At 39.5% G+C, this 72089-nt stretch overlaps 4 protein-coding genes, 1 non-coding gene and 1 pseudogene across 5 annotated transcripts; 1 reads left to right on the top strand and 5 right to left on the bottom strand.

Moving 5' to 3' along the window:
- Positions 1-5818: 5818 nt before the first annotated feature.
- On the top strand, positions 5819-5925 carry LOC131325016 (small nucleolar RNA R71). The gene has a single exon (XR_009199584.1). It is a non-coding gene; the product is annotated as a small nucleolar RNA R71 (small nucleolar RNA).
- A 1827-nt stretch (positions 5926-7752) lies between these two features.
- LOC131323580 (receptor-like protein 20) lies at positions 7753-8786 on the bottom strand. The gene is made up of 2 exons (XM_058355433.1): positions 8131-8786; positions 7753-7786 (listed from the first exon to the last, which is right to left on the bottom strand). Exons 1-2 carry the CDS (start codon positions 8784-8786, stop codon positions 7753-7755), a joined length of 690 nt encoding a protein of 229 aa, XP_058211416.1.
- Positions 8787-8871: 85 nt separating this feature from the next.
- On the bottom strand, positions 8872-15206 carry LOC131323579 (receptor-like protein 6). The gene is made up of 5 exons (XM_058355432.1): positions 14937-15206; positions 10266-10490; positions 9707-10216; positions 9527-9583; positions 8872-9435 (listed from the first exon to the last, which is right to left on the bottom strand). Exons 1-5 carry the CDS (start codon positions 15126-15128, stop codon positions 8872-8874), a joined length of 1548 nt encoding a protein of 515 aa, XP_058211415.1. The 5' UTR covers positions 15129-15206.
- A 4982-nt stretch (positions 15207-20188) lies between these two features.
- Positions 20189-30271, bottom strand: LOC131323578 (uncharacterized; annotated as a pseudogene).
- A 9775-nt stretch (positions 30272-40046) lies between these two features.
- LOC131323577 (receptor-like protein 9DC3) lies at positions 40047-43387 on the bottom strand. The gene is made up of 3 exons (XM_058355430.1): positions 43286-43387; positions 40992-42538; positions 40047-40860 (listed from the first exon to the last, which is right to left on the bottom strand). The coding sequence occupies exons 1-3, from the start codon at positions 43385-43387 to the stop codon at positions 40047-40049; spliced, it is 2463 nt and encodes an 820-aa protein (XP_058211413.1).
- A 107-nt stretch (positions 43388-43494) lies between these two features.
- On the bottom strand, positions 43495-59610 carry LOC131323576 (receptor-like protein 7). The gene is made up of 13 exons (XM_058355429.1): positions 59476-59610; positions 59316-59428; positions 58791-58815; positions 57972-58463; positions 57438-57916; positions 57198-57305; positions 56758-56990; positions 56524-56594; positions 50006-52845; positions 48408-48519; positions 45342-45401; positions 44256-44329; positions 43495-43579 (listed from the first exon to the last, which is right to left on the bottom strand). The coding sequence occupies exons 1-13, from the start codon at positions 59608-59610 to the stop codon at positions 43495-43497; spliced, it is 4827 nt and encodes a 1608-aa protein (XP_058211412.1).
- Between the last annotated feature and the right edge of the window lie 12479 nt (positions 59611-72089).

Raw genomic sequence — 72089 nt, 5'->3', positions numbered from 1 at the left:
TTGACATCTGCATCTATTACCACACGATCCTTTCAAGTGCTACTCTGTGCTACACGAATCCTTGTCATGAAGTACCATGTGGTGTACCTACTATTGATTTTGAAGTAACTATTGTTGAAATCTATGAGTACTTCTCGTCTATTATTCTCATTCTACCCCTTATGTTACGATTCATGGTATAAAATCTCGTTAGTCGAATTGAAATTCTATTGCTATGGTTACAAGTTTCTTAGTTTGCAGTAGCTATTCACTTGATCTCTGTTGTTACAGCCCCTATCTATTAAAGCTAAGTTAGTAGTGATGTCTTCAACGACATCGCATCCTTTTGTGTTGTCAAATTCAAATCTTGTTGTGATTGTGGCCTCTCTCGGGCGTTTAAAAAAAAAAAAAATCTGATATAGTCCTCAGCCTTGGAGGTACATAGTTTGTTCTATACTATTTCGTTCTAGATTATCAAGAGTTATGCACCTTTCGGTATTAGTCTAAGTATGGTTGCGCATCATTCGTTAGTTTTGGCGCTATCTTTTATATTGTGCTCATCATTGGTATCAGGATACTCGTTTGCCAAGGCGTATGTACTAGTTTCCTAGACTCGTGGACTAGTGGGGCAGATGAAGTTTCTTTTCCTAGATTCTTGGGTTTATTATGAGTTGGTGCATTGAGTTTGTGGCCGCTTTAAAGATTTTCCATATTCCATATTATACAAATTCATTGGTGCCATTAGATGCGGACTTGCCATTTTTGCCTACTTTAGCATTACAGTTTGTTGTGACTCCTCAACGTTGAAGTTACGAGATTTGAACTTACTTTTGCTTCATATCGGCTTGCTCAATTAGACTTTATTGATTGGTCTAAATTCCATCATTGCTGCTACTGGTCTATTTATTGAAAACTGCTACTCTACTCAAGTTCTTGTGTCTTAACACTCACTTATTGGAGACAAATTTTTGGTGACCTATTGGTTGATATTGATTTATAGTTATTGTTCGATTCAAATTCACTTGTTGTAGTTGGTCTCTGTGATGTTCAGATTTGTAGCCTTCGTGGTAGTCCCTTGACTCTGAAAGCATAAAACTCATTCTATATTGCTCAATTTCACTCTGTTAGAAGTTTTGCTTGTCCTTGGTATTAAACACATTGTCAATCTTGCCTCAGTTTGTTTACTTAATGAGCTGTCCTGTTGCTATGTGCTTGTCCCCAGTATTGAAATCTATCATTTGCAAGAGATTGTTCATAAACTCATTTGGCTTGTAGAGCAATAAAAAGGTTATGATCGGTTATTTCTATGTTCCTCGGTACGTTGAGTTGGGTGTTTAGCGAATTTAAAGATTTCATGTGTTCCTTGGATTCCGGATGCCTCGTCTCCATTCTTTGAGTCCTTGATCAGTGTTGTCTGAGTCTTGAAGCTCATTGTTTCGTTTGAGATAACCGAAGGATGATGTTGACCGTTGTTGATACCCCTTTGTCATTCGAAGTGGGAGGACGTATTTCGTAAATTATTGCCGCGTTGAGGTTAGTTTCGTTGAGGCAGAAAAAGGAGGAGCTTTTATAGTTTGAAGAATACGTTATGTATCGGATACGATGCGTGTCTTTCGGATACCCAGGCGACAACTGACGAAATCCAGTTGGAAGAGGCGATTGATCACCGCCCATTCCAGATGGAAGTCTCGGGAAGTCAATTGGACTATCAGGTATTCTTGATGCATTTTAATACATAGGTATTGAGGAAGTATGAAACGAATCTGTATGAAACGAGTCTATTGCATGTGTTAGAGAGGTCCAAAATTGAGTTAAAAGCCGACGTGTCCTAAGGTGAGAATCCGACACGTATCCTAGATTTGTGTAGCCAAGTTTTGAGAGGCAATACGATACGATTAATATGAGTTTACATGGGGAAAGGGGGACGAAGTTCGAAGGAGATATCCACCTTCGTTTTAGTTGATTGATGTGAGTATGACGTAGCACTTTCATGATTATTGAACCGTTACATATATAAGTTGTTGTGATTTTGCGTATCTATATGATGCTTGGTAGCGTTGGACCTGGTTTGGCAAATTTCGGGACGAAATTTCTTTAAGGAGGGTAGAATGTAGAGACCCGTAAATTTCCTTATTTTTTTTAATTTTAATATTTTATAAAGGGATAAGTGATGGTTTAGTGTGGAGATTGTGGTTGTAGGTTAATGTGCAAGAATATGGAAAATATGGGTGTTAGTGTAATATAGTGCATGTGTGTATATGTGTGTGTGTGCCAGGAGAGAAAATTCATTTTCTCTCCTCCCTCTCCATCTCTCGGTTCTCTCTCTCCTCTCCCGGCTCTCTTCATCTCTCTCACTCTCTCACCCAAAAACTCGCCTCTAAACTCAAAACCCAAAACTATCAACCTCAACTCCATTTTCTACTTGTGTAATCGGGCTCGTATCGCATTGGATAGAGCTCGGTTCGGTGTATTTAGCTCGGTTGGGATTCCGGAAGCTAGGGCTTGCATAATCTCTTTGGTTTCGGCTTGGATACTCGAGGTAGGGAATTCTACCTCTCTTTATATGTTTTATGGGTGATTTGGTGCTTGAATCGTGCTTGTAATGTCGTGTTTAAGTTTGGATTGAAAATTCGTAGTTGCTGTTAGAATTGTCTGTTTTTCCTAGATTCCTACCGGTAGGCCCGTCCTTTCTACCGGTAGAACGTTGTTACTTTACCAGAAAATCGATTCCCTACCGGTAGGAGCCTTTTCCCTACCGGTAGAACAATTGAGAAATTTCTTCGTAACCAGCTCAAACGTACAGCAGCAGCTCAAAAGCTGCTCAACGTATCGAACTTCTACCGGTAGGAATTCCATACCTACCGGTAGGTCAAGCACAAATTCGAATGTTGACCTTTCTGTTTCCAAGTTCTACCGGTAGGACTTGCTTGCCTACCGGTAGGTTGCGTGAATTGGAGTTTCTACCGGTAGGACTTGTTCATCTACCGGTAGGTCTAGGTTCTACCGAAATGTTGGCCTTTCTGTCTTCAAGTTCTACCGGTAGGACTTGCCTGCCTACCGGTAGGAGACTAGGAGTTTGAGCTGCTTTCAGCTGCTTCCTTGAGCTGCTGCAGTATCTTTCAGCTGCTTTCCTATATCCTTCAACTCGCGTGTCGAAGCTTTTCATTGACTCTATTGGGTTCGTTTACGCATCATTTCTAGTGTTTGGAGAATAATACATATTTCATACCTAAAAACATGCCCGATGGACTTGAATGAACTTATTGAGTTAATTATCACGGAAACTAGGATCAACGGATTGACTTTAATGGATTACGAATATAATGTGATATGCTACCGCCTAATTTGAACTGAAAACCGCAGTGAGTAGTTGATGCGTGGGTCATGGGTTTAACTTGAAGTAAAAGGTTAGTAGATCGCTTAAAGGGGAATTAATGACGGTTTCAGAACATGTGAATGATAAGATGACAGAAACGGTAGCTAATCAATGAAACGAGAAACATGTAATGTAAGGATTGATTTCTGTTGAACCTGAAGCTGGGAACGAAACAGGTGATCAAATGTACGGGGCCTAAAGAACCCGGAATGAAAATCGGATATACGGGGTCCCGAGAACCCGGAATGAGAATCGGATATACGGGGTCCTGAGAACCCGGAATGAGAATTGGATGTACGGGGTCATTATCACCCGGAATGTAAATTGGGTATACGGGGTCCTAATGCCCGGAATGTCTTTTGATTGATATCGTGATGCGACGATGTGAAGGATTTCTTGTGTGCCCATCAAGGATCCATAGGGAACTTATGAGATACTAAGCGGTTGTAACGTAACCATATGAGGTGGATGCGTGAAGATCGAAAGATGAGTAAAAAAATGAATTCGAAGGACAAAGATAGGTTAACTGTCAAGAGTGAAGTGTTCGTTTACGTTCTAAATTTCTAATATAGTACTTGTGTCTCATCCATGCTCCCTTTGTTATTCGAAAGTCTATGTTTCATCGACATCTTTCATCTCATTTGCACATAGAGTTTGCGTAGACTTTTCTACTGGGCTAGTGTAGCTCAAGCCTTATATTATTTTCAGGTGCTAACCCGGAACCATAGCTTGCATTGCTTGGCGTGCTTGGAGTGTGGACATTATTTTTGAAAGTTAACCGAAGGAGTTGCCTATTCATCTTTGTAAATTTATTTTGAAAGATGTATTTGTAACTAAAATTGTAATTCTTTTGACTCGAAATATTGTAACCACTAATTCTTTTTCGAACTTCGCTACTTATGATAATCTGGGGCCGTCGAGCCAATGTTGTAATATGTTGGAACATTATGGACTTGGAAGCTTAATTGAGGGAATGGGAACACAGTGATCTTTTGGGTACAGTACGGATATTTGTGAGTATTTTTATTATGAAAATCATTTATAATTATGTTAAAATTCGAGGACGTGACACCTAAGTCTAGCAATGCTCGCTCAATGACATGGTTCCCTATTCCTATGGAAATAGTAGGGGTGCCTGGATCTTGTAACTTAGGAGGAGCAATCGATTGGAACACTGAGCTCACTTGCTCAGTGAGAAGGACCTTTTTCGATACATTGGTTTTACATTTCCTCTTTTGAGTACAAAGGTCCTTCAAAAACTTAGCATAAGTGGGGACTTGTTTGATCGCGTCTAGGAGAGGAATGTTTACTTTCACTTGTTTAAAAACCTCAAGAATATCCTCCATAGCCGCACCCTTCTTGGGGAAAGGAGATGGGGCATTGAGACATTGTGGGAATGGGGCTTTAGGCACATAGGGTGGTACGTTAGAGCCCCTTGAAGTGGAGGTGGATGGTGAGGGTGTGACTGGAAGGGTTCCCTTTTTACTCTGTGAACTCTCCTCCCCAAAGTTATCTGGGTCGGAGGGAGCCAAATGCTCCTTCGATTTCGCTTTCTCTGGTCGGGTTTCGACTTCTCTCTTATTGCGCAAAGTCATAATTACCTTAGCATCAGCAGGAGGCGAGTCATGAACCACAAACTGTCCTCCATGGGGTTGGACAGGCTGACTAGGCAACCTACCTTCTTCTCTACGATTGAGTGCATTGGCTATTTGACCCACTTGGGTCTCTAACCTTGCGATGGACTGTGTGTTGGTGCGCACCTGCTGTTGGGTGTCATTTAGTCTACCAAGTGCTTGTAGCACCTTTTCCTCAAAGGATGGATCCCGCGAGGATTGGGGATGTGCTTGCTGCTGATTCTGTGAGAGATAGGCCGCAGGGTTAAACTGCGTGTTGAATGGCCTAGGCTGCTGGGCGAAACTATTACCCTGGTGTTCCGTCTTCCATGAGAAATTGGGATGTTTGCTCCATCCCTGGTTATAAGTAGTGGAAAAAGGATCATTACCCTGTTTGGAGAAACCCTGCGCATTGGCATACCCTTGTGTAGCATTAACCTGTTCTTGCACAAACAAAGGGAATTGTGGTGCTGCAGGACAGTCAACAATATAATGGGCCGGACTAGCACATAAAGAACATGCCTCCTGATAAGGTGGAGGCTGTGAGGTGGCCAATTCCTTGGTGAGAAGCTGTTCAACTTTCTCAGTCAGTGCATTTACTTTAGATTGGAGGTCATGAGATGGTTTAATCTCATACATACCTCATGGCTTATCAGAACCAGTAATGACTGACTTAGTTCTCCTCTCAAGAGAAACATTTTGCAGGGACCCTTCGCTCATAGTTTCAAATAACTGCCAAGCATCCTCTTCATTCTTAACCATCACAGAGCCTCCACATGAGGCATCAACCATCACACGATGCTGCGGATGCAGCCCGGAATAAAAACTCTGTACTAATTGCCACTTAGGTATGTCATGGTGTGGACACTTACGAATGAGATCCCCATATCTCTCCCAAGCCTCATAGAACTGTTCATTCTCAGCTTGTTGGAAAGTGGTAATCTCTTGGCGAAGTCTGAGTGTTTTTCCTATGGGGAAGAATTTCTTAAGGAATGCCGCACTCATTTGCGCCCAAGATGTTATAGAATTAGCTGGCAAAGTACTAAGCCAATGTTTGGCGTTCCCTATCAAAGTGAATTGAAACAAAATCAATCTCAATGCATCCATCGGAAAATTTTGAATTAAAAGCGTGGAACTGAGGGCTTCAAATTTAGTGATGTGTTGATATGGATCCTCTTGAGCTTGCCCTTGAAACTTAGGGAGCATTTGGAGTGTACCGGGCTTAATCTCATAGTTGTTAGCCGTGATCGTGGGTAGTCGTACACATGATGGTGTAGTGTACGCTGTGGGGGCAAAGTGTGAGTTGAGAGGGAAGGGGTTAGGTACCACAAGTGCTCCATCAGCATCATCTGCCATTGTGACTAAGTTGGTCTGTTTGTTAACCTTACGTCTCCTATCTAAATCCAAATTAAGAGGTAAGAGTTCGGTTTCCAAAGACTGACGACCAAGCATGCAAGTTCAATACCCCAGAGGTGTTAAAACCGGGTACTCTAGACACAGACACTAATTTGCCAAAAAGAAGAACAAACTCACAGTGGGTCAACGAAATCACTTTATATCACGGCACCGCTTCTCCACAGTGATCTTTGCTCGTTTTGTCGCCTCGTAACCTGTAGCTAAGAGTACCAAAACTAACAAACAAAATAAAAATAAAAAAAACAATGAACTAAACTAAAAAAAACTAATTAAATTATCTCAACCGTGCAAATTGTCCCCGGCGCCAAAATTTGACCGCGTCGTTCCGTGTCAAAAATATATTTATAAAATTTAGAATTAACTACTACTCTGTAGAATAGTGGTCAAGTCCTAGTATCGTTCCAACGGAGACAGTATGGCTGAGTTACGACAAATTCGATTAATTTTTAGATTAATTCGGGCAAAGGAAGTTTGGTTGTTTGAATTTGGAGAATTTATTAAATCTAAGAGAATAAATTAAATGGAAAGTTTGTAACGATTGGAGAGAAAATCTAGGGTTCGAATCCACCTCGACCGTGTAACTCCAACATGCATAGGCAAGATTAATTATTCGAATCAGAAGGGATTATTACTAGGGCTTGCAAACCCTAGCAATAATCATCTAGAAAATAATTGAGTTGTTAAAAGGTATAGATTATCCCATAGCACGGACCGTCTCAAAAGTACGGTCTGGCCGCCTAACGGCACGACCCGTCTTACGAGTATAATCTATCTCAGAACTCCAACTACAATCGATGAAAACCATTGCAAAACTAGGTATTTGAAATCCGGAATACAAATACTCAATAGATAAGAAAAAGTAAAATCATTCCATTCAATTGAAACGGAAAGGATTCTTAGTCTCACAATCAATTCGAATAATAAACCTAAGACCCATACATAAAATAGAGTTACTTGGTGTGAAGTTTCATCTTCCCCCTAGAAAAGGGGTTTAGCCGGCCATGGAGAAGAAAGATGCGATCGAGATTGAAGAAGACATGGATCGGAAGACATGAACAAATCTTCCTATCTCGCCTCTTTCTGTCGTCTCTGGAAAAGTAAAAGTAAACTTTAAGTCTCCTTTTATAGTTAGCCCAAAACAATAAGACTCCAAAACGTAAAGCTGATTTCCGTTTGCACCGTCTGCTGTCCGCTAGTCCGAACCAGCAATTACATTGGCTGGACCAGAAAAACAGCTTTGTTCATATCGTGCCCAACCTTGGTCGTCCGGACCAACCATGCCTTGGCCCGGACCAGCGAGACCAATCTTCACCTTTTCGCTCCTCTTCTCAACGTGGATCCTTCCGGAACATCCTTAACTCATGATTATTACTCCAAATCCTTTCCGAATGCTCCGTAAGCCCTGAAACAACATAAACCAATTAAAGCTCGTTAAATAACATTAGATAGGACCGACAAAACCTAAGTTAATGGGAATAAACGGGTGCTTTTCAGCACCTATCAAAAGCCACACTGAGGAAATACAGAAACTACGCTGCAAAATAAAAAACCATCAGACCTTGTAGGCATCACTGGAAATGAAAACGTAAAAATGACGAAAGACTTGGAAAGTACTTGTTGAAATCTAAGAGCACACACATTGACAAACCGTACACTAAAGACACTACTTATATATTTTAGTTTCTTCGCCCCTTCCTTTTCGGCCTCTTCTGAGGTTTCTTCCCCCTTTCAAAGATCGCGACAAACCATTCATGATGCCTCGTGGTGAGTGTCTGCCCAATAACCAACCCAACTATCAGCCCACTCCCATATCCAATGATTATGACGATCCAGTAAATACCCCTCGAAAACTCTGAATCATCGCCTTGCGAGCTGTGTGGCAGTGGTGGTAGGGGTGATGTTTCTGAATTCTCGCATAACAATGTTAAAGGGGCACCACACAATGCCATATTCCCACCATATGAACAAAGACAGGTTTTGACATACTTAGCCTTTTCTATAGCTCCTGGTTTCTCCTCCACTTGCATATACGTTGAATTCCCTTTCGCGACCACTTTCATTGCATTCCAGTTCCGGAAGTACTTTGATGGCAACGTACCAGAGAAACCATTGTGAGACAAGTCAATGATCCGCAGCTTCGGAAATTTCAAATTGGTGTTAGGATTCTCAATGGCACCATGGAATCTGTTAGATCGGAGAACAAGAACTTCTAACTGAGGAAGAGTTCCCAACAAAAAGGAAAAAGTGTCCTCGATCTGATTGTCTCCCAGAACAAGAATTTCAAGCATTGTACAATTAGACAATGAAAGTGGTAGGCCCCCATGCAATTGATTTTGACTCAAGTCAATCATCTTGATCCCCCTCATGAATGTTTGGGGAACAGTACCGTGAAAATTGTTCATACTCATATTGAGCAGTGCTAGAGAATCAATAGAAGAACTTGACAAGCATTGAGGAATGGTCCCGCTTAAATAATTATTAGATACGTCAAGTGCGAAAAGAGCACTGTTTTGGCAGAATGATAGTCGGTGGAGGAAGTGGGAGTGGTCCTTGCAGCCAGTTAAAACTGAAATCTAGGAATCGTAGTGATATCCATGGAATGGCATCTGGATGCTGCTCAATTCCTGTAAGAAAGTTTCCATGAAGGTCGATACCACTCATTGTTTCTTTACTCGTGTTCCACAACCAAGTTGGTACAAGGCCCTTGTTAGCCAAATTAAGGAATTCTAATTCATCCTGGAACTGCAAGAAATCAGGAAACTCCTTCAAGTTGCATGAGGCCAATCCTATACTACTTAATTTCGGAAAAGTAGCATTGCTACTGTTCCTTGCGAGTATTGTCAATTTGTTTCCTGACAAGTTCAATAGAGTAAGGTTTTGGAGATTTTGAAAGATGTCTACCTCAACTTTACCACTCAAGCTGTTCGAAGAAAGATCAAGAACTTCAAGGTGCTTGAGTTGAGAGATTGAGCTTGGAACATGTCGTATAAATGATTTCCTGAAAGGTCTAGACTGGTAATTCGGGTGAGATTCAGAAGCCAAGATGGGGTTTCACCAAATAACTCATCATTGCTGAGAACCAACGCAGATAGATGGGTCAGGTTAGCAAGACACTGCGGTAATACATCACTTATTTTTGTACCAGTAATGTACAGTGCAGTGAGTTTTGATAGCTTTCCAAGTATGAAGGGTAGGGTACCTGCGTCAAAAGTCCCACCACTGAGTCCTAAGTGAGTGAGTTTTGATAAGTTTGCAAGTGAGTGAGTTTTGATAAGTTTGCAATTGATGAAGGAATCTTTCCCCAGAAATTGTTTCCACTAACGTCGAGATACGTGAGCTGGGCCAGATTGCCAACCGAGGGTGGAAGCATCCCATACAAATTCGTGTATTCTAATTCTAATATTTTTAAGGACTCAAGATTTCCAATTAAAATTGGTAGCATTCCGGAAAAACTTGTCCCCCCAATCGTCAATTCCTCAAGTTGACTACTGCGTGAAAATTCAGGAAGATAACCAAAGAGGTTTTCATTGAGTGTCAAGCGTAACATCCATAGGTTTGGTAGATGAAAAATGCCCATTGGGAATTCACCGTGCAGCAAACAATTAATAAGACTAAGACATCTTAGAGAGGTCATATTTGATAAAGCACTTGAAACTGTAGAAGATAAGTTCACCCCACTGAGGTCAAGTACTTTCAGGTTGGTTAGGTTTTGAACTAGGTCCCTCAGACTGGGTTTTTCAAGTTTCAAGTGACTTTTAGTAGAATATGAGTAAACATGTCTAGACAGATCAAGGAAAATCAATTTCGGAAGAGAGGAGAACTCTGAAGGAATCTGACCGAAAAAAAAGAATTGGACAGGTTGAGACTCCTTAGTCTCGAAAGATTTCCAATCCGGTTGGAACTTGAGAGTAGTTGAAGTCGTTGCCAGCAAGGTTTAGCCTTTGAAGGTGAACAAGGCTGAAGAGGCTGCTGTTGGAGTTGATTGAACCATAGAGGAAGCTGCTACTGAGGTCGAGACCAATCACACGACCGGAGTCATGGTCACACTCCACGCTATCCCACGAGCAGCAATCGCTAGTATTTCCGTCGAGCTTCCATGACTCGGTCTTTGGATAAGCAGACTGGTCGACAGAAGCAAACTCGTTGATGAACAAGCTGTCTTTGAACTGCAGCAAGGCTGATCTATAGTGAAGGTGACTCGATGCTTGGATATTGAAGGTGACTCGATGCTTCACTCACGTATCAGTATGCAATATTTTTTGAGTGCCTTAGTCCAATCTATAGTTTGCCTCCTTAGAGGCTGGTAAAAAACAACTTGAGTCCAAAAAAAAAAATTCTAAAAGAGTCAAGTATTCAACAGCTAATTTGAAGAAATCGTCCAAATTCTAAAAAGTCAAGTATTCAAAGCTTGGTGTATTGGATGTTTGTTTATTTGCTGGCCTTCCAAGTAGTCTCAAGAAGACCAGTCACATCCGTGCTCTTCTTTCTAGACTTTATGAAAAGTGAGAGAGGGAACGAAAAAATTTTACACTTGGAATTTCCGGGCCGCTGTAGCAAATAGGTATGGTTTTTTTTTTTTAGTTCAAAATTCGTAATCCAAAATCGGGGACAAATTAATTAAGCACTCATTCATATCCGATTAAGTTGATTTTTTTTAAAAAAAACAAACTTTTCACAAAAGAATCGTTGGACTCAAGGTGAAACCACACATACGGTCAAGTACACTTCTTAGCAACCACCTCATGGTATTTGTTTTTCTTTGTTATTGCCTTTCGTTACTAGGGCTATAACAAGGTAGCAGCATCATTTCTCTAGTATCATTAGTAAGTGCTTTCATCTGTTGATTGTAATTATATACTTCATCAAAATCACTTAGCAAGAGAAATACAGAGACTAAACAACAGAGTAGGTATCACTTGAAAGAAAACTTGAAAATGACAAACGACATGAAAATTACTTATTGAAAACTAATAACACACACGGACAAACAGTATAGTACAAGCACTGATAATAGATTTAGTTTCTTCGCCCCTTACTTTTCAGCCTCTTTGGAGTTTTCTTTGCCCTTTCGAAGATCACAACGAACCGTTCATGATACCTTGTGGTCAGCGTGTGCCCAATAACCAACCCAACTATCAGCCCACTCCCATATCCCATCATTATGACCATCCAAAAGATACCCGTCGAAAACTCTGAACCTTCGCCTTGCAAGCTGTGTGCCCGTGGTGGTGGGGGTGACGTTTCTGAATTCCCACATAACATCGTCAAGGGGACACCACAATCCCATATTCCCACCATATGAACTATTGTCAAATGTATCAAATTGTTTACCTTGAGGTATGCGGCCCGTGAGATGGTTATGAGAAAAGTCTAGGACTGAGAGGAAAGTGAGTTTTGTTAGCTGCTGAGGGATCTCTCCTGAGAGCAGGTTTCGAGATAGGTCCAACGATTCTAGGTTCATCAAATTTGCCAAGGATGACGGGATGATGCCAATGAGGTTGTTTTCGGAAATGTTTAATGCTTGAAGTCCACAAAGACTTCCAAGGGATTCTGGAATTTCGCCGCTAAATTTGTTGTGTGAAAGATCAACAGCTACAAATACACTTTGGATCTTCTCATACAGCCTTTTCGTCCCTTTGCTAGATATTGTTATTGAATAGGGTAAACGCTTCCAATAATGAATTGGTCCCTTCCCTCTATATTGTGGTATCGCATCCATGCCCATATACATTGAATTCCCTTTCGCGACCGCTTTCATTTCATTCCAATTTTGGAAGTACTTTGATGGCAATGTACCAGAGAAACCATTGTGAGAGAGGTCAATGATTCGTAGCTTCAAAAACTTCAAATTGGTTTTAGGATTCTCAATGGCACCATGGAATCTATTAGATCGGAGAACAAGAACTTGTAACTCAGGAAGAGCTCCCAACCAATAGGGAAAAGTGTCCTCAATCTGGTTATCTCCCAAAACAAGAATTTCAAGCATTGTACAATTAGCCAATGAACGTGGTACCTCCCCATGCAATTGATTTTGACTCAAATCAATCAACTTGAGCCCTCTCATAGACATCTGGGGAATAGCACCTTGAAAATTGTTGTTACTCAAATTGAGCAGCATCAGAGAATCACTACTAGTACTGGCCAAGCATTGAGGAATGGCCCCACTTAAGTTATTATCAGACAAGTCAAGCGCAAAAAGAGCACTATTTTGGCATAATGATGGTGGGATTTCTCCGGTTAGTAAATTACCAGCAACACTGTAAAGAAGGATAGACGGTGATGAAAGTGGGAGTGGACCTTGAAGCCTGTTAAAGCTGAAATCAATGAATTGTGGTGATATCCATGGAATGGCATTTGGATGCTGCTCAAATCCTGTAAGAAAGTTTCCATGAAGGTCGATATTTCTCATTGTTTCTTTACTTGTGTTCCACAACCAAGTTGGTATTTGGCCATGAATACCATTATTAGCCAAATTCAGGACTTCTAATTCATCCTGGAAGCGCAAGAATTTAGGAAACTCCTTCAAGTTGCATGATGCCATTCCTATACTATTGAATTTTGGTAGAGTAGCATTGGTACTGTTTGTTTCGAGCACCGTCAATTTGTTTCCGGACAGATCCAATAGATAAAGGTTTTTGAGATTTTGAAAGATATCTAGCTCTACTTTACCACTCAAGCTGTTTGAAGAAAGATCAAGCAATTCAAAATGTTCGAGTCGAGAGATTGAACTCGGAAACATGCCCGATAGTTGATTTTCTGAAAGCATTAGATAGGATAATCGGGTGAGGTTTGGAAGCCAAGTGGGATTTCACCAAATAACTCATTGTTCTTGAGAGCCAACAGAGACAACTGGGTCAGATTAGCAATAGATTCTGGTAATACATCACTTAGTTTCGTATTCAAAAGTAGTAGTGTAGTTAGTTTTGATAGCTTCCCAAGGGGTCGTGCATCGAAAGTACCGCCACCGAGTCCTAAGACAGTGAGTTTTGATAAGTTAGCTATTGATGAAGGAACTTGTCCCCAAAAATTGTTTTCAGTAACATCCAGATATGTGAGCTGGGCCAGATTACCTAGCGAGCTTGGAAGCATCCCATAGAAATTGGATTCTCCTAATTTTAACACGTTTAAGGAATCAAGATTCCCAATTGAATTTGGCAGCAATCCAGAAAAATTTGTCTGCCCAATCAGCAATACCTCAAGCGGACTACCGGGTGAAAATTCAGGAAGATAACCAAATAGGTTTTCGTTGTCTGACACGCCTAGAATCCGTAGGTTTGGTAGACGAAAAATTCCCATTGGAAATTCACCATACAACAAACAACTCCTAAGATAAAGAATTGTCAGAGAGGTCATGTTTGATAAAGCACATGGCACCGTAGAAGATATGTTCACAGTACTGAGGTCAAGTTCTTTCAAGTTGGTGAGGTTTTGAACTAGGTCTCTCAGACTGGGTTTTTCAAGTTTCAAAAGATATCCAGTAGAATATGGGTCAAAATATCCAGACAGATCAAGGAAAGTCAATTGGGAAAGAGAGGAGATCTCTGAAGGGATCTGACCAGAAAAAAAGGAGTTGTATAGGTTGAGACTCTTTAGTTTCGCAAGTTTTTCAATTCCGATCGGAATTTGAGAATAATTGAAGTGATTATCAGCAAGGTTCAGCCTCCGAAGGTGAACAAGGCTGAAGAGGCTGCTGTTGGAGTTGATAGAACCATAGAGGAAGCTGCTACTAAGGTCGAGACCAATCACATGACCGGTGTTGTGGTCACACTCCACGCCATCCCACGAGCAGCAATTGTAGAAACTCTATATCCATCTCAAAGCCAATTGGCAATGAGTGGAGAGGTCCCAGATGTTATTAAGTGATCACCCATTTCACTCCCAAGCAATGTGGGATTCTATTTCCTTAACATCCCCCCTCACGTGCAGCCGCGTTTGAGGTCTGTCACGTGTGGCCACTTTTTGGGTCCTATCATCGTGCAGCCTTTGTGCTGGTCTATCATCGTGGGGTGTGGATTGTTAATTTTTAAAATGTGGGGTGGAACGGGTCCCGCTCTGATACCATGTAGAAACTCTATATCCATCTCAAAGCCAATTGGCAAAGAGTGGAGAGGTCCCAGATGTTATTAAGTGATCACCCATTCCACTCCCAAGCAATGTGGGATTCTATTTCCTTAACATCCCCCCTCACGTGCAGCCGCATTTGAGGTCTGTCACGTGTGGCCACTTTTGGGTCCTATCATCGTGCAGCCTTTTTGCTGGTCTATCATCGTGGGGTGTGGATTGTTAATTTTTAAAATGTGGGGTGGAACGGGCCCCGCTCTGATACCATGTAGAAACTCTATATCCATCTCAAAGCCAATTGGCAATGAGTGGAGAGGTCCCAGATGTTATTAAGTGATCACCCATTTCACTAAAATAGAATCCCACATTGCTTGGGAGTGAAATGGGTGATCACTTAATAACATCTGGGACCTCTCCACTCATTGCCAATTGGTTTTGAGATGGATGTAAAGTTTCTACATGGTATCGCTAGCATTTTCCCATGACTCAACCTTCGGATAAGCAGCAGGGTCGCCAGAAGCAAACTTCTTGATGTGGAAGCTATGCTTGAACTGCAGCAAGGCTGATCTCTCATCTTCATGGCATAGTGGCTGCGCAGAAGAGTAAGAGTCAGTCAAAACATTAAGATTAAAGCAACAGAAGATCATCAGGAACATGTGAAGATACAAAGATGAATCCATCATGTATTATAAAAGTAGCTATCTTAGAGATACAAATCTTGGATGACAAAGCTAATGCCCTTAACGTGCTTTTATACAGTCCGAGTGCTCAAAAGTCAAAAGGCATCTAATAATGGACCCCTCCCACTCCCCTGTAGTCTTTGGAGTTGTTGGAAATAGATTTGTTTTTTTTTTTTTTTTTGCACAGAATAGATGGGCACATAGATCCACATCTATCCAATCTTTCTGAATTTTCATTTTATATCAGTAGTAACGAAGAAAGTTTTACTTGTGAATAATGCTAACACGTAAGATGTAAGGATATTTCTGAAAAGGTGGCATGTCACATTGAAAACTGCTACGACACTTGATCCCCAGCCGGTTATTTTGGTGAATGTATGCATTTACTGAATTAATTTTTCTTAAACGATCTTGGTTTCTTTTATTAATTTGTTTTGACGGAATATTAATCTGCAATTCTGCATGACCTCTTGGTGTTTAAGTTATCAAATACTACTAGATTTAAAAAAAAATGTCATGTTACACTTGTTACTATGCATCGTTTAATCAAATTAATCTCTCTCTCTCTATCTCTCTCACACACACAGAGATATATTTGTAGGTATAGTCATCTTCGGCATGCCAGTCATGTCCGGCGGCATAATTTGAATATCCTGTCCTGTTACTCGACTTAATGCCTTCCATAGATTCAAATATGGAGACTTTTGTTTTTTTGAAAGTCAAATATGTAGACTGTGTTCGTAACTCTCGGACATGTTTGATGTTCACTTTCCGCTTTCCGGGGAAAGCTATAATATGCATGGTATACTGTATATCTAAATTATGACAATTTGTGATTTTCATTATGCCGATGTTTGGTTTTCTAATGCATATTTATTATGGTAGTTACGATTTGTACTTTAAAATTTATCTGTTGAACAGATCATTAGCAGGTTATCCATAATTAAAAAATATTATTATTATGTAATCATAATTATTCGTACCAAAATCTATAATACTTATATCCCAACCAAATATATGTGTACAATATCAAAAATTAAATAATGCTACCCATAAATATTATAACAACATCATAAATTGAAATTATCTTACCACAATGAATCGTACCAAATTTTTTTTGACTCGTATGATATTCAGTAACAAAATAAAAAATTGTTGTACTAGCTCGATGCTTTGCTTGCGTATCAGTATGCAATATTTTGCAAAGCCAATTTATGGGTTGCCTCCTTTGAGGCTGGTAAAAAACAACTTGAGTCCAAAAAAAAAAAAGCCAAGTATTTCAAATACATGTGGTTTAGGTTGTTGTTGTTGTTTTTTTTTTTTTAACAGAATAAATGGCCACATGTATGTACATCTATACAATTTTTCTGAATTTTGCATTTTATATTAGTTGAAACAAAGGAAGTTTTACTTGTGAATAACAGTAACGCTTAAGTAGTAAGGATATTTCTAAAAAGGTGGGGTGTCACGTTTGACACTGCTATAACACTTGTCAGACAATCCCTCGTTCTACTGATCGATCCCTAGTTATTTTAGATACACAACAATTCAAACATAATACCAAACACAACCATTTTAATAATACTCATATCATTTTTGACAAAAAAAAAAAAAAAGGGTTATCAAATAGGAGTATTAAATTTAAAAAATTGTCATGTTACACTTGTTATTATGTATCTTTTAATCCAATTTCTTAAATATCTATGTCTACATTCGTACATGTACGTATAAATATATGGCTTGAGAATTTTTGTGGTGTGGCGGTACCTGTCGGAGATCTCAGCCATCCAAATGTGTTTTGGACGGCTAAGATTTACTCTCTCTCTATTCCCTAACCCGACCACTCTCTCACCTCTTTTTCTCTCTCTATAATCTGGACGTCCAAAACACGTTTGAACAGTTGGGATCGCCGATGAGGTACCATGTGTGTGGTATCCGCCCGGCACCCAAAATTTCTCATATGGCTTGCAAAAATATCAATATAATAACCGAGCTCAGTTTTAGAATCTTATATACATACATACATAAATCTAACGGTCTCGAGTGGTTTCTTAAATCCAATAGTGGGGATCCTAGGGTCATTTTTGGGAAGATCTAAATCAATCTCTCTCTCTCTCTCTCTCTCTCTCTCTCTCTCTCTCTCTCTCTCTCTTAAAAAATCAATACCAAATTAACAGGAATTTCATAGATAATATGAGGTTTCTCTCTCTCTCTCTCTCTCTCTCTCTCTCTCTCTCTCTAAAAAAAAATCAATACCACAGTAGGAAGTCCATAGATAATATGAGATTCTCATAGTAATCCCTATAGGTAAGTGTTGATTGTGAACTTGAGATCATTATGTCAACTAGGTTTAATTACGATTATGATTTATTCAATAGGGAGAAAATATTGAGAATACTGCAGTTATCAAGTCTTAGACCATGGATTCATAAGGGTGAAAACTCCCATTAAAGGGAGAGAACCAAACCAAAAAAGCCTAAAACAAACGAAACCAAAAAGAGCCAGGGAAAAAAAACCCGGTCGAGAACGTTGTCACCGAAAGCCGCCGTACCGAATCCGTTAGCTTATTCACCAGATGAGCAAAGCCAAGCCATCCCATCTTCAAATCTTCACTGGATCGGCCCCAGCAAGGCCGAACAAGCAGACTAAGGCAGGAGGGGGAGGGGGGCAATTCATTTAGGTTTGAACGGGCAATAAAAAATCATATACCTTAACGTGTTGATTAGTTGCTGAAAATTGTGTTTATTGTGGACGGTTGATGATTAGGATTTGTAAATGCCTTCTAATTGCTACGTAATTGATTTGAACGATTCAGTTGTTGCAAACTCAATATCAAGTTGCACCGGACCTTAAGGCATGAGCAGTTCGCTCACACTTAGGACACTCGAAGCAATATCGAATACCGAATTCTTCTAATGAAGGCATGGGCATGCGCTTGTGAGTTAAATATCCGATATTCAAGGTCTCTCCTCGGCATGCCTGTCATGTCCGGCATAATTTCAAAATCTTGCCTTGTTACCTGACTTAATGTCTTCCATAGACTCAATGTAGACTTAATGCTCTCGGACATGTTTGATGTGCATTTTCTCCCCAAGATGTGGACTCACTCTAGACTTTCTTAATATCAACATATGCTTTTATGGACTACCAAACTAGCAATAGGGGACATGGTGTCACACCCTCGATTTTCAACATAAATATAAAAGGGTTTTCCACAATAAAACCTCATGATTAACCGTACCATGCCCCAAAAAGGGTTTGACGTTTCCATTCCCATAAATTACACTTCTTTGTCCAAATGTTTACGGAAAGTACATCATCGGCTCAACGGCCCCCAAAATATACAAAAGTATCAAATGGAGTTACAAATACATCTTCCAAAAATAGGTTTACAAAGATGGCTAAGTAACTCTTCAATGTTAGCTTTCAAAACCGTGTCCACATCCAAGCACTCCAAACATGTTGCTACTGCCCTGTGTTAGTACCTGAAAATGATGGAGGGTCTGAGCTACACTAGCCCAGTAGAAAGCTCTAATCTAACAATGTATGCAAATGAAATGTAGGAATAGTCACGAGATGAACAATGGCAGCAAGATCAAACGGATGGACAATAATAGCAATTTGAATCCAACACTCCAATTTCAAAACCAATCGTGAGTCTTACCGAATAAACTTTAAAAAAAACACCATATGTCAAGACGTGTCTCGTACATGTGTCATGAGCCGAAGCTCTAACTGGGCCAATTAAAGGACCCCAATGTCCTCTGCCAGGCTCTTTACCCTTTCAGGATGTCCTGAAATATCAATTATGAGCTTATAACTCATACCGGGCCAATTAAAGGACCCCGATGTCCTCTGCCAGGCTCTTTACCCTTTCGGGATGTCCTGATATGTTTTCGTCGTGTCCGTAAGTTCAAAATCCTTTTATCAACACGTTCGTATCGTTCAAATCCAACTTTGACTTGTAAAATGACTTTCGTAAAATCAAGTTCAAATGAGCTTTAAGGTCATGGATACGTCCAACGAAGTCATTAGGTATGAGTAATCAAGTTAAGGGATCATTCGGGGAGTATTAGAATGGGTTGGAAGTGATTGGAACCCAAAACAGTGAAGTACGAAGCAAAACAGAAAATGCTGGAGATAAGCAACAGGTATCGATACCAAGGGAAATGGTATCGATACCATTTGGTCCAGAATCATTCCAGACGCAAGGGTATCGATTACAAGGGCCAAAGGTATCGATAACAATAGGTTTTCTGGGTTTTGGGGTTCAAAGGTATCGATACCTATGAAGATGGTATCGATAACAATAGGTTTTCTGGGCTTGGTAACGTAAAGGTATCGATAACGATTACCAAAGGTATCGATTACATAGCTGTTCGAGCAGATTTTCTGCAGATTTCAATGGGTTTCTCAACAACAACGACCACAACAATATCAACAACAATCAATGGCAAGAATCAAGCTACAAGAAACAAGTCATAAACATATATTGATAGTTAGAACTCCCTACCTCAAAGATCGAAGAACGAATTCAAAGAATTTCCAAGCCCTAGCCCCAAATCTTGAAACCGAACGGAATATGCCTCCACCGAGCTCAAACCAGCGATAAACGAGCTCTACTACGCAATGTAATGAAGGATTGAAGGTTGTTTTGTGAAGGCTCTAGGGTGATTTTGGGTGAGAGCAAGAGAGAGGGTGAGAGAGCCGAGAGAGGAGAGGAGGACGGGAGAGTGAGAGAAAAGAGGATGGGGAATTTTATTCCCTATGCTCACACACACATATGTTATACACACACTTAGCACAAATCACACGCTCACCCTTCAAATGCAACATTTTATCACATTAGCCCCAATTCTCAATAACTCAAATCAATTTCCTCCTTTTATTCCTTATAAAATATTTAAATAGATTTTATAAATTTACGGGTCTTTACACCCTACCCTCCTTAAAGAAATTTCGTCCTCGAAATTTAAACAACCATGCTCAACTAAACCATACATCACATAGATATGCAATAAGTCAAATAATATGCGACGTCAGTATTAAACACTCACATCGATTCATTCCGGAAATAGATGCGGATACTTCTCCCTAACCTCATCTTCTCGTTCCCACGTCGACTCCTCGTTACCCTGATTCTTCCACAATACTCGCACTAGTGGTATCGTTTTACCCCTCAACACTTGGTCACGCGTATCCAGGATACGTATCGGTTCTTCCCTATATGATGCGTCGGCTTCCAATTCGAGTTCGGACCATTCTAACACATGTGACGGATCTGGTTCGTACTTTCTTAACATAGACACGTGAAACACATCGTGCACATTCGATAATCTTGGCGGCAAGGCCAAACGGTACGCAACCTCCCTGATTTTCTCGATAACGTCAAATGGACCGATATAACGCGGTGAAAGCTTTCCCTTCTTCCCAAAACGTGACAAGCCTCGATGTGGCGATACTTTAAGGAACACGTGATCTCCCACTTCGAATGATAATGGACGACGACGACGGTCGGCATAGCTCTTTTGTCGGCTTTGAGCTGTTTGTAACCTTTGGCGAATTATTTTGACTTGTTCGGTTGTTCTCTTTTGAGCCTCTAAAAGTCGTTGGCAAATCGATCTCATACTCTCGGTAGTCTCTTTGATCATATCCGGCCCCACTAACGTAGCCTCTCCCAATTCGGTCCAACACACGGGTGATCGACACGGTCTCCCATACAGGGCTTCATATGGCACCATTTCGATACTCGACTGATAACTATTGTTGTACGCGAATTCGACTAACGGTAGATGGTCTTCCCAATTACCCCGAAAATCCATAACGCAAGCCCGAAGCATATCTTCCAGAATCTGAATCGTTCGCTCGGATTGACCATCGGTTTGCGGATGATAGGCGGTGCTAAACAAGAGATTCGTGCCCAAAGCGGCCTGCAAACTTTGCCAAAAACGTGCGGTAAACCTTGGATCTCGATCAGACATGATAGATACGGGAATCCCATGAAGTCGAATAATCTCCCGAATATACAAACGGCTAAGCGTTTCTACGGAATCGGTAAAATGGATAGGGAGAAAGTCGGCTGTTTTGGTAAAACGGTCCACGATAACCCAAATGGCATCATGCCCCTTCGGCAATCTCGGCAAACCCGTAACAAAATCCATAGTCACATTTTCCCATTTCCACTCGGCCACCGGTAATGGTTGTAGTTCTCCCGCAGGTCGTTGATGTTCGGCTTTCACTTGTTGACACGTAAGGCATTTGGACACAAAGATCACAACATCCCTCTTCATCCCAGGCCACCAAAATTGCCTACGTAAGTCGTGATACATTTTAGTTCCTCCTGGATGGACGGCTAACGGTGAATGATGAAATTCTCGTAGGATTTCCTCCCGACACGAAACGGGCACAAATAACTTCCCTTGATAACGTAAACTTTGGTCGGCGTGAATCATCCACCCATCTCGAGCATTCCCTCTAAGGAATTTGGTACGAAGTTCCTCCGCTTCTTCATCGTTTTGTTGAGCCTCCACTACTCGTGTTGATATGGTCGATTGAACAGTGAGATTGCACAACGTAACCCCTTCTTGAAGTTCCTCGAAGTACGAAGCATAATGGCCTAAGTCGTTCACCATCTTCCACTCACGTATGGCTAGGCTTGCTAAGTGTATCGGTTTTCTGCTCAACGCGTCAGCCACAACATTCGCCTTACCCGGGTGATAATGCAATTCAAAATCATAATCTTCTAAGTGTTCCATCCAACGACGTTGACGCAAGTTAAGCTCCTTTTGAGAAAAGAGGTACTTTAGGCTTTTATGGTCAGAGAATACTTCAAATTTCTCACCATAGAGGTAATGACGCCAACTCTTCAAAGCAAAAACGACAGCCGCAAGTTCCAAGTCATGAGTCGGATAGTTTCGCTCGTGAGTCTTTAATTGTCTCGAACCATATGCTACTACTCATCCCGCTTGCATCAATACGCATCCCAATCCTTCTTTAGACGCATCGCAATACACAGAGTAGCCAACTCCACGTTCCGGCACGATCAAAACCGGTGCGGTAGTCAATCGCTTTTTCAACTCCTCAAAAGCTGCCTCACACGAGTCACTCCAAACGAAACGGGTCCCCTTACGCGTTAGTCTAGTCACCGGTGCCGCTAAACGAGAAAAGTCAAGAACAAAATGACGGTAGTACCCGGCCAACCCCAAAAAGCTTCGAATCTCAAACACATTCTTCGGTCGTTGCCAATTCATAATGGATTCTATCTTCCCCGGATCAACGGATACCCCACCTTTCAAAACCACATGACCCAAAAACCTAACCTCGGGTAACCAAAACTCGCACTTACTAAGCTTGGCATATAAACGGTGTTCCCTCAAAAGTTCTAGAATGATGGCAAGATGAGTTTGGTGTTCCTCTTCCGTGGATGAATAAACGAGAATGTCGTCAACGAATACAACCACAAAATGATCGAGGTAGGCACGAAAGATGCGGTTCATTAGGTCCATAAAAGTAGCTGGAGCATTAGTCCAACCGAATGGCATCACAACAAATTCGTAATGACCATAGCGAGTACGGAAAGCAGTTTTAGGAATATCCTCTCTACGAACTCTCAATTAGTGATAACCAGACCTCAAGTCGATTTTGGAAAAACAAGTGGCACCTCGAAGTTGATCAAATAAATCATCGATTCTTGGCATGGGATACTTATTCTTAATGGTTACGCGGTTGAGCTTACGATAATCAATGCACAAACGAAGTGAACCATCCTTCTTTTGGGCAAACAAAGCCGGTGCCCCCCACGGTGATGTGCTAGGATGAATAAACCCCAAATTTTCTAACTCTTGCAGTTGGACTTTCAACTCTCTAAGTTCAGCGAGCGCAAAACGATAAGGAGGAATTGATATAGGAGCGGTGCCTGGAAGCAAGTCTATCGCGAACTCAATTTCTCTCTCGGGAGGCAAACCGAGTAACTCTTTCGGAAATACATCGGGAAACTCGCGAACTACCAAGGGTAACTCCCCACGCGTAGACATGTCCTCATCTAACGTCAAGCTTGCCAACAAAGCATAAATCGACTCTCTGTCCCAAGACCCACACAAATACGGTGCTAAAGGTTCCCGACGCTCCCCAAGGAATTCGAAATAAACACCCACAGGCGGACATATGCGAACACGACGCTTGAAACAATCAATCGTAGCATGGAATGTAGATAACCAATCCATCCCAAGAATGAGGTCAAACCCCGACATATCCAGCACAATGAAATCGAAAACGAAGTGATGGTCACAAATAACGAGCTCACAACCTTTACAGATACGACTCAGAGATGACCTTCCCCCTAATGGTGTCTCGACGGATAATGACAAATCAAGGCTCTCGGTGTACAATTCCAATGCACACACAAATGATGTAGCGATGAAAGAATGGGATGCTCCAGAATCAAATAGTACTCTAGCAAAAGAATTGAATAGAAGGAAAGTATCCCTTACAACCGATGTCTCTGGAGCCTGAGAAACAGAAGGTGATGCATTGGTGTTGATGTTGAAAACACGCCCCTGGGTTCCCTGACCCTGCACGAAACCTCCTCCATGACCGGAACCTTGAGAAGGTGCGGACGAACTCGCTCCCCGGTCGACCCCAGAACTCTGAACTGACGACGTTTGGCGGAAATGAGGCTGCTGCTGCCTTTGAGTACCCCTGAAAGACTGATGGTCAACACCACGCCCTGCCCTCGACTGTTGTATCGAGCCCGACTCACTACGCGCTCCCGCCCCTTGAGGGCAATTCCAAGCAAGATGATCCGCCTTACCGCAATTATAGCATGCCTTAGAAAGCTGAGGACACTGAGTACGGACATGCCCGGGTTGGTTACACCTGTAACACACAATCGGGGGTCTAGACAAGGCACCCCGAGTTCCCGAAGAAGAAGGCACCCTAAAATTGGATTGATTGGGTGGTTGTTGAGACGGTTCCCTCTGCCTTTTTCGTCCTTGGCTACCAAAACTACCGGAAGATGAACTCAAACTTCCCACTGGTTGCCTTGGTTCCCACGCCTTTGCATTTCGTTGAGCTTCCTTTGGTATTTCAATACTTCTCGCGCACTCCACCACTTCAGAAAACTTCACCTTACGTTGGACCGTCACCATTCTTCTCACGGTGTTATGCAACCCTTTCTCAAACCGTCGACACTTCCTTTCCTCTATCGCCACCAACTCTGGAGCGAAACGTGACAAGGATTGAAATTTCTGCACATACTCCGAAACGGTCATATTGCCTTGCTCCAGTTTCTCGAATTGATCCCTCAGATTCTCACGTGAAGTTTCCAGAAAGTATTGGACCTCAAAGAGAGTCTCAAATTCAGCCCATGTCAGATTTTCATTGTCCGGTTCGTTCACTTGAGCCGCGGTTCTCACCGCCCTTCTTGCATCTTTCCTACTCTCTAAAACGGATTCCCACCATTCACCGGCCTCACCAACAAGTTGAACGGCCACGATACCCACTCTGATATTATCTTCAGTGATATTTAGAGCTCTAAAGAGTTTGCGGATTTGAGCTAGCCAGTGGTCGGCTACCAACGGGTCGCTACTAGTCCCATCGAATATCGGAGGGTTCCTACGGCTAAACTCCCTCATCGCTACCATAGCGCGATCCTCGACATTCTCCCTAGGAGCTTGGTTCAGAAGATTTGCAGCTGTAAGTGCTGCGACGAGGTCCCTAGCAAACTGAGTTTGATTAGGAAGTACTCCTGCACCTCTACCGACCCCAGCCCCCGGATTCCCACCAGGATTCTCCCCGAGCTGACTAACCTCATCCTCAGGTGGCATCCCACGGCCACGGCCACGGCCCCTACCACCCCGATTTCCTGTCGCACTTCGTCTACCACGCGTCTTTGGAGGCATCTTACTACAAGATATAAGAAAGGAAGACTATTAATCACAACACTATTACCATGAGGTTAAGCCCCACCTTTCCAACGCGGGTTAACAACTCTACACCACTCTACGATAATGAAAATGCAATGTCAAGTAGTCTCATGAAAGTTAGTCACATAAGCATGCACAAGTTAAGTTAGAAGGCGCGACATTTTGAACCCATGAGACGAAACGTCTCCCCACGGTCTCTAGGTGTTCTAAACTTAAGCTCTGATACCAAGTTGTCACACCCTCGATTTTCAACATAAATATAAAAGGGTTTTCCACAATAAAACCTCATGATTAACCGTACCATGCCCCAAAAAGGGTTTGACGTTTCCATTCCCATAAATTACACTTCTTTGTCCAAATGTTTACGGAAAATACATCATCGGCTCAACGGCCCCCAAAATATACAAAAGTATCAAATGGAGTTACAAATACATCTTCCAAAAATAGGTTTACAAAGATGGCTAAGTAACTCTTCAATGTTAGCTTTCAAAACCGTGTCCACATCCAAGCACTCCAAACATGTTGCTACTGCCCTGTGTTAGTACCTGAAAATGATGGAGGGTCTGAGCTACACTAGCCCAGTAGAAAGCTCTAATCTAACAATGTATGCAAATGAAATGTAGGAATAGTCACGAGATGAACAATGGCAGCAAGATCAAACGGATGGACAATAATAGCAATTTGAATCCAACACTCCAATTTCAAAACCAATCGTGAGTCTTACCGAATAAACTTTAAAAAAAACACCATATGTCAAGACGTGTCTCGTACATGTGTCATGAGCCGAAGCTCTAACTGGGCCAATTAAAGGACCCCAATGTCCTCTGCCAGGCTCTTTACCCTTTCGGGATGTCCTGAAATATCAATTATGAGCTTATAACTCATACCGGGCCAATTAAAGGACCCCGATGTCCTCTGCCAGGCTCTTTACCCTTTCGGGATGTCCTGATATGTTTTCGTCGTGTCCGTAAGTTCAAAATCCTTTTATCAACGCGTTCGTATCGTTCAAATCCAACTTTGACTTGTAAAATGACTTTCGTAAAATCAAGTTCAAATGAGCTTTAAGGTCATGGATACGTCCAACGAAGTCATTAGGTATGAGTAATCAAGTTAAGGGATCATTCGGGGAGTATTAGAATGGGTTGGAAGTGATTGGAACCCAAAACAGTGAAGTACGAAGCAAAACAGAAAATGCTGGAGATAAGCAACAGGTATCGATACCAAGGGAAATGGTATCGATACCATTTGGTCCAGAATCATTCCAGACGCAAGGGTATCGATTACAAGGGCCAAAGGTATCGATAACAATAGGTTTTCTGGGTTTTGGGGTTCAAAGGTATCGATACCTATGAAGATAGTATCGATAACAATAGGTTTTCTGGGCTTGGTAACGTAAAGGTATCGATAACGATTACCAAAGGTATCGATTACATAGCTGTTCGAGCAGATTTTCTGCAGATTTCAATGGGTTTCTCAACAACAACGACCACAACAATATCAACAACGATCAATGGCAAGAATCAAGCTACAAGAAACAAGTCATAAACATATATTGATAGTTAGAACTCCCTACCTCAAAGATCGAAGAACGAATTCAAAGAATTTCCAAGCCCTAGCCCCAAATCTTGAAACCGAACGGAATATGCCTCCACCGAGCTCAAACCAGCGATAAACGAGCTCTACTACGCAATGTAATGAAGGATTGAAGGTTGTTTTGTGAAGGCTCTAGGGTGATTTTGGGTGAGAGCAAGAGAGAGGGTGAGGGAGCCGAGAGAGGAGAGGAGGACGGGAGAGTGAGAGAAAAGAGGATGGGGAATTTTATTCCCTATGCTCACATACACATATGTTATACACACACTTAGCACAAATCACACGCGCACCCTTCAAATGCAACATTTTATCACATTAGCCCCAATTCTCAATAACTCAAATCAATTTCCTCCTTTTATTCCTTATAAAATATTTAAATAGATTTTATAAATTTACGGGTCCTTACACATGGTCTTGGAAGTAATACTTAAAACCTCTAACTTTCTTCTTTCATTTTGAGTCGGCGAATAATGTCACCAGTTTCCTGAGTCCTCGCCATGATTATATACGGCCTCGGTCCCCAATTGTTAGCCCATTTTTGGGAATGTCAACTTATTAAGGGGCATAATCGTTGCGCTTTGTATATTTTGATGTTTCGGTTTTCCTTGTTACCCTCAAAAGTAAGGAGACAGCATCATTACATTTTTGGGTTGCTTTTCTAATTTGAAAAAAGAAAAGAGAAAAAGGTAGTCTTGTCAACGATGAGGGTATAACATTTCCATAACAAATTTTAAGCAGAAACGCGGATTTATGAATAAATTGGGCTCATCCTGCATGTGTATTGATTGTTGAGTGGCCAAAACTGGGAACAAGAGTTTTATTTGAGCTTTGAGATGGAATGTAAGGAATAACGATAAAGCTATTTGGGGAGGTAAGGGAGGCTGTGACTGGGTAGCACCGGGAGGACAAAGTGACAGAGTCACAGACTACAAGGTGAAAGCAATAGGATGTAGCCATCGTGACCTCCTCGAGATTAATCATGCCCACTTGTGCCTTTCTCCTCCCGAATCAATCTGTCATGATTCTTCAAAGTGTCGTGAAATAATCGGTCTCATTAGCTATGACCTCTCCTCTCACTTAATGGCAGAGGTAACTAAAGGGCCTGCCTATTCTCTTAGTCAAGCATGGATAACATAATACCGGGACTTACAATAGGAAAGATCGTGTCATTATTTTTTGCCCAATGACTTATCAAAAGGGACCATAATTTCGGGGACAGCAAAAAGTATTGAAAGGGACTAACAATTGTGGACGGGGAAGTACTACTTTATAAAGGAAATTATGTGCTGTGCAAAGCTTAGCATGAGGTATACTCCTCCTATACGAACTTCAAATGAACCAATTAAAACAATTTAGAGAACTAGTACAATTGCAAGAAGCCCTTTATACCATTACGAATAACAAGGAAAAGATAGTGGCACTTGCGTCCCCGAGAATGCCACAATTCCAGTAGTCAAAAGGCCTCCAAACTGTTGGCTTTTCCCTAGCTTAACCTTGGTTTTTTGGAGGAGGAATATCAAAGAAATTGGGACAAATGGTGGCTGCCCATTTCTCGGCAAAAAACAGGAAGAAACAGGGGAAGAGAGCAAGAAACAGGGGAAGAGCTCTCTGGAAAGCAGAGGAAAAGAAACGAGAAGTGGGGCTGCTCTCACACACTTGCCCTACGTTCTTTTCATTTCACTAAATACTACTAGCTTTCTTACATACAAAATGGATACGGGCTTCCCCAAACACTTGGGCCCATTAAACAAAAGAAGATAAAGCTAGCCCATTACAAATATAAAAACATGGTCCAAATACAAATATAACATTTGGTCCAATTACAAAAAGATAATAAAGCATTAATTTTAACACTCCCCCTTAATGCTTTGTTGTAACACCCAACATTTCTCTAAAATATTGAAACTTTTCTTTTGAAAGAGCTTTGGTGAAGATGTCCGTCACTTGGTCTTCAGTTGCACAATACTCAAGTTGAATCTCTTCATCTTCCACGGCCTCTCAAATGAAGTGATGCTTAATGGCAATGTGTTTGGTGCGGCTATGGTAGACGGGATTCTTTGTCATTGCAATTGCGGATTTGTTGTCACACAAAATTGGAGTAGCTTCTCCTTGCTTTTCACCAACATCTTCCAAAACCCTCCTTAGCCATATTGCTTGAGAGGTTGCCAATGATGCCGACACGTACTCGGCCTCGGCGGTAGATTGCGCCACGGTTTGTTGATTCTTAGATGCCCATGAGAAGACACCCAAGCCAAGAGAAAAAGCATATCTAGAAGTGTTCTTCATATCATCAACACATCCGGCCCAATCACTATCACAAAATCCTAGCAATTTGGTATCAACATTCTTCTCATATAAAATGCCATAATCAAGTGTTCCTTGTAAGTATCTCAAGACCCTCTTACCCACTCCAAAATGAGTTTGGCTTGCAATGTGCATGAAACGGGATAACATGCTTGTAGCATACATGATATCTGGCCTTGTGATAGTCAAGTACAACAAGCTTTCAACCAAGCTTCTATAAAGAGATTCATCCACCTTTTTGCTTCCATCTTCTTTTGACAATTTCTCATTCACAATCAAGGGAGTTGCAACCGGCTTGCATTCTCTCATCTTGAACTTCTCAAGAAGAGTTCTGGCATACTTTCTTTGGCAAATGAAAATATCATCTTTACTTTGATAAATTGCAATGCCCAAGAAATAATGCAAGAGACCCAAATCACTCATTTCATACTTCTTCATCATGTCTCTCTTAAAATCCTCAATCATTTTCATATTGCTACCGGTAAAAACCAAATCATTAACATAGATAGAAACAATAAGAATACCGTTGTTACCTTGCCTCTTGATGTACAAGGTTGGCTCACTTTTGCTTCTTTGAAATACTTTTTCATTGAAGTAAGAGTCAATCTCACTATACCATGCCCGGGGTGCTTGCTTTAGCCCATATAAAGCCTTCTTCAACTTGTATACCTTTTGTTCCTTGCCTTTGACAATCAAGCCTTGAGGTTGATCAACAAATACTTCTTCCTCCAAGACACCATTCAAGAAGACCGATTTCACATCAAGTTGATACAAAAACCATCCCTTCGATGCCGCTAAGGCAACAAGAGATCTAATTGTGTCATGTCGAGCCACCGGTGCAAATGTCTCTTGAAAATCAATCCCGGGTTGTTGAGAATACTCTTTTGCAACAAGTCTTGCTTTGTGCTTTTGAATGGAATCATTGGGATTGAGCTTTGTTTTGAAAATCCACTTCACACCAATAACTTCTTTGTCTTTTGGCCTCTCCACCAACTCCTAAGTTTTGTTCTTCTCAATGACATGAATTTCCTCTTCCATAGCTTTCTTCCAAGCTTCCTCCTTAATTGCTTCTTCAAAGGTCTCCGGTTCAACAGCACAAAAATTACAACTTGCATACTTATCACTTAGGCTTTTCATTCTTCTTGGAGTTGAACTTGGAGATGAGAAACTTGAGCTTGATGGAGAAGTTGGAGGAGTTTGATTTGAAGCTTCAAGATCATCACATTCTTCATCTTCTTGACTCTCCCCGTTCTTCATAATTGAAAGGGACTTGGTTTTGCACCACATTTCTCTTCCAATCCCAATATGCGTTCTCATAAAAAAGAACATCTCTAGAAATGATCACATTGTTTCTGGTCAAATTGAAGAGTCTATAGCCTTTTGATTGGGAGCTATAACCCACAAAAATACACTTTTGACTAGTTTCATCAAGTTTGCTCCTTTTTACTTTTGGAACATGAGCATAACAAATGAACCCAAAAACCTTCAAGTGATTCACAGATGACTTTCTTCCACTCCAAGCTTAAAATGGAGTAATATTTTCAACGGCCTTTGTTGGGCATCGGTTCATCAAATAGACCGCCGTATAGACGGCTTCACCCCAAAAAGTCTTAGGCAATCCCTTCTCATGTAACATTGATTTTGACATCTCCTCTATAGTTCTATTCTTCCTCTCGGCCACTCCATTTTGTTGTGGAGTGTACCCAACTGTTAGTTGCCTTTCCATGCCAATGTCTTCACAAAATTTATAGAATTCATTTGAAGTATACTCGCCACCCCTATCACTTCTCAAAACTTTCGTTAGATAGCCACTTTGTCTTTCCACAAGGCTTTGAAACTTTTTGAAACTTGAGAAAACATCCGATTTTTGCCTCCTGAAATAAACCCATGTCATTCTAGAAAAATCATCAATAAAAATGATAAAGTACTTGTTACCTCCATGAGTTAGCATATCCATAGACCCGCACACATCGGTATGAACAAGCTCTAATGGTGCTCTAGCCTTCCACGCCTTGTCTTTTGGAAATGACTCCCGGTGATGCTTTCCAAGTGCACAACCTTCACAAACTTGCTTGACTTCATGAATAGTTGGCAAGCCATACACCATGTTCTTTTGTTGTAAGTTCCTCAAGCTTTGGAAGTTCAAGTGCCCAAATCTTCTATGCCAAAGCCATGAGTCATCTAGCACATCCACCTTCAAGGCCAAATTTTTGGAGTAGCGAAAAATGAGAGGGAAGCTTCTATTCTTCTCCATCTTGACTTTTGCTACAACTTGATTTCTCCCCCATTTGTCATAAATCTTGCAAGAGTCTCCTTCAAATTGGACGGTGTATCCATGCTCTATAAGTTGCCCAACACTCAACAAGTTTTGCTCAAGTCCGGAACAAGTAGCACATCCGAGATATTCCTTGTACCCTTCTTTGTCTCCACGGCAATAGTACCATTTCCTTTTGCTTGGACTAAGGCACCATTCCCCATCTTTACTTGAGAATCGGAGGAAGTATCGATCTTCACAAAGATACTCTCATCTCCGGTCATGTGGTTACTACAACCACTATCAAAGAACCACACATCATTCTTTTGCTCGGAAGCCGCTTGACAAGCATAAAACATGCACCCTCCACTTTCTTGCTCTTCAGAGTAATTAGCTTGTTGATTGTTTGTGACTCGGCAATCCTTTTTGACATGCCCAAATTTGTTGCAATTGAAACATTGTGGCTTCCCTCGAAACCAACAATCTTTATCAACATGACTACCCCTTTTACAAATTCCACACCTTGGTTGAGTAGACTCATCATTCCCCCTTGCTTGAAAATTGTTTCTCCTATGAAAATTGTTTTCACTTTGAAAATTGTTCCTTCCTCTTTCTTTTCCTCTATCATTTCCACCTCTTCCTCGTTCAAAATATCCACCACTTGAAAATTGCCCTCTAGATTGATTATGACTTGAAGAGGATACTTTCCCATGCGGTTTAGGTGTACTAATATTAAGCTTAGATTGAAAGGCACTCTCAATTGACTTTTTGGATTGCCTATTCAATCTTTGCTCAAATGTCTTAAGGGAACCCATCAATTCTTTGACACTCAAATTGGCTAAATCTTGAGTATTTTCAATAACGGCAACAATGGGATCAAACTTCTTCGGCAAATTAATTAAGATTTTCTCAACAATTTTTTGAGTAGCAACATCCTCCCCATATGTTTTCATTTGATTCACAACATCCATAAGTCTAGAAAAATAATCATTCAACAATTCACTATCCTTCATTTTAAAATTCTCATAATCTCTTCTCAAGGATTGAAGTTTGATGGTTTTTATCTTCAAATTGCCTCTATACTCATTGTAAAGAATATCCCATGCTTTCTTGGCTTGGGTTTCATTGATAATTCTAGGAAAGAGGTTGTCGGAAATACCTTGTTGAATCATGGAGAGAGCTTTGCATTCATCCTTTTATCCACCTTCAATTGTTTCTTTTGCTCATTTGACAAAGCCACCTCCACACCTTGATAATCTTCAAACCCATCTTGAACATATTCCCAAACATCATTTGACATAAGTTGGGTCTTCATCTTCACACACCAAAAAACATAGCTTTCTCCATTGAGAAGTGGAAAAGAAAGTGGTAGAGCTCCCATGTTTTGATTGCTTGAACTTGCCATTGTTGTAGACCTTCTAGGGTTTTGTTTTCCCTTCAAAAATCTGCACTCCTGTAGAGACCCGGAAAATTTTTTAATTTTTGAAATGTTATAAGTTAATGCGAAATTTGTGGAGTTATTTTGGTTTGGGGTTTGATCGATAGAATCGTAATTGGAGGGAGTGTTAGTGTGATTTGGTGTGTGTGTGTGAGTATATATAGAGAGGTGTGTGTGTAGGGGATTAAAAACCCCAAAATCTCTCTCTCTCCTCACGTCTCCCTCTCGGCTCTCCCTCTCTCTCTCTCTCCTGCTCTCTCACTCTCTCTCATCCTCTCACCCAAAAACTTCACCAATCACTTGAAACCCATGAAATCTAGCCTTCAATCCGTCTCCTACGCGTGATTTGAGCCTTGGAATCGCGTGGGTTTGTGCTAGAACTCGTTCTTGGAAGATTTCGGAGCTTTGGAAGCTAGGGCTCGTTCATTGATCTCGTGTTTGAAGCTTCAAACCTTGAGGTAGGGATTTCTTACTCATTCTATGTGTTTATGAGTTGATTTCATGCTTTAATTGAGTCTAGATCATCAACCATTGCGTCTTCGAAAAGCTGTCGAAATCTGCAGAAAATCGCCCAAAATCGCCTAGGGATCGATCCCAAGCATGAGGGATCGATCCCTCATTCAAATCTGGAAAACATCTGACTTTTGCCCTTGTGGATCGATCCCCAAGAGAGGAGGGATCGATCCCTCCGTTCTCTGAAATTTCTGCTCGTCTTCTGGGTTTCAGCCCAACTTGAAACGGCCATAACTTTCTCGTCTGATGTCGGATTCATGCAAACTTTATATCGACTCGAAGGTCTCGAAGTTAGCTTTCATTTTCCACTAGAATCACTTTAAGAATCTTAGCACACAAAAATTTATGACCATTTGAGTAAAGGTGTGTCAATCTGCCGATGTCCGTGGTTAATCCTAAGGTTGTTCTCGTTCCGTGTTATGATTCCGTTTATCATTAGAACATGTTTAAGTCACTGTTGAGTATGATTGCTTACGTCCCAATAACTCATTGTTCGACCTTGTTTCTTGGCACTCATTAGAGCTAAATATTAACGAAGTTGGTTAGGGATCGTACCATGAGGTTGATAGGAATATCGTGGACCATAAGAGGTAATATGGTAAGTGATGTGGGTAGACATGAGTTTGTCTAGTGATTAGATGGGTAGTATTGCGACTCGTATCCTCATGCTTCGTCTTGTTGAGCTCCCTAGGTTCCTTTGGCACCCGTTTTATAAGATTCTTGTATAGAACCTAGAGGGTGGTTTGTCGTGGAGTCGCTATGGGTTCGATACATGACGTAGAGCATTGTGATAGACTTAGAGTAATAATGCGAACTTAATGTATTTATCAACGTACGATGTGACATGTTTACGAGTTTGCATTGCAAAGTAGATTTGAGAAATGTTGCCTGCTCGTACGTTGAATGATGGTTTGTGTGCGTGTATGCTTGAATTTGAGAATTCGAATAAATGGCCCGCAACGCAAGGTGTGGTAATGCGGAAACCCAGGTGGAGAGAATTCACTGTGACGCAAGTGGTGGTAACACAGTTGAATGTCTCACATGATGAAGGAAGTTATGATTGATTATGAAAGTTCATGTTATTGATTGAGCTGTGTATTATTGGAGATTGTAAGCGTTGAAAAAGAGAATAATAATTGAATTTATCAAAGTTTTTAAAAAAGGAAGGAACTCGATTTTGGAAAAAGGATTTTTATGAAAATCCTCCGGTTATTCTTGAGCGAATCAACGGACTCCGGCTATTCAAACTCGAATCAACGGAACTTGACCCGTAAAGGTCGAGAGTTTTCTTGAAAGTATTTTTGGCAACCAAGAAAGGAACGTTTTTATGAAAAGGGGCTTAATGATGAATGGTAAGAAATGAGGAAGCTAGTTGTGGTGTTTGTTGAGAAATCTTAAAACGGTATGAGAAATTGTCGTAGGTTATTTGGATGGATGTGTGTGTTGAATGCTAATTCCGACTCGATATATGAATGGTTAGGGATAACTATAAGATGTATAGGATCCCGTAGTCGTAGTCTGTCGGTTCATTGTGTTGCTCCTTTATACCTCTTGTTCGTCTCATTGGAATTCATTCACTCTTGTTGCATGTTTCATCACATTTACTTATAGCTTGTGTATAGAATTCTCTACTGGGCTAGTGTAGCTCAACCTACCATTTTCAGGTAAAAAAAAAGCAAGGATCTTGAAGCGGAGCGCATGGTGTGCATGCTTGACTTCACATCTTTTGAAAGCCGTTATCGAGTAGTGGTTCTATCATCTTTTGTTGGATTTCTTAGAAAGGTATAATTGTAAATCCATTTGAACTCTTTTAACTTTAGATATTATGTAACATTTAAATTTCTCTTTTTGACTAATTATGGAATTTGGGCCATAGTGTCAATGTTGTAAAATCTCTAAACTCTGGGACTTGGTTTGTAAGTGATCTTTTAGGAACTCTCTTTTGGGTATTATCTATATTATGCGGAGATTGATTATTGAAATGGATTAGTATTTATGTTGAAAATCGAGGGCGTGACAACTCCCAAGTTGATTTGATCCACCAATGCTCTGATACCACTTATGTTGGCTTTTCCCTAGCCTAACCTTGGTCTTTTGGTGGAGGAATATCAAAGAAATTGGGACAAATGGTGGCTGCCCATTTCTCGGCAAAAACAGGAAGAAACAGGGGAATTGCTCTCTGGAAAGCAGAGGAAAAGAAACGAGAAGTGGGGCTGCTCTCACACACTTGCCTTACATTCTTTTCATTTCACTTTAAATACTACTAGCTTTCTTACATACAAAATGGATACGGGCTTCCCCAAACACTTGGGCCCATTAAACAAAAGAAGATAAAGCTAGCCCATTACAAATATAAAACATGGTCCAAATACAAACATAACATTTGGTCCAATTACAAAAAAATAATAAAGCATTAATTTTAACACTCCCCCAAAAAAGGTGACTGTGCATGCATCTCATCCAACCAACTTCATAGCATATCCAGTTCCAACAACATGGGGAAGTTGTGTACTACAATCCAGTAACCAGCTATTGTAACTGGGGTTCTCCATTACATCTAAACGAAGTTTGGATAATATCCTTTGTGCCAATTTCCAAATCTACAACATTGTATACCTTATGCAACCTGATGAAACGTTGACATAATTGTGCCTTTTCCATAATCAGCTTTGTTCCCAAACCTTACTGTTAATGTAATTGGCGATTTCCGGATGCGACAAACCGTTGGAGTCTGTATTTGTTCTTTTTCCATTTTGGGTTTGGGAGGTGATTTTATTTTGTCTAGATTAGATACTCCACCCGTTGGTTCAAGAGTTGATCACGAAGGCCGTGCCGTGCATTTTGCTTGGAAAGATATATGCATCTCATGTGCATATAGCTTAATATTTTTCCATGCATCATTAAAGCTATTCGATGTCTTAATCTTTTGTGAAATATCATTTATGCACTAACCTTATATTATCGGCCTTGTTTTATTTGAGGGAAAATTTTGTCTAAGGCCTTTTTAAGTGCTTGCGCCTTAGTAGCGCCTTAGCAGTGCCTTACCAGACTAAGGCCCTTGCACGCGTGTTAAGAGAGCCTTAGTAGTGCCTTAGCCGAGTAAGGCCCTTGTGCGCGTGCTAAGAGCGCCTTTGAAGGGCTCTCCAGGATTTTTCTTGCTTGGTCATATATAAGCTAGTTTTTCATTATTGTAGGGCAACAAGAGTGATATAGCCCACTTTAGAGAGAGAAAACATTATCTCTTTTGCTCTTGTGCTTTTATTTGCATTTGGATGATTTGAATCTAGCATTCAATCATCTTTGTTCAATCTAGAGAAATACTTTCTTGATCCATGCATTCTCTCTAGGTTGATTCTTTTGCATAAAAATCTTCACTTTACAAAATCCATACTTTCATGCCTATGAATCTACATGGCCGGATGATACCAGAGCCGTTCTAGAGCGGAGATCGAGGTGGTGTTGCTCGAGGAGTCCATGGAATCAAGAAGGGGCACGGGGTGCTTGGCAAGAAGTGGAGTTAGATGTGATTTGGGGTAAAAGTCGGTAATTCCTAACTTGTAGTCTTTTTGCCTAACCTTTTGATTTATGGAAATTTGAGTAGATTAGGCTGTGGTTTTATGCTTAGGGTGTGTTGACCCTAAGTAGTTTCCACGTATATCTCGTGTTTGCGTTCTTTAGTTTTATCGCTTTTTACTTATATTGTTGAATTGAATAGTTTGGCATGAAGGTTGGATAGTTGTTTAAGTTAGTGGTTGAGTTAATTTTAAATTGGTTGTCCCATTCACCCCCACTCTGGGACTTTGTAGTTCATTAGATAATTTCACTTACAAACAAAACCCCTTCCTAGAAGTACAACAGCAACACCTAATCAATACACTTCATCAACAAGAGACACATCCCAGCCCACCAACAGCATCCTCGACAACCTTATTTAGACTGGCAGTAAAATAACCTAAGATCATTGTTACACATAGCTTGACTGCTTGAGCATGCATCTTCCCCAACCGCTGATACGCCTACAGTACAGTTGGGCTCCAATAGTTAAAACTACACATATTCCAGTTCCTCTCCTCTGCAAACACCAATTCTGGAAAACCATATCCAAACATCCATTATTTTTCCCGATTTGATGATCCCTTAACTTTGAAGATGAGTTATCCAACACCAACACAAATTCTGAAACCTCTTTGTTCGGGAGCAAAAAGAAGAAGAAGAAGAAGAAGCCGAGCAAAAAGGAGGAGAACAAAAAGATGTCATGTTTCTCCGGTTGCTCCTTGCCTTGCTGCACCTCTATTTTGCAGGTATGACAAGGAGGAGGGACAGGTTTTGCCATACACAATCAGGCAAGGCATGGGTAGAAGGTGGGTTGTTAGTCCAAAGGCCACATTGCATAGTTGTGCACGTGCATTGCACGTTTTTTTGATAATACAGTGTAGTTAGATAATTTTTAGTTTGATTTGGGTTCCTATCAATATGTTTGGTGGTTTTGTTGTTGTTTACGCATTTCTGGGTAATTTAATCTGTGGCTTTGGCTTTGGCCTAACATTAGGATTGCTACGTTTACTTTGCTAAGTACCATAGATGAGATTTCTTTCTTTCCTTTCGTTAAGTACCATTGCTGAGATTTCTATGACATAATATTTTTATTTTTTTTAAGCTGTGAGTTTTATGTTCAGGTGTCCACCGACAAAGGAGAAGCCAACCACATAGCCCTAGAGAAAGTGCAATGAACCACCAAGTGTATAAATCAATTGCGGACCCAAAAAAAAGTGCATGAATCAATTACTTCAATTCTTGCTTTCAAATGAGATTGTCTATGCCACATATACACTTATTGATCAGAATCATCAGTTTGTCTATCTCAGAGATACAGTTCCACTATTAGTACTAATCTTGATACATTTATAAAGCTTTCGCAATCCTTTCTAGAATACATCAATTCATTTTCTATAAGGCTAATAGTCTAATAGATGGAGTTATGTTGAATGCTACCCAAATACTTTGCTATTCAAAAAGAAGAGGGAAAATCATAATAACAATCAAAGTGAGAGAAGTAAGTATGAAGAAATAAAATGACAGAGCCACGATGATCCCCAATACTTGGCTATTCCCAAATGTTGATGAAAAATGCAACAGAAAAGAAGAGGAAAACTAATACTCCAATAAAGATGAAAGTGAGGGAAGTACAAAGTAATAAAATGACAGAGCCACAATGGCTTTATTTAACTGAAAACTAAATTATTTTTATCTTCATAATTTGTATTGGGGATCGATATACGCAATGCTATATATCTTACTTGCCTCTTGAATATGCATGAATTACATCAATAGCAATTTTGTGTCTTGCTTGGTAGATTATATATACGGCTATATGATGATAGGAGAACAATTATAAAGCTCTCGCAACCCTTTCTACGCCACATTCAAATGGTCTTCACCAAATAGTCTATAAGCCAAAAGAAAAAGGAACCTTTCATCATACAGTTTCTGTGCGAAAATTATGGTCGACATAGTGGGTAATTAACGTAAAACACCTTTGTGGATTCGTATTCGATACATGTGGGCGATTATGTTCCTTGAATGATGATCGACGTAGTGGTCCATTCAAAGGGGAAAGTGATTGCAATTAGAGGCAAGGAGGAAAGTCGAATACATGTTTTTACCTGTCTTGGGTTTCTGTTTGAAACAGCCTGGTATGTTTTTTTTTTTTATCCCTCTGCGTAGAATCACTGTGTCATGCAGCGGAGTACGTGAATGGGGGTAGTCGGCTGCCAAACTTTAGTGGATGAGAAGAATGGAGCGCTAGAGCAATTTTGGGAAGCATTTTCTGTTTCCCTGCCTAGTGAGTTGTGTCCATTGGAAGCCAGGAGAGGTTGTCGTTGTTTTGTATCAAATCCGTTGGAGCCGTGTTGTTTGGGGAAGAGTCGTAGGGTGGTGCAAGTACTAATTGCAAGTGTTTAGCGGCATTTGTGTAAAATTAAAAGTAGAAAACACCTTCGTACATTTAAAAGAAGTAGTATAGATGAAGACAAAAAAATGAAATGCGCTCGATAAAAAGAATGTGAGAAATCAATTTCCTAAATCTTTTTTTTTCTTTTTTTTTTCTAGACAATAGACATTACACTTAAGTTCTGCTAAGGGATTTTTGGGATTTTTCTTATTTTGTCTTTATTAAAAAATCGTATTTGTTAGTTTTGCATCTAATTTTTCTGAATTATTGATTCATCCAATCAAGACGATTCAAAAAAGTAAAAAAATTATGACTTTTACCCAAGTATTTTTTTGAAATATGCAAGACAAAACACAAAAAGCCAATTCACAAAAAGTAGGTGCAAAACTGATGGTGTGATTTACTATATGTAGAGAACAAAAGTAATTGAAGACAATTACTATGTAGTGAACAATTTTCTAATATGCTATACATAAAATCAACTCAATTGAATATCGAAATGTGCTTGATAAATAGATATAATATTAAGTTCAAAATTTGTAGTCCAAAATTGTGAACGAATTAATCAAGCACTTATTCATATCCGATTAATCTGATTTTTTTTATAAAAAAGAACACGTTTTAACAAAAGAATCGTTGGACTATAACAGAAAGTAGCAGCATCATTTCATCTGTTGACTATAATTACAAACTTCATCAAAATTACATGGCAAGAGGAATACACAGACTAAACAACAAAGTAGTTGTAGTTCTTAAATAAACAACCATCAGATGTACAAACAGTACATGTAGTAGGAATCACTTGAAAGAAAACTTAAAAATGACACATGAAAATTACTTCTTGAAAGCTAAGAGCACACACATGGACAAACAATATAGTACAGACACTGCTAACAGATTAGTTTCTTGGCCCCTTCCTTTTCTGCCTCTTTTGAGTTTCCTTTGCCCTTTAGAAGATTGCAACAAACTGTTCATGATACCTCGTGGTGAGCGTCTGCCCGACAACCAACCCAATTATCAGCCCACTCCCATATCCCATCATTATGACCATCCAGTAGATACCCCTCGAAAACTCTAACCCATCGCCTTGCAAGCTGTGTGCCGGTGGTGGTGGGGGTGACGTTTTTGAATTCTCGCATAAGATTGTCAGGGGGACACCACACAATCCCATATTCCCACCATATGAACTATTATCAAATGTATCGAATTGTTTACCTCGAGGTATGGGGCCAGTGAGACGGTTATGAGAAACGTGTAGGACTGAGAGGAAAGTGAGTTTGGTTAGTTGCTGCGGGATCTCTTCTGAGAGTCGGTTTCGAGATAGGTCCAACGATTCTAGGTCCGCCAAATATGCAAAGGATGACGGGATGATGCCAATGAGGTTGTTTTCGGAAATATTTAGAGCTTGAAGTCCACTGAGACTTCCAAGGGATTCTAGAATTTCACCTCTGAACTTGTTGTCTGAAAGATCAACAACTACAAATACACTTTGGATCTTCTCATAAAGTAGTTTTGTCCCTTTGCTAGATATTGTCATCGAATAGGTAAAACCCTCAGAATAAACAATATTTGCCACCCCAAAACCTACTGGTGTCTCCACTTGCATATATGTTGAATTCCCTTTTCCGACCACTTTCATTGCATTCCAGTTTTGGAAGTACTCTGACGGCAATGTACCAGAGAAACCATTGTGAGAGAGGTCAATGATCCGCAACTTCGGAAACTTCAAATTGGTTTTAAGATTCTCAATGGCACCATGAAATCTGTTAGATCGAAGAATAAGAACTTGTAACTCAGGAAGAGATCCCAACCAAAAGGGAAAAAAGTCCTCGATCTGATTATCTCCCAAAAGAAGAATTTCAAGCGTTGTACAATTAGACAATGAGCTTGGTACCCCCCATTCAATTGATTATGACTCAAGTCAATCATCTTGATCCCCCTCATGAACGTTTGGGGCACGGTACCATGGAAGAAGTTGTAACTCAGATTGAAAAGCAACAGAGAACCACTACTAAAACTGGCCAAGCATTGAGGAATGGCACCGCTTAGGTTATTATCAGACAAGTCAAGTGCAAAAAGAGTTCTATTTTGGCAGAATGATGTTGGTATTTTTCCAGTTAGTAAATTACCAGCGACTCTATAATAAAGGACAGACGGTGGTGGAAGAGGGAGTGGTCCTTGCAGCCTGTTAAAGCTGAAATCTAGGTATTCAAGATGCTTGAGTGGAGAGATTGAGCTCGGAAACATGCCAGATAGTCGATTTTTTGAAAGGTCTAGAAAGGTTAATCTGGTGAGGTTCAAAAGCCAAGATGGGATTTCACCAAATAACTCATTGTTGTTGAGAATTAACGTAGATAGCTGGGTCATGTTAGCAAGAGACTGTGGTAATACATCCCTTAGTTTTGTATGGTCAAGTGCTAGTATAATGAGTTTTGATAGCTTTTCAAGGGGTCGTGCATCAAAAGTACAATGGCCGAGTCCTAAGACAGTGAGTTTTGATAAGTTTGCTATTGATGAAGGGACCTGTCCCCAAAAATTGCTTCCGACAACATCCAGAAACGTGAGCTGGGCCAGATTGCCAAGAGAGCTTGGAAGTGTCCCATAAAAATTGGACTCTCCTAAATGTAACTCCTTCAAGGAATGAAGGTTCTCAATGGAATTTGGAAGCAATCCGGAAAAATTTGTTTTCCAAATCTTCAATTCCTCAAATGGACCACCATACGGAAATTCTGGAAGGTAACCAAATAGGTTTTCATTGACCGACGCACGTAAAACCCGTAGGTTTGGTAGATGAAAAATGCCCATTGGGAATTCACCATAAAGGATACAATTCCCGAGATTAAGATGTGTCAGAGAGGTCATAGTCGATAAAGCACCTGGCACTGTAGAAGATACGTTCACCACATTGAGGTCTAGTACTTTCAGGTTGGTTAGGTTTTGGATTAGATCTCTCAAACTGGGTTTTTCAAGTTTCAAAAGATATACATGAGTAGCATGCACGGGTTCAAAGTATTGAGATAGATTAAGGAAAGTCAATTGGGAAAGAGATGAGATCTCTGAAGGGATCTGACCAGAAAAATAAGAATTATAGAGGTTGAGACTCTTTAGTCTTGAAAGATTTCCAATTCCGGTTGGAATTTGAGAATAATTGAAGTGATTGTCAGCAAGGTTTAGCCTCCGAAGGTGAACAAGACTGAAGAGGCTGCTGTTGGAGTTGATAGAACCATAGAGGAAGCTGCTACTGAGGTCGAGACCAATCACACGACTGGTATCATGGTCACACTCCACGCCATCCCACGAGCAGCAATCGCTAGCATTTGCATCAAGCTTCCATGACTTGATCTTTGGATAAGCAGAAGGATTGCCAGAAGCAAACTTCTTGATGTCAAAGCTACGCTTGAATTGCAGCAAGGCTGATCTCTCATCTTCATGGCATAGTGGCTGCGTAGAAGAGTATGAGTTAGTCAAAACATTAAGATTAAAGCAACAGAAGATCATCAGGAACATGTGAAGATACAAAGATGAATCCATTATGTATTATAAAAGTGGCTATCTTAGAGATACAAATCTTGGATGAGGAAGCTAATGCCCTTAACGTCTTTTATACACTCCGAGTGCTCAAAAGGCATCTAATAATGGACCCCTCCCTTTCCCTTGGAGTCTTTGGAGTTACTCCATTAGCTTTTGGAAAGAGATTTGCTTGTTTTTTTTTGTGGAGAACAAATGGCCACATGTACATCTATACAATCTTTCTGAATTTGCATTTTATATCAGTTGAAACGAAGGAAGTTTTACTTGTGGATACTAACGGTTGAGATCAGTAAGGATATTTCTGAAAAGGTGTCGTGTCACATTGTACACTGCTACGACACTTGTCAGACAATCCCTCATTCTATTTTGGTGAATGTATGCATTTAGTGAATTACTTTTTCTTAAATGATCTTGGTTTCTTTGATTAATTTGTTTTGACAGAATATTAATCTGCAATTCTGCATGACCTCTCTTGGTGTTTAAGTAATCAAATACTACTAGATTTTAAAAAAAAATTCATGTTAATTACACTTCTTGTTATTATGTAGCGTTTAATTGAATATCAAATTTCTCTCTCACACACACACATATCTACATTCATACATGTAGGTACAAATATATGGGCATATGGCTCTCCAAAATATAAGGTAAATTTACCATATTCAAGGTCTCCTCAGCATACCTGTCATGTCCTGCATAATTTGAATATCTTGTCCTATTACTTGACTTAATGCCTTCAATAGATTCAATATGGACCATATATGTTCCTAATCCTATCCATTTCGGACATGTTTGATGTGCATTTTACCGCCAAGATGCATGTGAACTCATTGCATTAGCGAAACATTATATCTAATGGGGACCAGTTACAAAAACTGGAAATAATCACCCACAAAAACGCTCTTGTCACTCAAACTTCTAACGAAACGGTCAACACACGGCAAAAGACTTCTACAGAAGAGCCAAACATGATCTACAGGTAAGAAGCTCTAATATAGCGGTTTGAACCATTTTAAGTGATGTCTATTGTTTAAAAAAAAAAGGGTCCAGATCACACACCATTCAAGGCACATAAAAAGAGGAAAGAAAAATTGATTAAAAGTAGTAGTAGTTCATACTTCTTATACAAACCTCGAGCAGAATTCATTCTTAAAAACCAAGTTTTAAAGATTGGGTGTGTTGGTAAAAATATCAAGATTAAAGCAACAGAAGATCATCAGGAACATGTGAAGATACAAAGATGAATCCATCATGTATTATAAAAGTAGCTATCTTAGAGATACAAATCTTGGATGAGAAAGCTAATGCCCTTAATGTGCTTTTATACAGTCCGAGTGCTCAAAAGTCGAAAGGCATCTAATAATGGACCCCTCCCACTCCCTTGTAGTCTTTGGAGTTGCTCAACTAGCTAACTTTTGAAGTCAAGTACTCCACCCACTGAACTTGTTGGAAATAGATGGGCACATCGATCTACATCAATCCAATCTTTCTGAATTTTCATTTTATATCAGTAGTAACGAAGGAAGTTTTACTTGTGAATAATGCTAACGCGTAAGATGTAAGGATATTTCTGAAAAGGTGGCGTGTCACATTGGAAACTACTACGACACTCGAAAATGCTACTCACACAACGTACAGAACACAACCATGAGCACAATGTGCTGACATCATCACGACGTTAGCGGAAACGACGTCGTTTCGCTAAGAAACCAAGCGCGAGACGTTTCAGATAAAAAAGACCCAACCTTTTTCCTTGTTTCCTCCATTTTGCTCTTTCCCATCTGTCAAGACTAAAATCACCCAGGTCCCTCCTTTTCCTCCATTTCCCACCGAGAGCTGCTATTCGCCCCCCACCCCCCCCCCCCCCCCCCCCCCGGCTCCACCTCCCCTTTCCCGGATTACCCCTCTCTCTTTCTCTCTCTCTCTCTTCCTTTTCTTTCTTTCTTTCTTTACAGTTTCCTTCTTTCTTTCTTTTTTTTCCTTTTCTTTCCAGTTTGATTTTTTTTTCATTTTATTTCTTTTTATTTCTTTCTAGTTTGAATTTTTTTTTCTCTTTAACAATAAGTTCAAGTCTAATTCTAGGCTTTGTAAAGTAATTGAGAGAAAAAAAAGTGTTTCAATTGATCATGTTTATCCGACTGTTTTATTTTTATTTTTTTGTCCTTTATAGATTAAAAAATATAGTTACGAAAATAAGTGTTTCAATTTTCAATTCGTTTGAACCAGTGCAAAGATGTTATTTTTCTGATCATTTCATCCAAATGGTTGTAATAAATTTTTGGCTTTAAGGCATTTCAATGGACACCCTAAGAGAGTCTTGAAACTAAATAATGAGTCTTAGGGTGTTTGTTGAAAGGCCTTAAACAAAAAATTCATTATGACCATTTAAAATAAAATAACAAAAAAAAAACGATCTTTGCTCTGATTTAACTGAATTGAAAATTAAAGCGCTTAATTCTTGAATTATATTTTTAAATATACAAAGGGTGTATTTATAGAAATTAAATAAATAAGATATAAGTAATTAAATAAAAAAATAAATTAAAAAGTAGGGGGGACCCGAGGGCTCTGCTGTTCCCATTGGCATAGTAGCCCCTACGAAACCCTTAAAACGTTTCCGTTTTAGTTTAAAATAAAATAGAAGATCATCAGGAACATTTGAAGATACAAAGATGAATCCATCATGTGTATAAGTAGCTATCTTAAGAGTTACCAATCTTGGATGAGAAAGCTTATGCTTTTTGGCGGTTTTATACATTACAAGTGCAGCCTCCTATTGTTTAAAAAAAATGCTCAAAAAACGCAGCTAACAATGGACTCCAATACCTTTTTAAGTCAAGTTCACCCACTGAACTTGTTGGATTAATTGTGTCACTTTTGTCTGAGAACACCAGGAAATTAAAGAGAGAGGAGACTGTGTTGGACCCCACCCCCGGTGTTTTTGGAGTTCCCCCAATTCCTTCTTAAGTCAAGTCCGCCCACTAAACTAGTGGGATTAAATAAAAAACAATACTTTGTCGCATGATGGAAGGTTTAACCAATTCCACCTGTTTCCATGATATATTGTAATTTTTATTGTGGTAGTGCATTGGCCCGGTCTTTACGCTCGTAGAGCGTTGGTCTAATCTCATGACCATATAGATTGTTGAGCGTTCAAAGCAGTTTATATTTCCTCTTATACTAGCATATATTGCGTTTGAAATTCGATCTTTTTTGTTTCATAAATCTTAGATCCAAATACAACATTGTTCATAAGAACAAGTAGTCCGTGCGTTGATCCGATTCATATTTGAAAGTTCCAGGAAGTCATTTTGAACTCCAGACTGGAACAATCTGTCATTTGGATGCAATAGAACAACGCTGCTGATTATGCATATTTACTTACAGAAGACATGCAAGTAAATACGATAGCTCAATGTGATTCTTAATATGCCGAAAACACTAATAACTTCTCCATCTTCTCAAAGTTTGTTCAATGAATGTTTCATATTGGGAGGCAGACTATTGACTAGAATATCACACAAGAATGTTTCATATTGAGAAGGTTGTCCCTTTAAACCCGTCATAGTACCTCCTGGCCAGCATGCTAATGCTAGAAAAATAGGCCCAACTATTGCAAGAAACACCATTCAGGTGGGATTTCCGGTTCAATAACCTAATTTAATTTATATGTCGAAAAAGTCTTAGCAAGTGACTTCGACACCGAGATATGTATGTAACAGATGTGCTAACAACCAGCATATTGGATATTTTAAACTCAGGGAATAAAAAATTTGAAAATACTGCCACTTTTCTATTTTCTGTTTTCTATTTGCTGAAATCAGTTTTTACTTTTCCTAAAAAAAAGTGAAAGCAGAAAACATGTTTGTGTCAACCTGTTTAAAAAAAAATATATCATTTTCTGAAACCAATTTTTATTTTTTTCTAAAATGGTCTCTTGGAAATTACTCCACTAGTTCCCAAACGATACAGGAATCCTAGCGTTTGCAATCACGTTAGAAACAAATTCCATACTTGATATTATGAAAGAAAGGGCCGGGTAGATAGACCACGCAGAGCCGGCTTAGAGGGGAAGCCGAAGAAGCTGTCGCTTCCGGCCCCCCAATTTTTTAGCTCGAAGAGGCCAGGGCTCCAACAAATAAAGTTTTTTAGTTTTAAATAATAAGTAAGTTTCAATTTCTTTGCTTTGAGTAACATCTTCTTGAACAACAATCAACTATTCTCAACGCTATAATTCTTGAACAGCTACGATTCTCAACGCTATTCTGGAATGTCATGGGAATCAAACACAAGTATTTGAGAACATTCCTTCATTTTAACAACGTAAAAGATTACTATTACGAGATATAGGTGTACAACTGAGCAGAGCTTTACTCTCAGCAATTCTTGGCCCAAGGTTCATCTATGAAAATATCAGATTCAACCATAAATCCAAATTATGTAGCAGAAGGGAAAATGATAGTTCTATTGTATCCCCGTGGAGAGAGAGAGAGAGAGAGAGAGAGGGAGGAAATTTAAAAGACCTCCAAGGAATTGTAGCAGAGTCTTTTAGACAGCCTGTTTTTTGCTTTTGAAAATAGTGAAAGTTGAGTTTTGTTACTTCTTTAAATTTTGAAAATAGTGAAAGTGATTTCCAGAATTTGAAACTGGAAGTAGGCACCAAACAAACTTTCAAAGTTAACTTTTGAAAATTCTGAAAATGAAAACAGAAAACAGAAAATAGAATGGCTATCAAACATGCATGACCATTGGATTTGGATTTTATCCTTGCCATTGAAGCAAACACCACTTCTCTTCAATCCGTGTATCAACAATCATTAATTAGGAGACTGCAGCCAAATTTATGACATTATTAGGTTGCCCGTATTATTGGATATGTGGTTGATCTTTATTGTCATAAGGAATTGGGCAAAGTCCTCTTTGACCCTATGCGGTTATCGTCATGTGCGGATACCCTCTCATGGTTTAAAACTGAGCATATAATCTACCTGTGGTTTTTAAAAATATGCGGATAGACCCCTTGCCGTCATGTTTTCCATCCATATTAACGGACACAACATTAAAAGATCGATATACCCTCATCATGTCCCTTGATTCTTCGTCTTTTTTAAATCTAACCACACTATCTCCTATACCAAAAATTGAATCTAAACTGTTGATATTGTAAATTTTGACAGGTACTACATCTATGTCAAAATTCAAGTCAATCAAAAAATGAAAAACTCATGGTCGAATCGATTTTGTTATGAAATTAAAATTTTAAATTTGAATTTACTAAAAAATAAATCACTGGGTTATTGATGCCTGATCAAGATGATTTTTTACAAAGATACTTTATTCTTTATTTAATACATTATGAACAACTCAAATTACATTCTAGAGGCGTATGAGATACACCTCCGTTAATATGGATGAAAAATATGACTGCAGGGGGTCTATCCTCACATTTTCAAAACACCATAGGTAGGTTATGTGCTCAGTTTTGAACCATGAGGGGGGTATCCGCACATGACGATAACCACAGGAGATGAAAGTGGACTTTGCCCTAAGAAAGGGCATTAACCATTTGATGCATGCTTTGGATGGACCAGCTAAGCAATCTACAGAAATCTAAAGGAAGGAGAAGACGGGCGCTTTGATCTGTTGGTCGTTATTACCAGGGTACATACAAGAGAGAGTAGAGATCGCAATTGGTAAGGCCATGCACAGTGAGGAATCCAGAAACTAAATTATAAACTAAACAACTAGTAGCCCGCTCCTATATCCCATGAATATTGACCATCCAGTAAGTACCCCTCGGGAACTCTGAATCATCGGCCTGCGAGCTGTGCAACAGCGGTGAGGCCTTGGAATTTTCACATGATGTTGACAGAGGGACACCACACACAATCCTGGATTTATATCCATTAATTGAGCTAGAAGATTATAAAGGAAGAGGCTTGGAAAAGGAAGAAAAAGGTCAAGAACCAGCTAAGGACATTTCCAAGAGGATTGGAAAGCTGTGTTATTGAGTTGCTTCCAAACTTTTGATTTGACTTTCTCGGAAGCTCAGTGTTTTATTTTTGATTGTTTCAAGATATCTAGTACTAGCACTTGTTTATTTCAAGCTCATTTCAAAGCACTTGGGCAAATTTTCTCAAAAGTAGCTTGTGTCTTTTTGAACTTTTTAAGGAGCTCCGATTTGGAGAGGATCATGGGGTGCTGTCCTGACCATTTTTATCAAAGCTATCTAGTATTTTGCAGTGGGGCAATGTTAGATGTGATTCGTGAGAATATGGATGAGATCTACCTTTAAGGTTTCTGTGAAAAGACTAAATGGGCCTCATAAGGTATATCCACTAGCCCTCCTATAAAACGTTGCCTCGGAAAATAGTTTGAGTCGCAACTGTTTGAGATCTGCTCGTTTCATAATCAAGCCAAGCTTAAAATAGTTGTTTAACATTCAAACCAAACATAAATTCGGCTTGCTCGATTTCGGTCTTAGCCGCAATCCGCTTCTAGTGCAATGGAATATTATTGCTCCCGATTCGTAAGATTCTGAACTGCCTTCATATTGCATTCAAAGTGTTTGCAAGACACTTAGAAACAATCTGCTGCTTTCTGTTTCTTCCTCATTGTTTCATGCATGGTAAAAATGGTATATAAGGTTCTGTTACTTTGGTAAATAAACTATAAAAACAACAGTTTGTACCATTTTGGAGTCGGATTATGGGTACCGAAAAATGTACAGACCCCATTTGTGGGGTCCACCCCAGGTACAATACAGCAAATTATACTTTTCTTTTTGAGGAATTTCTGTATCTGTACACATGTGTTAACAATCACCTCATGTTACTCCCCCCCCCCCCCATACACACATGTGTTAACAATCACCCCATGTTACTCCCCCCCCCCCCCCCCCCGTTTCTTACTAGTTTGTAGCTAAAATGCAGAACAACCACACACCTCTAACAGAGCAAGCATGGGGCTATATGAACAGTTAACATCAATTTTCTAGTATCATCTGAAAGTACTTTTGATCTGCTGATTGTCATAATTGCTTCCTTGAAAATGGATAGCAAGGGCCAAGGGGAATAGAAAGACTAATTACAAAGTAGCTATAGTTCTTAGCACAAGGGTCCATACTTAAGATCATGACTGAGAAAGCCACAATGAGGAATACAGAAACTAAGCTACGAAGTAAACAACTGCTTAGATGTTGTAGGCATCACTGGAAAAGAAAAAGCAAAAATGACAAAAGACTTGGAAATCACACACATGGACAGAAAGTACAGTATAAGACACTGCTTGTAGATTTAGTTTCTTTGCCCCTTTCTTTTCTGCCTCTTCTGAGTTTTCTTTCCCCTTTCAAAGATAGCAACAAACCGTTCATTATACCTTGTGGTAAGCTCATGCCCAATAACCAACCCAACTATCAGCCCACTTCCGTATCCCATGATTATGATCATCCAGTAAATACCCCTCGAAACCTCTGGATCATCATCGCCTTGCGAGCTGTGTGCCAGGGATGGTGGGGTTGAAGTTTTTGAATTTCCACATAACATCGTTAGAGGGACACCACACAATCTCATATTCCCACCATATGAACTATTGTCAAACGTATCAAATTGTTTGCCACGAGGTATGGGACCCGTGAGATGGTTATGAGAAAGGTTTAGGACTGAAAGGAAAGTGAGTTGGGTTAACTGCTGAGGGATCTCTTCTGCAAGCAAGTTTCGAGATAGATCCAGCGATTCCATGTCCGTCAAATTTGCCAAGAAAGACGGGATGGTTCCAGTGAGGTTGTTGTTGGAAATGTTTAGCACTTGTAGTCCACTGAGACTTCCAAGGGATTCTGGAATTTCGCCGCTGAATTTGTTGCTTGAAAGATCAACAACGACAAACACACTTTGGATCATCACAAAATACCTTTTTGTCCCTTTAATAGATATTGTTACTGAATAGGCAAATTCCCATCCGGAAATAATTTTTTTGAACCTTGTAAATACTGGTTTCGACACCTTCATATATGTTGAATTCCCTTTCTTGACCATTTTCATTGCATTCAAGTTTTGGAAGAACTCTGATGGCAATGTACCTGAGAAACCATTCTGAGAGAGGTCAATGATTTGCAGCTTCTGAAACTTCATGTTCATTTGAAGATTCTCAATGGCACCATGGAATCTGTTAGACCGGAGAACAAGAACTTTTAACTCAGGAAGAGTTCCCAACCAAAAGGGAAAAGTGTCCTCGATTTGATTATCTTCGAGAAGGAGAATTTCAAGCCTTGTACAATTAACCAATGAACGTGGTACCACCCCATGCAATTGATTTTGACTTAAGTCAATCACCCTTATCACCCTCATGGACATATGGGGAATAGTACCATGAAAATTGTTGCTACTCAGATTGAGCAGCAACAGAGAATCACTGCTAGAACTGGCCAAGCATTGAGGAATGGCCCCGCTTAAGTAATTATCAGACAAGTCAAGCGCAAAAAGATCTCTATTTTGGCAGAATGATGTTGGGATTTCTCCGGTTAGTAAATTACCAGCGACTCTATAAGCAAAGACAGACGGTGGTGGAAGAGGGAGTGGTCCTTGAAACCTGTTAAAGCTGAAATCTAGGGATTTTAGTGATATCCACGGCATGGCATATGGATGTGCCTCAAATCCTGTGAGAAAGTTTCCATAAAGGTCGATATATCTCATTGTTTCTTTACTTGTGTTCCACAACCAAGTTGGTATTTTGCCATGAAGACCGTTATCCGCCATATTAAGCGATTGTAATTCATCCTGGAACCTCAAGAAATCAGGGAACTCCTTCAAGTTGCATGATGCCAATCCTATATCGATGAATTTTGCTAGAGTAGCATTTGTACTGTTTGTTACTAGCACCGACAATTTGTTTTCGGACAATCGCAATACAGCAAGGTTTCGAAGATTTTGAAAGATGTCTAGTTCGACTTCACCACTCAAGTTGTTTGAAGAAAGATCAAGAATTTCAAGATGATTGAGTTGAGAGATTGAGCTTGGAAACATGCCGGATAATTGATTTCCTGTAAGGGCTAAAGTGGTTAAGTGGGTGAGGTTTAGAAGCCAAGATGGGATTTCACCAAGTAACTCATTCCTGTAAAGAATTAACACGGATAGCTCGGTCAAGTTTGCAAGAGACTGTGGCAATACATCATTTATTGTTGTACCAACAAGGAATAATGTGGTGAGTTTTGATTGTTTTTCAAATAGGAAAGATAGGGTTCCTGCATCAAAAGCACCATCGCCGAGTCCTAATTCAGTGAGTTTTGATAAGTTTGCAATTGATGAAGGAATCTGTCCCTGGAAATAGTTTCCAGAAACATCCAGAAACGTGAGCTGGGCTAGATTGCCAAGCGAGGGTGGAAGACTCCCATACAAAATGGAGAATGCTATGTCTAACTTGTTTAAGGAATCAAGATTCCCAATTGAAGTTGGAAGCACTCCGGAAAACCTTGTGCACGCAATGAGCAATACCTCAAGCGGACTACCGCGTGGAAATTCAGGAAGGTAACCAATGAGGTTTTCATTGAGTGAAATGCCTAAACTCCGGAGGTTTGGTAGATGGAAAATGCTCATTGGGAATTCACCATACAACAAACAACTCTGAAGATCAAGACTTGTTAGAGAGGTCATATTTGATAAAGCTTCTGGAACTGTTGAAGATATGTTCACCCCAGTGAGGACAAGTACTTTCAGGTTGGTCAGTTTTTGAACTAGGTCTCTCAGACTAGGTTTTTCAAGTTTCAAAAGATATTCAGGAGTATAGTCAAAATATCCGGACAAATCAAGGAAAGTCAATTGGGAAAGAGAGGAGATTTCTGAAGGGATCTGACCAGAAAAATAAGAATTGTAGAGGTTGAGACTCTCTAGTCTTGAAAGATTTTCAATTCCGGTCGGAATTTGAGAATAATTGAAGTGATTGTCAGCAAGGTTCAGCCTTTGAAGGTGAACAAGGCTGAAGAGGCTGCTGTTGGAGTTGATAGAACCAAAGAGGAAGCTGCTATTGAGGTCGAGACCAATCACACGACCAGTGTCATGGTCACACTCCACACCATCCCAAGAGCAGCAATCGCTAGCATTTCCATCAAGCTTCCATGACTCAACCTTCGGATAAGCAGAAGGATCGCCAGATGCAAACTTCTTGATGTCAAAGCTATGCTTGAACTTCAGCAAGGCTGATCTCTCATCTTCATGGCATAGTGGCTGCGTAGAAGAGTAAGAGTTAGTCAAAACATTAAGATTAAAACAACACAAGATCAGGAACATGCGAAGATACAAAGCTGAATCCATCATGTATAAGTAGCTAATCTTAAGAGTTACCAATCTTGGATGAGAAGGCTTATGCCTTCGATGTGCTTTTATACACGAAAAGTGCATCCTCCCCCTGTTTAAATTAAAAAGCACGTTTTGTGTCGCGTTTGTGTGAACACTTGGAAATTTAAAGGAACAAAAATTGCGTTGGACCCCTCCCCCGGTGTCTTTGGAGTTGCTCCAATTCCTTCTTAAGTCAAGTCCGCCCACTAAACTGGTGGGATTAAATAAAAACAATATGAAATTAAAGAAAAAGGAAAATTGTGTTACACTTGTGATACGGTCGTTAATAGTCTTTTTTTATGTAAAGAATTGCGGTGCACTTCACGTAACAAAAAAGTCAGTTCTTTTCATTTTCACAGCACTTCACAGAAACATTTTGCCATAATCTTGTCCTGTGCTGGTATTATTTTCCACTTCCACCAATTTCACCAATTCCACCAATTTCACCAATTTAGCCAATTCCACCAATTTCCATGATGACAGTAATTTTTTATGTGATAGTGCATTGACCCGGTCTTTACGCTCGTAGAGCATTGGTCAGTTGGTCTAATCTCATCATAGATTGTAGAGCGTTCAATGAAGTTTATATTTACTTTCATACTAGTAGCTTATATTGTGTTTGAATTTTGAGTTTTTGATCACCAAATTCAAGTGTATTCTTTACTTTTCATTTTTCTTCCATAGATCTTAGATCCAAGTACAACATTATCCTTAAGAACAAGCAGTTTGTGCCTTAATCCGATTTGGAATCTGTTATTTGGATGCAACAGAATGGCGCCATTGTTTTTATGCATATTTACTTAAAGAAGACATCATCAGACATGTAAGTAAACATGCCACGCATAGATAAGCTCAAAAGCAGCTAGCCAACGTGGAAGGGCATCTCCCCTTAACAGCGTCAATGTGGTTCGTGCATCTTTTGACGGCAAGGGGTAACTCGTACAAGTTCGCATAGTACAAGGGGGTTAAGTGTATGAGTTCAAAGTTGGAGGGGCAACTCATGACTTAGCAACAGTCCAAGGGGGTATAATGTCATTTCTCCTCTTCTACAGAAAATAGAAGGTGGAAATTATTATTTCTTGGGATCATAATTTACTATTGTGTTAAAAACTTTGGAAAATGATTTTGTCACTCTATTTTTTGTTAACGTCACTCCCCTGCAAGTGTATTTCACCAAAAATACACTTACAGGGGAGTGACGTCAATAAAAAAGAGAGTGGCAAAATCAGCAGCCAAAACTAATGGAAGGTTGAAGACAAACATCAGACGTTTTATTTTCCATTGCCCAAGTTGCCTCATAAACGAACAAAACTGTTTAAATTGGAATCTGTGGGTTGTACTCTCTTATGAAAACATTGAAAAGTTTGTTTGAGATCGATTACTTCTATGAACAAAGAAAGTGAGCAATATGAAAATTTTTAGGCAGCTACCAAACTCGAATAAGATATTGCTCGGCGTCGGTCAACTTACGATATTTAAATAACTATGTACTACTTTGGTGACTACATTTGGTAATCACATATTGGACCCTACGAAAATAATTATTTTGGCTAAGAAGTGATTAAGTTGGTGCTTTGAAGATGAAGGAGGAGTTGGCGATCTTATTGTGATTCCTTGCATGTACACTTTTGTTGACATGTTTACGGGAAAAAAAATAGCAGTGATGTTGATGTAATCTTGAATAATAGCTCCTTAATTTTTTTAACACTTTTGCATCTGCTTTGATTATTTGGGTAATATATCTTCTATTGAGATTAAACAGTTTTAGCGTTGATGGTGCATGAAAGTTTTTAATTATTATTACTCCCTCTGTCCCTTTTTAAGTGTCTTGCTTCGTAACTCCAACTTATTAAAAAGACATCATCATTACACCTTTCACATCAACTTTTTCCTCCACTTTTCCTACTTACCCATCATCATTACACTTTTACTCACTAACTTTTCAAAATGAAATTTACTTTTAGGGACAAAATAGACAATACACCAACTTTTACCCCCCATAACTTTACAAAATGAACACTTATTAAGGGACAGCCCAAAATGGAATACTAGACACAAAAAAAGGGACGGAGGGAGTATTATTTTATGTCAATGCTTTTGAATTATGCCTCCAGGCATGGGCACAGTTGCACTTCTCAAATTTTGCCTTCGAAATTAATTCATTTTAGTTGCACTACATATCACCGATATATTGGTAGATAGAATGTGCCCAAAGTGTCATTTAGTGGAGCACATATTTTACCAATAGATTAATGACGCATTATATGTTCACGGGCCTTATTTTCTTCTGACGCATTATATGTTCACTGGCCTTATTTTCTTCTCATTGAGCAAGGCCATAGCATTGCTCTTTTAAAAGAATGAAACTACTCAAAATCGACTCACATCTCCGCTCCTTACTCAAATCTAAGCTCAAATTCAAATTTGAGTAAAAATCATCCAAAACCCTCATTCACTGCTTCCCCAAACCTATACCAAATTTGAGTTTTACTCAAATTTAGACTCAAATTTGGTTAAGACTCAAACCCTTACTAGGCAAATTTCACAACTTTAAATTTATAATTTTGCCATTAATGAAGTTTTTACTCGGTGCATATTTATTCTTGGGTTTGAGTTTACCCATTGGAGCACACAATATCAAATAAAGTTTTTACTCATATATTTACTCATATTTTTAAGGAGCGAAGATGAGCTCGTCTGAGATTGTTTCGTATCATAAAGAAGCCAAACTTTAATAGGCTTGTTAAATTTTGGAATCAAACTTGAACAAACCACCGTTGGCTTGTTAGGTTTGTAGTTGATCAGCTTTTAGCCCCAATCGGCTTTCTCGTGCATCGGCGACTTATTGCTCCCGATTCGTAAGATTTCGAACTACCTTTGTATTGCATTCAAATCCGATATCTGCTACTACTTTATGTTTCCTCGTTTATGTTTTGTTACGATATTAAATAAACAATTGAATCGACTTGCACTATTGATTTTTGTGGATTATTGATTCGTTTTGTCAAAACGAATCAAAAAAGTATAAAATTACAATTTTTACCCAAATATTTTTTATAATTTCCAAGATGAACTCCGAAAAGCCAATCCACAAAAGCTAGGCTCAAAGCTGATGGTGTGATTTACTAATCTGCGGAGAACAAAAGTAATCGAAGACATATACTATGTTGAGAACAATTTACGATGTAGAGAACAGTTTTCTAACATAGCACAATCGAATATCGAAAAGTGCTTGATCATTAGGAAGCGCTTTCATCTATTGATTGTATTTGTATACTTCATAAAAATTACTTGGCAAGAGAAATACACAGACGAACTAACAAAGTTGCTTCTTAAATAAACAACCATCAGATGAACAAACAGTAGACGTAGTAGGAATCACTTGAAAGAAAACTTAAAAATGAAAAAAAGACATGAAAATTACTTCTTGAAAGCTAAGAGCACACACATGGACAAACAGTATAGTACAAGCACTACTAACAAATTTAGTTTCTTCACCCCTTAATTTTCGGCCTCCTTTGAGTTTTCGTTGCCCTTTTGAAGATTGCAACAATCCGTTCATGATACCTCGTGGTCAACATCTACCCAATAACCAACCCAATTATCAGTCCACTCCCATATCCCATCATTATGACCATCTAGTAGATACCACTCGAAAACTCTAAATCATCGCCTTGCGAGCTGTGTGCCGGTGGTGGTGGGGGTGACATTTCTGAATTCCCGCATAATATCGTCAGGGGACACCACACAATCCCATCTTCCCATTATATGAACTATTAGCAAATGTATCGAATTGTTTACCTTGAGGTATGGGGCCCGTGAGATGGTTATGAGAAACGTTTAGGACTGAAAGGAAAGTGAGTTGGGTTAGCTGTTGAGAGATCTCTCCTGAAAGCAGGTTTCTAGATAGGTCCAAAGATTCCAGGTCCCTCAAATTGGCCAAGGATGACGGGATAGTGCCAATGAGGTTGTTTTTGGAAATGTTTAGCGCTTGAAGTCCACGGAGACTTCCAAGGGATTCTGGAATTTCGACGCTGAATTTATTGCTTGAAAAATCAACGAATACAAATACACTTTGGATCCTCTCATACCCTTTTTGTCCGTTTGCTAGATATTGTTATTGAATAGGGAAAACTAACAAAATAGACCTGCTTTTCTAGTAGTCGTGCTTCCACTGTCCCTTGCATATATGTTGAATTTCCTTTCGTGACTAATTTCATTGCATTCCAGTTTGGAAGTACTCTGATGGTGATGGCAATGTACTGGAGAAATCAATGTGAGAGAGGTCAATGATCTGCAGCTTTGGAAATTTCAAATTGGTTTTAGGATTCTCAATGGCACCATGGAATCTGTTAGATCGAAGAACAAGAACTTATAACTTGGGAAGAGTTCCCAACCAAAAGGGAAAAGTGTCCTCAATCTGATTATCTCCCAGAACAAGAATTTCAAGCTTTGTAAAATTAGCCAATGAACATGGTAACCCCCCATGCAATTGATTTTGACTCAAGTCAATCATCTTGATCTCCCTCATGAACATCTGGGGAACAGTACCATGAAAATTGTTGCTACTCAGACTGAGAATTGACAGAGAATCACTAGTAGAATTGAACAAGCATTGAGGGATGGCCCCACTTAAATAATTATCAGACAAGTCTAGAACAAAAAGAGCACTATGTTGGCAGAATGATGGTGGGATTTCTTTGGTTAGTGAATTATAAGCGACTGTATAAGAAAAAATAGATGGTGGTGGAAGTGGGAGTGGTCCTTGCAGCCTGTTAAAGCTAAAATCTAGGTATACTAGTGATATCCATGAAATGGCATCTGGATGCTGCTCAAATCCTGTAAGAAAGTTCCTACGAAGGTCGATATATGTCATTGTTTCTTTACTCGTGTTCCACAACCATGTTGGTATTTGGCCATGAATATTGTTATTACCCAAATCAAGCCCTTCTAATTCATCCTGGAACCTAAAGAAATCAGGGAACTCCTTCAAGTTGCATGAAGCCAATACATACTGTACTATTGAATTTTGGTTGAGTAGCATTGGTACTGTTTGTTGCGAGCACAGTCAATTTGTTTCCTGACAATTCCAACCGAGTAAGGATTTGGAGAGTTTGAAAGATGTCTAACTTGGCTTTGCCACTCAAGCTGTTTGAAGCTAGATCAAGAGTTTCAAGGTGCTTGAGTTGAGAGATTGAGCTTGGAAACATGCCATATAATTGATTTTCTGAAAGGTCTAGGCTGGTAAGTCGGGTGAGGTTCAGAAGCCAAGATGGGATTTCACCAAGTAACTTATTGTTGTTAAGTTTCAACTCAGATATCTGGGTCAGGTTACCAAGAGACTGAGGTAATACGTCGCTTATTTTCGTTCCAAAAAGGTACAATTCGGTAAGTTTTGACATCTTTCCAAGTAGGAAACATAGGGTTCCTACATCAAAACTACCAGTGCTACCATTGCTGAGTCCTAAGCGAGTGAGCTTAGACAAGTTTGCTATTGATGAAGGAATCTGTCCCCAAAAATTGTTTCCAGTAGCGTCTAGAAAAGTGAGCTGGGCCAGATTGCCTACCGAGGGGGGAAATGTAATGCCGGAGCATAATGATCCCGGCAGAACCGAAGAGTCTTTTAATTATGTCTTTATTAATTTTCTAGTCAAGCATTTAGAGTCAGTCATTAATATGATACACATATGCACGTAGTTAGTTTCTTGAGACACATCACTCTAGGTTTATCATTAGAGCATCCGCAATGGGAATAATCAAAATCAATAACCAAAATGTGTCACGTCAGCATTTGATTATCCATTTAGTTCATAATCAAACATAACAAACTTTACCTCTACATTGTTTATCTTTGCATCCCTGTAAAAAAAACCCCCACAATACGCAATGCACCTATGTCCAATTACAAACGAGTTCTAATCACGCACCCGACCACACCAAATTATTCTTCTCGATGAGACGATTCTAATGTGAGGTGTTTTTTAGTTTTTTAGTTTTGAATTTGGTTATTGGGTTTGATTATTGAGTTTTGGTTATTGGTAAAAGTTGTTAAGTTTGGTTATGGAATGGGTGGAATTTGGTTATTTGCTAAAAGACTTGTAACTTTGCTTATTACAATGTGAGGTGTTTTTTTAGCATTGTTGTTAAGTTTGCTTATCCATACCAATTTGCTTATTGCAATGTGGATGCTCTTATGCATGTAGTTGAAGAGTCATCTATTTATTCGAAAAGTTTGTCTAGGAATTTGTCTAGTCTTGAGTCCTGTTGAGTCATTTTTTGTAATGCCTATTTATATGAGTTCTAATGAATGAAAAGATCAAAGTATGAGTTTATGAAAATATTGTGCAAGTATTTCTTGCTTGAGAGTAGTGATTCCTCCGATAATCAAGTGTGTGACTTGATCGTGTGAGTGACTTTTGTTGCCCCCGGTCGAGTGGCTTCCCGGTACTATCCCAACCTCGCAGGTTTCGGCCTGCATCAAAATGTTCCATGCAAATTGCAGTGTCCAAATTCCAACACGTTTAAGGAATCAAGATTCCCAATTGAAGTTGGCAGCAATCCAGAAAAATTTGTCCCCCCAATCAGCAATTCCTCGAGGGGACTACTGTGTGCAAATTCAGTAAGATACCCAAATAGGTTTTCGTTGGCTGACATGCCTAAAAGTTGTAGGTTCGGTAGACGGAAAATGCCAATTAGAAATTCACCATACAGCTAACAACTCCTAAGATAAAGAATTGTCAGAGAAGTCATGTTCAATAAAGCACGTGGCACCGTAGAAGATACGTTCACAGCACTGAGGTCAAGTACTTTCAGGTTGGTTAGGTTTTAAACTAGGTCTCTCAGACCGGGTTTTTCAAGTTTCAAAAGATGTTCTTGTCCAGTAAGATATGGGTTAAAATATCCAGACAGATCAAGGAAAGTCAATAGGGAGAGAGAGGAGATCTCTAAAGGGATTTGACTGGGAAAAAATGAATTGTGGAGGTTAAGACTCCTTAGTCTCCAAAGATTTCCAATTCTGGTCGGAATTTGAGAATAAATGAAGTGATTGTCAGCAAGGTTCAGCCTCCGAAGGTGAACAAGGCTGAAGAGGTTGCTGTTGGAGTTGGTAGAACCGTAGAGGAAACTGCTATTGAGGTCGAGATCAATCACACGACCGATGTCACGGTCACATTCGACGCCCATCCCACGAGCAGCAATATTCGCTAGCATTTGCATCGAGCTTTCATGACTCAACCTTTGGATAAGCAGAAGCGTCGCCAGAAGCAAACTTCTTGATGTCAAAGCTACGCTTGAACTGCAGCAAGGCTGATCTATCATCTGCATGGCATAGTGGCTGCGCAGAAGAGTGAGAGTTAGTAAAAATATCAAAGATTAATGCAACAAAAGGCAGTTTCTCTATTTCCTTCTTTAATAAATCCTTTGTTGCGCTAACGCTTCAAACAACAGAAGGCGCGCAAATAAATAGGCATTCTTTCTTTGTTGTTCTTTGGAGAAGACTTAAAAAGGGAATGAAGTAAAATAAAATCAATTCATATGTCAAGTGAGAAAATTTTCTGGGCCGTGTTGTTTTCGTACTTTTAGAGTGTGTCGAAACATTAAAAACGACTATGAACTACAGATTGGCGGTTGGTCTTTGTTAAACATTAAAAAGGAGATTGTGGCACGCATGTGATACGGTCGTTAACTGGAAGACTTGGTGGTCATCGTTTTCTTGTGTATATTTCCGGACTTCCAGTTGACTTACAAGTCTTTATCTAAAGAATCGCAGTGCACTTCACGTAACAAAAATTTTGTTCATTCTGGAACCGTAGCTTAAAGAATTATAATAGAATGGGTTGTTGTTTTTTTACCTTTTTTGTCAACCTGATAGGAAACTTTCATTTCATTAATAAAAAAAGAAAGAAAGAAAGCATAACAACACATCAAAAAAGATGATTATCGTTCCATAAAGGATTCAATAACCAATCACGAGGTCTAGTTTCTAAGTACGAATACCAAAACCTCGCACACACGAAGTTGCCAAAGTATGAGCGCTTACATTCACTGATCTATGAACAAAAAGAAAATCACAAATCCTAACTGATCAACTCCTCGGCGAATACAACTTCCACTTCCATAGGGCAAGATCTTTTGCAACTCAAAATATGAATCGATTGGGAAGCCAATCCAACCGATCTGATTTTCATCAGACCACCATCGAACCCAAACTGACAACTTGATGATAAAGGAGAGGCCAAGAGAAATGAAAAAGAAGAAAAAATGCAGAGAAACTCTCAAATCTGAAATGGAGAGAGGAAAGTCCCTCACGACACGAGAGATTATTGAAAGTGAGAAAAGAGACTATCACTTATGGGGAAAGAAAACACCCATGATGAGTAAAGCCCACCCCTCCCGCCGCCGCATAAGGGTGGTGAAAACCCTAGGGGAGGGAGGGGAAGGAAGAGAAAAAACGGTAAGAGTTTTTCCCTCAGAGAGAGCGAGAAAAAAAAAACCTTTAACAAGTGGGCTAGAATGGATTGTTGGTCCCATTTACATTGTTATTCATAGTTTTTGTTGGAAACTTGGTAAGTATGAGTTAATAAAATTTTATCTTTAGCCGATCAAAAAAAAAGGAAAAGATAATACTTTTGTGCACTGAAAAACAGATTAGAAACTAGTATAGTACACTTGTGTGCAATCGAAACAAAAAAGTCAAGATGCTAATGGAAACAGTAAGTAACAAACTAATTATTACAATGCAAAAACAGATTATACAATAACAGTAAAAAGAAAAATACAACTCACTGATTGCAAACACCGACGAAGAAGAAACAGATGAGTCCAGCGATGGGTCACTGTGTCCTTAAAACAGATTTCTCCCTTGCCACGGTGCTCACTGTCACACCCCAAAATGAGAAGTGACCGGCTGTGAACCATAAGGCCAACTCATAGAACATGCAGCCTAAAATAAAATAAGTCGTCGAACAATAAATATTTTTTTTATTAAATAAATCCCAATCATAAGCATGGGGCACAAACATCCCATGAACCATACAATCTCAAAAAGATCCAAACATTTGACAAAATGTTTCAATTGCGGAAGCGATAAATAAAACACTAAATTATGATGAGATACCCTAAGGAGGTCAAACAACAGAACACCCCGAGATACCACCAGAGTCCATGCCTAAATTCTCAACTTGCCTGAAAAAGATGTTCGAATAAATCCGTCAGCTGATAAGCTCAGTGAGTAGCAAAACATGTATATTAAATACAGTTATAAAAGAAGGATCAAAATAATTTACCATGTCAATATAAATTTGGCATACAAATGAACAGTAAAATAACCAATTAATCCAATAAACGATTCATCCGATAAATCTTACTGGTGATCTCAATACAATCTCCAACAACAATGAGGAACCACAACCAAAATCAATTGTACCAAGTGCCAATGAATAAATATCTCATAATTGGATCAAATATCAAAACTTAGAGTCACTACAAGTAGGCAGCCCGTGGAACTTTTCCCTAAGAATGATTCGGTCGATAACAACCGTTGAGCATTAGGGTCACCGGCCTAATCCGGTCTCTTCCCAAATGGTCAGAGTCACCAGCACACAGATGATTAATTTCTCTAGACTTCCAAAATATGTTCCTATCGATATCAACAAAGTTCTCACCAAAGGCTTATTCGAATAACAAATGGTTTCACTGATACCTCATGCCAATTTAATATAAACAATTATGTGTTTCCAATTACAATCATAAAGTTTCCAAAATAATAATTTAAGGGACACGGAAAAGTTCGAAAGTACATAACATGCTTAACCACTCATCTCAATCCAAAGATAATGCAACCAAGTAACGCAAAATAAGGCTAATCTGAACAAAAATAGAGCATACAAGTGACTAACTAATTGAATATAATACAGACAATACAAATTAGTAACACCTCTACTATTGAATTATCCCAACCTAACACGTAGATTCCTAATTCCTAAACCACCAGTAGCCTCAAAAAATCCACCCACGAAACCCCAATGTTTATTTGTTTCCCAAAAGCAATACCTGATATAAAACTAGACTTTTGGGGGACCCCTTCCAAAGTCAACCCTAATATAAAACTAGACTTTGTTTATACTACCAGCAAAAGAATGACACAAATCACCACCTCAATTCACCCTTCACAGCCACGCACCACACACCTCACACAAAATCACCACACGGCTGCCACGCACTACACCGCCACACTTCAACCTTAACCCAAGTCATCTCCAACACTCCACGGTCCAGTAGAATTAAAAGGAAACAATCGATGCTAGTAAAACTTTGCAAAACCAATACAAAACCTTCAAACTCTCTCCACTGCCCTACACTACCCAATAAAAATCAAACTCTACTCCAACCCATGTGCAACGAAAGGACAAAAATGAAGCAAAAATAAAAAGAACAACAATTGCTTACCCAATCGATCACCAACGAACTGAACCCTCAATTGCGGCTTTTCTCTCTCACGCAAAGTTCTCTCAGACTTTCTATCTCAAACGTTCTTTCCAGATATAACCCTACTCGGTGTATATATCTCCTTAAAAGTGACTTTACAAAACTACCCACTTTACACACGTTGCACCCTAAATTATAGCTAAGTAGTTAAATAGTAGAATTTAGATGGATAAATAGCAAAACAAATTTATTTATAATCCAATTCATCCTCATACAAAAATTTATAATTACCATCTAGTGCCGCTATTTTACCCACAATCAATCTCATACTCCAAAGGTTACAATTGTGCAAACAATACCCATAGCGTGCTCAAAAATAATTTATTGGGACCCAACCATAACACCCCAGTAATTGTGGCAATATAGCTAAATAAATAAATAAATAAAATTTTAGGCCATAACACTCACGATTATGGACGTCCACTTCCCAGGATGCAACGATCTTTACGCACGCAAATGCAGCACTCCGAGTGCGTGCCCCGCAAACAAATTTATGCAGAACTCTCTCGGACTCTAAATGTGAAATGTATGTGTGCTCTGTGGATTTTTTCGGATGCATGAAATGGTTGAAATGAACCTATATTTATAGGCAACCAAGAGTCTGTCCCAAGGGGTACGAAACTTGTTCCAAGCACTGGTTCACACGAATAGTCACGCATTGGTTTGGTTCTAAACCAAATAGCCACGCCAGTTCGTCTAAAATTAAATTGGGCTAGATTTAATAACTTTGGCCCAAGCAAGCCAAGCCCAATTTATTTTAATCAAAGCCCAAGCCCGAGCGAGACGGGCGGTTCCTTCTATACCGAATGACCAATTTCGAGACCCATTTCTTTCACATCTTAAAATGGTTTTATGCCCAAAGACTACAAAAAATCTTACTAAGAAACCATTTTTCTAACAGTTTTCACAGAATTGGAACAGCAGTCAATATGATATAAATTTCAAGAAACATTTTCAAAAGGGCAACAAACTTGCTAAAAATTTATTGCGATTTACATCAGAAAACATTGAACAAGAAATTGCAACAGTTATAAAGGAAGGAATTAAAACCACACAAAAAAATGTCAACATTTTAAAGCAAAAGTAGTTAAAATTCGGTCCGTCGTGTTGGTGGGAATCAAGAGAGAATTTCAGACTACCAGATAATCAAATTTTATTAATTTCTAGCACACAAAATACACAAACTCAATCACTGGAAAGCAAACTTAAAAACGAAGAACGACGAACTACATGCAAATTACTTCTTGAACATGGACAAAAACTAGTACTACTATAGACACTACTAATACATTAGTTTCTTCGCCCCATCCTTTTCTGCCTCTTCTGAGTTTTCTTTGCCCTTCCAAAGATTCCAACGAACCGTTCATGGTACCTCGTGGTGAGCGTGTTCCCAATAACCAACCCAACTATTTGTCCACTACCATATCCCATCATTATGACCATCCAGTAGATACCCTTTGAGAACTCTAAATCATCGCCTTGCAAGATGTGTGCCAGTGGTGGTGGGGGCGACGTTTCTGAATTCCCACATAACATCATCAGGGGGACACCACACAATCCTAGATTCCCATCATATGAACTATTATCAAATGTATCGAATTGTTTACCTCGAGGTATGGGCCCGTGAGACGGTTATGAGAAATGTTTAGGACTGAGAGGAAAGTAAGTTTGATTAGCTGCAGAGGGATCTCTCCAGAGAGCAGGTTTTGAGATAGGTCCAAAGATTCTAGGTCTGTCAAATTTGCTATGGATGACGGGATAATGCCAATGAGGTTATTTCCGGAAATGTTTAGCGCTTGAAGTCCATAGAGACTTCCAAGGGATTTTGGAATTTCGCCACTGAATTTGATGTCTGAAAGATCAATAGCTACAAATCCACTTTGGATCTTCTCATACAACCTTTTTGTCCCTTTGCTAGATATTGTTATTGAATAGGTTTCCCTTTGCAAAAAAAAATGGTCCCTTCCCTCTATAGTGTGGCTTTGCCACCACTTGCATATACGTTGAATTCCCTTTCTCGAACACTTTCATTTCATTCCAGTTCTGGAAGTACTCTGATGGCAATGTACCAGAGAAACAATTGTGAGAGAGGTCAATGATCCGCAGCTTCGGAAACTTCAAATTGGTTGTAGGATTCTCAATGGCACCATGGAATCTGTTAGATTGGAGAACAAGAACTTGTAACTCAAGAAGAGCTCCCAACCAAAAAGGAAAAGTGTCCTCAATCTGATTATCCCCCAAAACAAGAATTTCAAGCATTGTACAATTAGCCAATGAATGTGGTATCCCACCATGCAATTGATTTTGACTCAAGTCAATCAACCCGATCCCCCTCGCAGACATCTAGGGAACAGTACCTTGAAAATAGTTGTTACTCAAATTGAGCATCAACAAAGAATCACTAGCAGTACTAGCCAAGCATTGAGGAATGGTGCCGCTTAAGTGATTATCAGACAAGTCAAGCGCAAAAAGAGCACTGTTTTGGCAGAATGATGGTGGAATGTCTCCGGTTAGTAAATTATCACCGACAACATAAGAAAGGATAGATGGTGGTGGAAGTGGGAGTGGTCCTTGCGGCTTGTTAACGCTGAAATCTACGAATTGTAACGATCCCCATGGAGTGGCATTTGGATGCTGCTCAAATCCTGTAAGAACCAATAAGGTATACACCGTAATACGAGTTCCCGGAAGCAGCATGTTAATGGTGTGCGATTGCAAACAAGAAAACGAACTTGTGACCTCGCCATCGACTACCTAAATCTTGTGTCGCATTTTAGCATTAGTAATCTTCGTGGCAAAGTTTGCACGAACTTTAGTTTTTTTTTTTGGATAAATTAGTTTGAAATTAAAAAAGGATAACCGAATGTACATGTTTACAAGGGGCATACCGTAGGCAAACAAAATTCAAACAAAAAAGCTACAAAAATCTAAACAAAGCAAAAGAGATATCCAATGACGCTCAATGCACACTTCAAAGAAGCAACACAACTATAACACGAACTTCAGTTATACCCGAGAAATCGTTAAGCCAATTAGTTTCTTCCTTTTTTCTCCGGTAAGACCTATAAATAAGATTTAGTAGTGCCAATGTGTGCACAACACAAGTTGGCCAAGTGTGTTTAGAACCCCAATTCCAAGATTTCTTACTCTGTTTCTCCAGTCAATTAACTTATCAGCATATATAAAAGAAAAAAAGGAAACAGAAAAGGGGAAATCGTGAATGATCACATGGATGTGTATTTTCATTGATTGATGACCATATGTTACATGGGTGGCGTATATAAAAAGCCTTATGACCTCCTAGAACTATGCATGTGATTGTCGATTGGAACTTAGAATGTGTAGAAGTTGCGCGAATGACCTTAGTGATTCTGATGATCTTCGAACCGGTCTGCTTCAACCAAATTTTCATAAATACAACTTCGCTAATTTCATTGTTCGTTTTCATCAGATTTTAGTACTTTGAAAATCCTATTTGTCAATATACAACTGGTCTTGGTCTGATGTAAATTAAGGGAGATACGAGCCTTTTACCAAAATAAATTTTTTTGACCCACTAACGATAAAATGGTCATTTCATTTGATGTACAAATATTGAAACTACTTCGGTTAGAAAGTAGATTGGATAAGCTCTTCAACGGTTCAAACCACACGCAAATCGGATTTCAGGTGTGTTTGTGCCAAGTTCGCAAAATTTCGATTGTCATAAATTTTTTAAGGAGGCGGCTGGAGCGCAATAGAGTGCGCCTTGGGTGCATCAAAATGCGCCTACTTATCAGGATAGGATCATAAGATTATAAGATTTTGTAGTTCTACAGTTTGCACAACAAGAAGTTGGCCTTATATTTGTTTAGAACCCCAGTTCCTTGATTTCTCACTTTGTTTCTCCAATCCTTTTGGCCGCTAAGAATTACTCTGTTTCTCTAGTCTTCCAAGCCGCTAAGACTTACTCCTCACCGCAAAAAATTACTTCTAGCCGAGAAGAAAAATTACATCTGGCAACGAAGAATTACTCTGGGCCGCGAAGAAATACTCTAAGCCGCAAGGAATTACTCTTGGCCGCAAAGAAATTACTCATTGCCGCGATGAATTACTCTTGTTTGCGAGAAATTACACTTGGCTGCGAAGAATTACTTTTGGCTGCTATGAATTACACTTGGCCACATGGAATTACTCTTGGCCATGAAGAATTACTCTTGGCCGCAAGTTTCTTCATGGCCAAGCGTAATTATTAGCGGCCAAGTGTAATTCTTGGCGGCCAAGAGTAATTCTTGGCGGCTAAGTGTAATTCTTAGCGGCAAAGACTAATTCTTCGTGGCCAAGTGTAATTCCTCACGGCTAAAGGTAATTCTTCGCGGCTAAGAGTAATTCTTCGCTGCTAGGAGTAATTTTCTGTGGCCAAGAGTAATGCCGCAAAGAATTACTCCTGGTGTGAAGAATTAATTCTGGCCACCAAAAATTACATGGTTGGCGTATATAAAAAGCCCTATGATCGACCTCCTAGAACTATGAATGTTATTGCCGAATGGAACTTAGAATGTGTTGAAGCTCCACAAATAACCATAGTGGTTTTGATGATCTTTGAATCGGCCAACTTTCAACCAAATTTTCATAAATGAAACTTCACTAATTTCGTTATTGGTTTTCATTGTCTTTTAGTACTTTGAAAATCCTATTTGTCAATATACAATTGGTCTTAATCTAATTTGAAATAAGTGGGATACAAGCCTTTCCCCAACCCACTAAGGTAAAATGGTAAATTTCTTTCATGACTACTTCAATTAGAAAGTAGATTTAACAAACTTTTCAATGGTCCAAAACCATGCGCAAATCGGATTTTGGGTGTGTCCATGCCAAGTCCGCAAAATTTCGCTTTGTCATAAAATTTTAAGGATGCGCCCGAGGCGCAATAGAGTGCGCCTGGGGAGCATCAAAATGCGCCTGGGCAAACAGAAGTTGCAAAAAAGGTCCAACTTTGCATGTGTGTCACGGACACTCCAAAAATTCAATTTGTGCGTGGTTTGAACTGTTTAAAAGATTGTCCAATCTACTTTCTAACCCAAGTAGTTTGAACCGAAATTTATTTAAAAATAAAAATATTTGACCATTTTACTTTCAGTGGGTCAAAAAATATTTCATTTCAGTAGAACACCCTCAACTCCCTCATTTTAAATTAGATCAAGGCCTTCTTCTTTTTTAACAAGCGATCAAGACTTATTATGTATTGATAAATAGGGTTTTCAAAGTACTACAAGATATTAGAATGCAAGGAACTACCCTTAGCCGCAGAGAATTTCTTCTGGCCGCGAGAAATTACTCTTAGCCGTAAAGAATTACTCAAGGCCGCGAAAAATTACATTTAGCCGCGAGGAATTACACTTGTCTGCGAGAATTACTATTATTTATACATCAAAAGATTTGACCATTTTAAAACTCCAGTTCCAAGATTTCTTGCTCTGTTTCTCCAGTCACTTGACTTATCGGCATAAAAGAAAAAAGGAAAGAGAAAAGGAGAAAAAGTGGTGTTCGTGAAAGATTACCCATAGGTGTATTTTGCTAGCTTGATCGATGACCATATGTTCCATGGTGGCGTACATTAAAAAGACCGTCATCGGCTATGTTATGTCTAATAATTGTGATGGGGATGTTGTCACTGAGTTCGTGACTGAACGGGTTCGGACCCGCGGATCCCGACTGCTCATGTGCCGCAATACAATCGCTGTCTCCTCACTACAAGATTTCCCAATCCGGATCACTGACCATCCACTGAATCTGCCTCATGTGCTTGGTTACTGGCTTGATCGATCGCCAGAGTTTCTTATGGACAGCATTTCCCAGTTGAAGTGAATTTGAAGATTGGAATGAATTTGGTGAAAATTCTTTCACAATTTGGTCACATTGGTTCTCCTCCTCTCTGACTCACAGGACAAAAGTAAAATGTTCACCAGAGAACATAAATCGTATCCGACCAGATGAAACAAGCAAATGAACAAGTGTGCGGAATATGAGGTAACAGTTAAGAGACTTCGCCACTGAAGAGATTTTCTCATTAATTTCCAAGTCTAGAGCAGAAAACCAACAGAAGGAAAATGGACACAAAGTTCATGCTTTGACAGCCTCCAAGGTAGAAAATAGAATTAACAAGCTTTTCAACGGTCCGAACCACGCACAAATCAAATGTTGGTGTTCGTGAAAGAGAAAAGGGGAAAAGGTGGTGTTCGTGAAAGATTACATGGATGTGTATTTTGCTTGATTGATGACCATATGTCACATGGGTTGTGTATATAAAATGCCCTGAGCTCCAAGAACTATGCATGTGATTGCCGAATGGAACTTAGAGTGTGTAAAGCCCTGCAAATGATCTTAGTGGTTCCGATGATCTTTGAACCGGTCTGCTTCAACCAAATTTTCATAAATGAAACTTGACTAACTTTGTTGTTGGTTTTCATCGTATTTTAGTACTTTGAAAATCCTATTTTTCAATATACAATTGATCTTGATCCGATTTAAAATGAAATGGATACGAGCGTTTTCCCGAAATTTTTTTTTTCAACTCACTAAGGGTAAAATGGTAAATTGAACATGATTTTGGATCAAAACTACTTCGGTTAGAAAGTAGATTTAACAAGCTTTTCGATGGTTCAAACCACGCCCAAATTGGATTTCGGGCGTGTCCGTGCCAAGCCCGCAAAATTTTGCTTGTCGTAAAATTTTAAGGATGTGCCTGGGGCACCATAGAGCGCGCCTAGGAGCACAGAAATGCGCCTGGGGCGCACAAAAACAGCTTAAAAGGTCCAACTTTGCGTGTTTGTCCCAAACACTCCCGAAATTCGTTTTGCATGATATTTGAATAGTTAAAAAGCTTGTCCAATCTACTTTCTAACCCAAGTAGTATGGATCCAACATGGCTTATACATAAAATGATTTGACCATTTTATCCTCAGTGGATCAAAAAATGTAATTCATTTCGGTAAAACGCTCGCAACTCCTTCATTTTAAATCAGATCAAGACCTATAATATATTGATAAATAGGGTTTTTAAAATACTACAAGATATTAGAATGTAACCAAAAAAATGTTAAGCTTTAGTTTCTGAAAAGTTGGTAGAAAGGAGACCGTTACAAAAATCTTTCTTTGTTTCCATGTTTTTTTTTTTTTTTTGTTGAAACAATTTATAGTTTGAAAGTGGTACTATTTTTCAACTCTATTTAGCTAGCTAGACTTCCAATGATACCGAGTAAATCACTCTTTTGCACTTTTATATGTTACTAGATGTTGTTCCACTTTTTGTGCTTTCTTTTATCGTATCGGGCGTAAAGAATCGGCATTCTTGGTATTGAGAGAGACGATTGGAGAAAGAGGCTTGAGTTTTTTAGAAAGAGGCTTGAGTTTTTCATCGTATCGGGCGTAAAGCAGCCGCTCGTTCCAATTGACAACGTATTGTAGTTTTATAAAAAAATTGGCAAAACAGACTCCAAAGAAAAGTAAAAACACACAATGTTACGTACACTCCTACCAGCCGCTCTCTGTGGTGCCATCGATGTTGTGTAGTTTAGTCGGTGAAAGAATGTCCCTAAACTTGCTGAATGATTGATGTTCTTAATTATTTACTACCATTATTCGTGTCGTCTTTTTTTTTCAGTATAATTAATCCATATCACAAATAGATGTTTTTTCCATAGTTCTAGATCAATTTACATGCAACTCGATTAATTTTCGAAGGACCAATCTCCCCGTACTCTAGCCTGTGCCCATATCCACATTAGATGTTTTAGAGTATCCCAGATTTTCTTGGTAATTTCTTGTCACGCCCTCGATTTTCAACATAATTAAGTAATACATTTCAATAAAAGAGAAACCTCGCATATCATATACGTTACCCAAATGAGTTTCCCACCTGTTTAATTTACAAACAAGTCCTTAAGTTTAGATAATTACAACTTTAGTCAAAAGAAAATTCAGTAATAATTAGTTACAAAACCACCTTTAACAAAATGAGATCTTCACAAAGATGACGAAATAACCAGTGATGTCAGCTTCCAAAAGTCTTTTACTGTCAAGCACATAATGCATGCAATCTATTGCCCGGCATCAGAACCTGAAAAGAAAGATTTGGTTGAGCTACACTAGCCCAGTAGAAAATTCTAAACTCAAGCTATATGCAATTTGAATGAACCATGCACCGAGAATGAATGAGTACTGACAGATACGCCTATACCACAAATGACTACCAACAAGCTGCGAATTATCGCCTAAGAGTCCTAGACTTCACATCAATGTCACTAGCCGTTTACTTCTTTAACTAGTTACATTATTAAACTCACGTCATCTCACACTTGTCTATAATCAAATCAAAACATCTTATTATTCTCCGTATGATAGTACAATCTTTCTCGTGTCCACATTGATCTTCATTAAATCCCTTAATTGCAAAACCTTTCTTTTCCTTTAATCCGGTATTTCCCATCAAATAATCACTAGGGTCACCTCGGGTCTAGTTCCCTCGAGCGCAGGGTCACCCCGAGTCTTTTCCCTCAATAACAATAATCAGGTGGGGTCACCTTGGGTCTAGTTCCCTCGAGCGCAGGGTCACCCCAAGTCTTTTCCTCCAATAATATGAATCAGTTGGGTCACCTCGGGTCTAGTTC

The sequence above is a fragment of the Rhododendron vialii genome, chromosome 4a, assembly GCF_030253575.1.
Source record: "Rhododendron vialii isolate Sample 1 chromosome 4a, ASM3025357v1".
In the NCBI taxonomy this organism is placed as follows: Eukaryota; Viridiplantae; Streptophyta; class Magnoliopsida; order Ericales; family Ericaceae; genus Rhododendron; species Rhododendron vialii.
The sequence above is the reverse complement of the archived record's forward strand: the minus strand, read 5'-3'. Positions and strand labels throughout refer to the sequence as shown.

Excerpts from the sequence above, each read along its gene's own strand:
- LOC131323580 (XM_058355433.1), bottom strand. The coding sequence starts at position 8,786 with ATGAACAATTTTCACGGTACTGTTCCCCAAACATTCATGAGGGGGATC. Across the intron at positions 7,787-8,130 it reads ACCACGAGGCATCATGAATG|GGCTTACGGAGCATTCGGAA; the intron begins GTTTGTCGCGAT and ends ATGTTGTTTCAG.
- LOC131323579 (XM_058355432.1), bottom strand. The coding sequence starts at position 15,128 with ATGATGGATTCATCTTTGTATCTTCACATGTTCCTGATGATCTTCTGT. Across the intron at positions 10,491-14,936 it reads ACCCTGCTGCTTATCCGAAG|ACCGAGTCATGGAAGCTCGA; the intron begins GTTGAGTCATGG and ends GCTTATCCAAAG. Across the intron at positions 9,436-9,526 it reads CACTGCACTGTACATTACTG|AACCCCATCTTGGCTTCTGA; the intron begins GTACAAAAATAA and ends GTTATTTGGTGA.
- LOC131323577 (XM_058355430.1), bottom strand. The coding sequence starts at position 43,387 with ATGGTCCATATTGAATCTATTGAAGGCATTAAGTCAAGTAATAGGACA. Across the intron at positions 42,539-43,285 it reads CTGAGGAGACCTTGAATATG|CCACTATGCCATGAAGATGA; the intron begins GTAAATTTACCT and ends TCTTCTACGCAG. Across the intron at positions 40,861-40,991 it reads CATAATCAATTGAATGGGGG|ATTTCATGGTGCCATTGAGA; the intron begins GTACCAAGCTCA and ends TCGATCTAACAG.
- LOC131323576 (XM_058355429.1), bottom strand. The coding sequence starts at position 59,610 with ATGTCAGCCAACGAAAACCTATTTGGGTATCTTACTGAATTTGCACAC. Across the intron at positions 58,816-59,315 it reads GGAGGAATCACTACTCTCAA|GGATGCAAAGATAAACAATG; the intron begins GCAAGAAATACT and ends TTTTTTTTACAG. Across the intron at positions 56,595-56,757 it reads CACGGGCCCCATACCTCAAG|ATGGTCATAATGATGGGATA; the intron begins GTAAACAATTCG and ends GGTATCTACTAG.